Source organism: Protopterus annectens, chromosome 10.part0, assembly GCF_019279795.1.
Source record: "Protopterus annectens isolate FY-2018-M chromosome 10.part0, PAN1.0, whole genome shotgun sequence".
In the NCBI taxonomy this organism is placed as follows: Eukaryota; Metazoa; Chordata; order Ceratodontiformes; family Protopteridae; genus Protopterus; species Protopterus annectens.
Genome location: NC_056744.1, coordinates 1,081,128,066 through 1,081,200,154, shown reverse-complemented (window position 1 = coordinate 1,081,200,154; position 72,089 = coordinate 1,081,128,066). Strand labels below are relative to the sequence as shown.

The window sequence follows — 72,089 nt, the reverse complement described above, 5'->3', positions numbered from 1 at the left end:
TGTGGGGGATGACTGAAAATAAATTAGAGTTTAGAGAATTAGTATGGCAGTTGCGGTTAGATGCATGTACATACCCGGGTCTTAACGACCATATATCCCTGATCTCAGCACTAAAATTAAGAGCAAATATCTTGTGATGCATGTGTAAATATAGTCCAGATTTCATATGAATATCATGACAGTGCTACAAAAGATATTTATTATACAGAGTAGTAGCCTAATTATTTATGAATGTTACACAATTTTTTGTATAAAAATATATGTGGATAGAATGGTTGTATATATAGTTTTAATGGTTACAGTATGGTATTCACAAGCATTTTATATATGTTTTATTCATGAGGCATTTTATTTGATCCAATGTGTGTGTAGGAGCGAATATTAAAACTTATGAGGAAATTATGTAATCAGATTCTGATGAAGTTTCCTGTATTTAGGGATGCGAAAGCACTCAATCCACTGTTTGTTTGCTTTTAATAAATTTTTGGAATATTATTTTGGGCTCCCATGACTCATTGGTTTGATACTGCCTTTATTGGGACTCGCTGCTTACACTGGAATTAATTTGTTTATAGTGTTGTGGCTTAATCTCTAGTTGTTCCTGTTTTGTGGATTACAGCTTCCTCAGTATGTAAGGACAATATTTACAACATGTGCCTATCATTGCACCTTTGTCCCACTTTTATGTATGACCCTGTCCAGATGGCTTGCTGTTAGAGGTTGGAGGTATGGGTGTGGGTACAGATTGCATTCTAGTGTGCTGAAATGTCCATTAAATGTGTAGTATATTCGACATTGCACTGTGACTTCCAGGTATGTCAGTGGCAGAGCAGTACAGAGTAATGTGGTGAACCACTGACAGACAGCTGTGTATAGGTTGGTAGTTTGCTATGCTGTTAGTTGGGTATTGGCCCTGAAGTCCTTATAACCCATACAGATGAGAGTGTAGCCCATGTTAAAACATGTCAGCATGCAGAGCCTTTGTCCAGCAGGGACACAGGTGGGATCACAGGACTGTATTCTGTGTTTCCCGTGCAGTTATACAGGGAGCACATCACTAGGGGTATTGGGGCACTTGGCTTGCTGTTGACAGGGAATGTATTCCACAGATGGGGGAGTGTGTGGTACACATATCTGTCACACCAACAAGCCATACTGATATCACAGCCCAGGTTGATGCTGTGCCTACAGGTTGATGGAGTGGGCCTTGAGTTCCAGATGTGCAACAGTCCCATCAAGGCAGGGTCTGGATTTCTTTGTATGCCAGACAGGGGTCACCTCAGCAGAGTCTGTATGGAACAGGACAGAGGGACAGTGGTGTTAGTCTATCTGTGTAGGGTAGGTGTTTGGGGTTTGGGGTAAGGCCTTCGTGTTTGCAAGACCCTGGTGTGTGGAGTCTACATGGTCTGTGGTGTGTAGGTTTGTGGAGTTCTCATGTGATTTTTGTCTCTGAGGGGTCCATTGTTTGGGTTTTGTTTTGTTGTGGACCTCCACGTACATGAGTGTGTGTTGGGTATTTGCAGATGATGTATACTGACTCCTTACACTGCATGGCACCTATGCTACTGCACAATCTGTTCTGGTGTGCACATTTTCCATTTTTCTGGTCAGTGGTTCACCTTCCCCTTATATGTGTCTCTTTGTCCTTCTGTAGGCCAGTCACAGGCTTTGGCCAAGGTGATCATTTTGTTACAGGACCTAAACTGGGACACTTGAGGGCCACCCTGGGAAGCCAGGTCTGCAATCCCATTCTCCCAGCCACCATGGGAGTGGAGATAGGGCAGCCATGTCATCTCACACCAGGGCAGGCAGGTTGGCCTCCCGTCCTTCACCAGGCACTGTGGGATAACACTCTGTGAATAGCACCACCCAGGAGGCAAGAGGCCACATGCCAAGAGGCTTGAAGTGATGCACATTTGCCAGTGCCTGGCACCGTGGGAGTGAGAGACTGATGTTTGCTGCAAAAAGCACAGAAATGAGGGGACCCAGGGCCATCTCCCCTGTGAGTTTGAAAGCCCTAGGTGCAAGGCAAAGTGGAGAACTGATGTCACAGAAGTCTGGACGAGGGACTGTCTGAGGCTTCATGGCCCAGCAGAGTTCCTTGAGGCTGGGAAGATCCCCTGAAAGGCTCCAAGGGTATGCATGACACTGCATGATTTGGCAGCAGTTAGGAGATATGTAACACTGGAAAAGAGCGCTCTGTCCTGGGTAGAAATGGATCCCCAGAGGGTGGTCAGTCCTGATGGAAGTCTGAAAGGGAGAGACAGAGGTGGAAAGTGACTGGTACAGGACAGCTCTCACCTGGGTGAGGAGGTATGGACCATGCCCCCTCTGGAAGAGGGAGAGAGGCAGATAGTGGCAGGGACAGGCAAGCTCCTTTCTGGGTGAGGGGGGTCAGGCAAAGCTCCCCACAATGGAAGTCCTTAAGGGAGTGCTAGGATGGACACAAGTGGGGACTGCAGAGCTCCTGTCTGGGTGAGTGGGGTCACGCACAGCCCCCCATGATGGACATCCTTAAGGGAGCAATTGGCAGACAGTGGTGGGGCCTGGAGAGCTCCTGCCTGAGTGAGTGGGGTCAGGCAGAGCTCCCCATGATGGAAGTCCTTGAGGAACCATCAGGGAGGACAGCAGAGGGGCCTGGAGAGCTTCTGCTGGGGTGAAGGCATCCAACTTCACCCCATAACCGACAGCATCCTTGAAAAATCTCAAAGTCCCTAGAGCTGCTCTGGATGGGAAAGCAGGGAAATTCTGAAGCCTTCATGAGAGAGGATCTGCCCCTCAGAGGCTGGAAGGGAGTTCCAGAGGAGTGGACAGGATCAGAGTGAAGCTCCCTTGAGAGGGTTCGAGGGCATGAGTGATCTGCCACGATTTGGCAGCCTGCAGGAGACCTCCCTGACATGGGGGGCTGTGGCTGGGGAAGGTCTCTTAGCCAGGTCAAAGGGGAGGACTGTAGGGTTTGGCCCTAACAGACGTCAGCATGGGAGCACCAAGCAGATAAGTGTAGGGCCTAGAGAGCTCCTGCCTGGGTGGGTGGGGTCAAGCAGAACCCCCCACGATGGAAGTCCTTGAGGGAGTGACTGACTGATGGTGGCAGGGCCTGGAAGGCTCCTGCTAGGGTGAAGGGATCCGACATTACCCCATACCCAGTGGCACCCCTGAAAAATCACAAAGTCCCCAGAGTTGCTTAGGATGGGAAAGCAGGGGGACTGGCCACCTTGGGAAGCCAAGTCACCGTTCAAACTGAGCAGTCTAAACTGGGACATTTCTGTGTCCCAAAGACAATGTTTGGGATTCTGGGACAGAGACTTCCAAACTGGGACTGTCCTGGAAAAACTGGGTCCGTTGGTCACCTTGGCTTTGGCCACAGTGGCTGCTATTTATTTGTAATTTTGATATGGGCGGGTTACATGCTTTTACATAACACACAAGGTTGTGGACTTCACACCTCTGAGTGTACCTATTTAGCAGGTTATCCATCATTGCACCACTCCATTTGCTGTGGTCCTTAGACAGTTTGTGTTGCAATATGTTATTATGAGACTACATGTGGACCTAGCTGTCATAGGCCGAAATATGAGTCAGACAAAGGCCTACACATGGGGACAGGTTCCGCCAAACATGGACAGTTGGGAGACTGGTTTGGTAATTGCTTGTTTGCTGTTATAGGTATGATGTCTGCTTCCCCACTGTCTGCCATTATTGTTTTGATATGACCCTTTCTTGTTTTGCGAATAGTTGTCAGGCAAATGCAATGTTAGGACAAGCAGAACAGATATACAAGGCATACTTGTGCTCTTTCTGTGACAGCCTTTTTCATTCCAGGGGTATGGCTGTTGGCTAGTGACATTTTGTCAGCACTGACACAGAAAGGTGGCAGTCTTTAAACAGTGGCAGTACACTGTCCTTCAGGAACCTGCTGTCCTACTAGGCACCATACCTCTCAACTTTTGTGAGCCAGATATTTGGACAAAGCCATAAGTAATTGGGGGACAGAGGCTTAAATATAGGGACAGTTTTTAAGTATTGGCCTTATAAACCTAGAACGTTAATTCAATAACAGGTTTTGCATTAGCATGCGTTTTTCAATAGGGTATGACGTCTGACACTACAATCTGTCATTATTTTCTGACCTTAGTCTTACGTAATTTGCCAGTGAATTGCCAGACAACCACTATTTCATGATATACAGACCACAACTGTGATGCTAACCTCTGGACATTCTATAATAGGTCTGTACAGTTGAGAGGTATGGCAGGCACTGTGTAAGTTACTCCAAGCTGTGTACTGTCCATATGTGTGGCCCCCTGTCAATGACCTGTCCAGCTTTCCAGCAATAACAGATATTGACATTTGGATAGTGTGTACAACTCCTACCAGAGGTGTAGCTGACATGCAGATTAGTTGGCACTGAAGTTCTTGGAGCATGGCCCTGTCAACCGTATGGTACCTAGGTTACTACTACATAACAGCCGGGAGTAAGTAGTGGACACATCCTGACAGTATTAACCAGACATATACATTGCTCATTGACCCCTGCATATTGTGGACATGCAGCAAGTTAACATGTAGATTGGGCCAGGCCTGGCAATCTGCGCTCTGCTGCTATTTCCCTACAAACATACATGTTACTGCAGTTCTATGGGACTGCAGTAACATGTATGTTACTGCAGTCCCATAGAACTGCAGTAACATGTATGTTACTGCAGTTCTATGGGACTATGTGTGTGTGTGTGTGTGTGGGGGGGGGGGGGGGCACACCTGCCAACTGTACACATTTGCACAGACTGTGCTGATATTTGGTTTACATCTTGGTTCCATTTAGCATAGTATTGTGCCCTGTCATAGAGACTAGTGGGATATCACTAAGGACCACAGGTCAGATTGTAATAGCATATTTTGAGTTTCAGACTTCTTACCCTTCAGAGCCTTACTGCAACAGCTGCTGTACTATCACTGTGTAAAGTCTGTAGGGGAGTATTTCATCATTGTCGCCATTTGTGGGCCTTTGCCAGACATTTCTTAATGGTTTTCTACAGCTGGCTTGCTGTGTGAGGCTGAGGGGTGAGTATGGCATTCCCACACTGACATCCATGCCTGTGGCCTATGGACCCCCCCCCCAGTTAGTTAGCCCCCTACAAATACTACAGTGGGATTTGTCACCTTGGGTACTACTGCATAGTGTGGGGAGGCCAATATTGGGCAAACATTGCCTGGTGTCCCACACAGCTGTCAGTTGTCTGCTGCTTTCCCAGTAGGCCACACCATTCCCTTGCATGCATGCAGTGATACCATAGCTATTCTACTAAAACATACTAATCCATTCATTTATTGTTAAGAAGACTGACTTACCTTGTGCCTGCAGCAGTTGTGAGGACTATGCTTGAGAACTGCCTATGTCGGATGCACACAGTACACTGCCTATACATGGTAAGTTACAGGTAGTGTGATGTGTATGTCATCCATTTTACTGTGTGTGCGAGTTGGAGAGAGGTGTCAGTCCCTGGGTCCTTACAGTGTCATTGTGTGTTCTATGCATTGCCTCTTTGCCAAGGCCAGGGCATAATGGGCATGCCTCAGTCTGCCTACAGGGGCTGGCTCAGGGGGTTCCTCCTCTGAGTCCCTCTGTGCCTGTGGGGACCTTGGCAATAGGGGGGGTTGTGTGGCCCTTCCCTGTGCTGTTCCTACTGCAGCTGTTTCTGCAGGATCATATTGTGTAGCATGGCACATACTATGAACATGTGGGCACATTTGACTGGAGAATACTGCAAAGCTCCACCAGATATGTCAAGGCAGCGGAACCGTGACTTGAGCATCCCAAACACATGCTCTATAATGATCCTGGTTTGTGCGTGTGCCTCATTATGGCATTCTTGATTGGGTGTGTGTGCATTTCTGATGGGTGTCATCATCCACGGCTCCAGTGCATAGCCAGCATCCCCCACCAGATGGCCATATGGGATGTCCCCACTGGCAAATGCCTGGTACATCTGTGAAGAATACCAGCTGTGGGAGTAATAATAGCTTCCAGGGCTGCCAGCACGCACATTCATGATAATGCCCTGGGCATTGCACACGACCTGGCAGTTGAAGGAGGGGAGTTTATGTAGACCCTACCCTGTTCACTGGATGGTGCTTTGATGTGAATGTGCATCCAATCTATTGCACCCAGTACCTCTGGATAGTCTGTTACATGGTGGAAGGTATGCATATTGCTGGTCGTCTCCTTATGGGTGTTGGGTACGTACATGTGCTCAATGGCATGTAGTAGCATGGCATCCAGGAACTGGTGGAGTACCCTGGATGCAGATAGCTGTGAGACCCCCATCATGTCCTCAGTAGGTCTATGGAAAGTACCTGTAGCTAATATTCTTAAGGCTACACATACCTTGGTATCCACTGGGATGGGTTTCCCTCTGTTGGCTCTGGCTCTGACTTGAGGCTGGCACAGCTCGATAATTTGCTGAAGTATGTCTCTGTCCACCCTGTAGTGCTCTACTATCTCCAGATCATGTAGCCCTTGGTAGGTTACTCTGGCTCTGAACACTCTTCTTCTCCTCCACATTCTGGGGTGGTTGTCAGCATTATCCTCCTCACCGCACTCAGCCTCTAGCACACAGTGCTAGATCAAAGCAGCAGCAGCCCCTAACATTTTTTCGGTTAAAATTCCCCTGCATGTGTACACCAATGGTGCAGTGTTTGTGGGAAAAAAAACAGACTGAAAGGTGTTTGCACACTTTATACTGTTGTGCTGCAGATGCTGCCTGTATGATTGGCTGGCTATAATGCATTCCACCTGCTTGCAATTTTATTTGTACTCAATTGCTTTTATTCTGCTATTTCCCTTTTTTCCCCTTCTCATTTCTGCCCCTTTTAAGCCCCAAGGTGTGCCGTGCAAACTCTGTGCCCAAATGTAAACAGTCCTGCTATTTCCATTTTTATTTTGTTTGTTTTAGACCTGGTGTGCACTGCGCAAACCCATTTAGCTAAAGTAAACACTTTGTAGTGAAAATGGCCCTCCCCTGAACATGAACACACTCTTCATTTCATGGAATAAGTCAATACAGCCCCAGACACATCCCCTTGCTTAGTTGTGCTTAGCTAAGCTCAAATGGGAGCCGTGGAGCTCCAATGTACTTACACCAAGCATGACACCCCCCTTTTCATGTCAGCTGCAACTCCTGCCTACACTACAGAATTATAGCTCCTACATGGTTAGGTGCAGCCAAAGAATGGTCTCCCATTTAGTGATTCAGTAAAATTTGCCCATTTGCATACCCTACTGCATTAGTTCCTGGTTACACCTCTACACCACAGCCTTCCTCCTTAGCAGCCTGTGTTACCTGTTATTGTTTTGATCCTGCATGCCATAGACTATAATGGCAAAATGCAGATTTCAATTAAAATTGTCTTTTCACATTTTTTTTTTCATTTTCGGCACAATCTGTTTGCATGCTGCTGCCCTATGCTTAAATAGCCGAAATCAGCCAAAAAAAAAAAACTTTTAGTTTTATAATTTTGCAACAGTTTCCCATGCCAATGGCCATATTTTTGGTCATTGGCATGCCTAAGGATTATAATACATGCTTTACTTTGAACTGTCATCCCTCCATTTTGATTTTTGCAGAAATGTATTCGGCTAGTAGCCCAATACATTTCTGCAGCAGACACTATTCCTGCACGGATACCTTCCTGCTTACTGAATTGCTAATTTACCTCATTTTCATGGTTTTCACCAGCAAATGAGGTAATTAGCATTATTCAGTGGCCCCCCCCTAGCCTTGTTTATTGGATCGCTGGGCAGTCATATTACGTGCAGCAGCTGCTGCCCTATTTGGACATGGCATTTCACCATTATTCAATCCCAGGGTTTATCTTCCCTTCCATTCACCTCTAGCTTTATTATCCTGGCTATCAGTCTCCACAATACCACAGTCTGCCCTCTACTTTATCCACAGACGACTTGCCAGCATTAGGAGCACTAAGGCAATGTAGATAGCAGAGGTGTAGCTAGTACTCTGGCACCGGGGCCATCCCCGATCTGCAGCTCCCTTCAACTTTAGGTTGAGTAGCACAAGAAATGTACTAGTGGGCTTCATTTCTTTCTGCAAATACCAGAATTCGAATGGCAGTAATACATTGAAGAAAAGACTGGCATTTCACAATCATGCCCCCTAACACTTGTCACTTTGGTGGCCGACACCTTTGACCCACGCTACATACTTCACTGGTAGCTAGTGCAGTACCTATAGGAGGGCAAAGATGGCAGATGCCCTGTTGCAAGCTATTAAGGGGAGCAGTCTGCAGTTGTTGACAGCGTGTGAGTACAGTAACGTCATATGAAGCTGCAAAGTGAAGATATCATGGCTTCATAAGTTTTATTTGCAGTCACAGCTGAAGCACTCAGTGCATGAGTGTGTGATGGTACCTGTTGTAAGCTACAAGCAGCTTGTTAGAATTGTAGCAAGAAGATTGCTACAGTTAACTTTAACTTGATGGGGTGGTGACTGCCAATTTGGGGAAGCTGCACTGAGCACCAGATCACCTAGCCGTGGTCTGAACATAGCAAATGCCTCTTGTTCACTGACAACCCCTTACTGCTATCTAATACTGAAGTCACTTGTGAGAGGTGTAAATCCTTATACAAATAACAAACAACACACTCCCACCCCACTGCAATTCTGTATCAATACTAAGCCCATGTATTAACTAAAACACAAAGCATGGTGCAATGGGTATAAAGTGTGTAAAAAAATGAAACAAACACCAAAAAATACACCAAATGGCAGAAATAAAGGCAAAACAAAATCAAATAAAATAATTAAATACTGTTCAATTGTATTACATTAGTTTGTTTTGCCTTTAATTGTGCATCTTGATTTTTTTGTCTTTGTTTCATTCGTTAAGCCCACAGATGCTGATGTACTGATAAAAATCCTGCCTAAGACTTCCAGACAGTGAACTAATAGACTCAGACCTCAGCAACATACTCACAACGTGTCCGCTATAAATAGACCTTCATCTCCACTATTTTCTCTCCAAACATGCTATCCAGGCTATAAGAGTATGTTGGCTACTACTACAGTGTCGTAACTTTCAATGACTCCATTGTCAAACATACTGACATTTGTCTCAACAAACTGCACAAGGATGGAGAGACAGCTGCTGTTTCTTATGTTCTAAGGTATATGATGTTGCTAGACTCCCTCGATTCAACCATATAATCTAATCATTGCCCAGGTGAGATTGAATGACCTTAGATATTCCACTGTAGGTGAGATGAAGAGAGACATTATTTAACTCTGAATGTATATAACCAAGGCTGGGAAGATGCTAACTTTGAGCATTGCCTTCCTTTTGTCTAGAGCAATGCCCCAATTTAAAAAAAAAATAATAAACAAACTTTTAACAACTGGTCGAGTAATTGGTGACATTCTGGGAAGAGCCAATGAATATCAGCATGAAGGTGATTGTCAGCAGGCCTTCACCTCTCCCTTCAGAGCTTATACATATTGGCAAGTACATTTTTTACCTTCATTGTGCCTCTTTTAAGCAGTCTTCTAGACCTTGCAACTTAAATTCTAATTTAGTGTGTATCAACCTGGCACTGCTCAGAGCTAGGAGTCTCAGTAAGAAAATACAAGATCTTGAGGTCTTTCTGCTCAATGAACATTTGCATAATTACCAATAACACAGTTTAACTGTAAAGACAACACTTCCTCTTTATCTGGGTTTAACCCATGTCATTGATTAAGCCCCTCTAGGAAAGGCAGGGGAATACCAATTTTCATCTACAATCCTATTAACTCATGCCAAATTATGCATGATAGGAACATTAAACTTGTAGAATCTTATTAATAAACAACACAAGTATCACATCCTTGCCAAAAAAACACAGAACTCCTTCTGTGTATAATGCTGACCACAACATGTATCTCAGAACAATCATATTTGGTGACATTAACTACTCTCCCATTAACTAACAGCTCTATGTAACCAACAAAAATATGCTGAGTAGTTCTTTAACTTTTTTTAATGTCAACTGTTTTGACCAAACTGTGCCTTCTCCAGCTAAAAGCTCTAATCTAACTTTGTTCATACAAATATAGGACATTCCTGCTCTGCACCCAAAGCCTCCCCTTCATAATTAAATCAGACTATCAGGCTGTCACGTTCTTTTTAAGAACCCCTCCCATGACTCCAGCTAACTCTACTGTATTCAGGGATTTCTCTAAGGGCAGCATCCTGCATTGAATTATCTATTCCTGTCTAACTATGATAGAAAATGTAAGAATAAAACCATATTGTGGAAACGTGGCATCAACAAACTGTACAATAAAAGAAAAGAAGTATTGCACTAAGGAATAAGTCCAAATCCTGCTATTACAAAAGTGATCTTAAACTGTTGTGCAAAAATCTAAAGCACAAGATCAGAAGTTGAAAAGGCAAGTATGAGAAGAATATTTACAACCTCTTCCAGAAATATGCACAATGTTTTATTTAAGTATGTCAGAAATCTCAGAAATAATACCCAATATTGTACAGAACTCATCTTAAATGTCATAACCTACCCCAGCCTCAAGGATGGCACTAACACACATGCAGACAAATTATTACCAATTTCTCCCTGATCTCCCCCTCTGTATTTCCCCCCTACTCTGCAGTCCTCACCTACACCCATAATCACTCCTGGACAGGTCCTAGATTCTCTTAGCAAAAGTAGTTGCACAAACACTGTGGATCCTGACATCATATCAGGTTGCTCCCCAGCACTAAACATAGCTTCACCAATTCCAATCTAAACCTAGCCAGTGTTAGCCTCTCCATTTTGGTACATACAATAAGGGCTGTCATTGCTGTGCCTCTCCGCATGAGGAGAGCTTCCATAGACCCTGGAAACTAAAGAACAATTAGTCTTACTAGTATTATTTGTAAAGTTATGGAGTGTATTACAATGTAATTCATAAATAATGTGGTTAGAAGTCTGTAGGCCCTTGACACAGATACATTTGGCCTTATAAAGGATAGGTTCTGCCTAGTGAATCTGGTGAACATCTTTAAGGGGGGTAACTGAAACACTGTATAATGGCCAACCAGTTCACAGCACCTACTTGGCCAACTGGATTTAGGCAAAGCATTTGCACTATCCCATGCTCTGCTATTTTTGAAAAAACCCAGCCTCTTGACAATTAACCAATATTTAACTTATTGTCTAGCAAGATGAATTGCTGAAAGAACACATACATTGATAGTCAATGGCACACTTTCCTCTAAAGTACTTGTCGATAATGACATCTCACAATGCACCATATTGTATCCTCTCCTTGTTGGTATATTATTTTCTGATCTCCAAGATGATGTCAAGGGTCAGTGGCTGGTAAAGGTTGCTGATGGTTGTAAGCCATTTGCTGCTTTGCCAAGACACGTAGTCACACACCATATATATATTACAATGCATGCACAACACTATAAATATCCTTTTTTAATCCCTTCCTGCAACCCTAACCTGAAAACACATACACACACTCATCAGACATGCACTATACTAAACCTATATCCATCCCTTCCTGTAATCCTAACCTGCAAACATTCACATAACAATATTTATATTTATATCCAGATATAGATATAGTGTAGATATTAATAGTGTGAGATATATATATATATATATATATATATATATATATGTGTGTGTGTGTCTACTTTAGTATATCGAAATGCCACATCATTGAATTTTAATTCATTGAGACCAGTTCATCGAAACCTCACTATATCGACAACTCAAATCGAGTCTCATTTCTTTGAACCTACTCTTGCAGATGTTCCCAGAAAGGATTGTGAAAATAAATAGATGCTACTCAAAAGGATGTAACTTTAACTACAGGTTTTAGTACCATTGCTATAGCAGTCAGTGATGGATGATCACGCTGCAGTTATAAGAGAAGTTCCTGCACTGCAAAACAGTATGAAAGAAAAACATTATTGCTGTTTAACATTTTGAATGAAAATCATGGTACAGTGGGGTATCAGGAAGTTTACCCTTACCCTACTGTAGTGCGATCATGGAGTTGGTATATAAAATATACAGGGGGCCCCCACATAGGGGCGTGCATAACTGTTGATATAGCTATAGTTTTTTGTTAAATTATGTTCAGACACACACACACACACACACACACACACACACACACACACACACACACACACACACACGCAAACACACACACACACATACACACACACACAAAAAAAACAACACCATACACAGATGTATAAATTTACATATAAAAAAGTGTTATATAATGGTAGTGGCTTCCTGGTCCCTGGACACTAGAGACAAGCAATACATATCATTGTGCAGTATAATTTTAAATAAACAGCAGTTAAAGGGATTAAAGAAGAATTTGCAGCTCCTTTTTTCCCTGCATTCTGGAAAAGTGCCAGATTAGTCAACTAAGAAGCATTTACAGTAAAGAAACAAAGAGTGATTATACAGAAAAATAAGCATTAATCAAGTCCTGCAAACACCCACAATCGTGTGCTTGATAGCTAGTGATTACTTCCAAGGTGAGAGTTAAATCATTTACAAGGCCTACATCTGGGGGTGGAGCACACATTGTATCTGTTTTGTGATTGCATTAGTGTTACTTTTCCAACTCTGGAGAAAAAATAAGCAGCCCATTGTTGTTGCAGTTATAGTATGACAGAGAACAGATCAACCAAAGAAAGAACGCTGAAGCCTCTAGCAATGGTTTCTTTTCACCTGGCATTGCTTTGTGTTTTATTTAATCTGGATTCAGCTGAAGCCCAGAATGGTAAGTAAAAATACACATCACTTGCTTTACTAAACACTGTGTGAAACTCTGTCTGTATATATAATATATATATGTGTGTGTGTGTGTGTGTGTGTGTGTGTGTGTGTTTGTGTGTGTGTGTGTGTGTGTGTGTGTGTGTTTAAATATATATGTATAACACTTTTTATGTATTTAAAGCTGTTAGGGCACTGGATGACAAAGGGCCCTTGGTCAGTTATAACCTACAAACATCAGTTCACCAAAAAATGTTTTGTGGAGAAGAAGTTCAGTAAATTTCAGACAGAGCCTGCAGAGGTTGTGCCTGTGCTGCACAGAGGAGGAGTGTATTTAACACTGTCCAAGTCCTAGTCTTACTTTAGATTTACTGTTACATATTTTAGTGGAAACTGTGTCCAGTATTTTGTGAAAGGAAACAAAAACAGAAATTGAAACATTTACAGATAGTTTGAATAATGGCAAAAACGTAGCAGCAAAATGAAGCCCGCATTTGTTCAGTTACATTTAAGTAGTTAAAGGCATGCATTGCACAGTTCTTTGGAGGTGCACAAAAAAGCTATGCTTACTGAGACCTTTTCTAGCTTACAGTCCATTTGAGATGTACATTACAGACAAAAGACGTATAAGGATATTTTGCATTTAATTTTCGACCAGTTACTTTTAACTTCTGGGAAAGGGAATGTGATGGAGCCATGTAGCTGTTATGTACAGCTGTGCATATTAAAACTTTTAAATAAATTCTCACTTAATTATAGATGTTCTTTTATAATGATGTTGGGCTATTTCCTTAGATTTCCTCTGCTTATGCATTCACAAACATCCATTCCCTTTCTCCCTCCTGCTCCTTTCTCTTCTACTGAGAAACTGCATTCAGACTCTCATATGGTGTGGGTGTTTGTCTTCTCCATTTCATTTCTGCCTTACTTTCCATCATGGCATCAGCCTTCTCTTATCATCCCCGCTGTCTTCTGTCTTACCAAAGATTTGATGCATGCAGAGCAGTTTCTTGCAGTCATTTAACTCTGAACATATGTATTGTATTTGGAGGTACACTTCCAACCTGATATAATTGTCCTGGGTATGTTCCCCCATGGCGATGTTACCAGCTGATACTAAATACTAATGTTCCAGTACTGATAATATGAGGACTTAGAACTTTCCTGTTTTCAAAATTAATATACTGAATATAATGCCCAAATAATCTTTGTTAATGTACCTGAGCACACATACTATGAACAGGAAATAACATTAAAAACAAAGAAACAAATTCAGTTTTTGAAACCACAAATATGGCAGTTTACTTAATGGGACATGTTTTCTATGGTGTTGCTCAGACAACAGTTAACAATTAAATTAATGAATCATTGTCACTAAAGAACAAAGGTCTTCCAATACAAACCAACTAGATTCTGCTGAAGCAATGGCTCAGTTAGTAATATTTAACCTTTGTCATTCCAGAGTTGCCATGAATAGAAAGTAAAGATTTTTCTAGTGGAAGATATTGAAGATGATGGCACAGGCATATTTTTCCATCCAAATATATGGTTCAGATTTTGAATGGCTACTATATAAGTAGATATACACATAGGTGGTAAAGACTAGTAGTTTTAGGTTCTAAAAAAGTAAGATAACTGTAATGGAGGCAGCCAACTGTTTTAAAGTAGCAAATACAGATGGAAATCTAATAGAACCTTTTGTGATATAATCATGAAAACCAAGTAATTCGGGGCATTAAGTGATATGTTTATTATGCGTTATTCTTGTTTTTAATTTAAATGGGATATATAAGTTCATTAAATGTAATAAAATACTTCTCCTTACTTTTACCAGTATTGAAAGCATCACAGAAACTGCAGGTCGCACAGCATAGCACAAGTTCGGTATTCATTTTGTATCTACTGTGTACATATATGTTATTACTAAAGTGATTGTCTTTGCCTTCAACTCCTTTTTTCCATTTTTAAGTGGGGTTGGGATGTCACATCAACAGTAGACAATTTGACCAAATTACCTAGAGCCAAAGATTACACTGCCGAGTGATGTGTCATTTAACCGTTATTAATATATCAGCACACATAAGTGGCCACTTCTCATCCACTAGTAACATTATTATATGACTTAAAGATGTGAGTGGTTCTATTTTTTTGGTTACAGCTGATATTACATCTTTGTATACTGTTATTCCACAGGACATTGGACTTAAAAGAAGGTGTCTTAGGAAATGATTTAGACATACAGGAGGTTCTTTTCAGGCATGATCTGAGCTGTTTTCAGAGTGGCTAAACTTATTAATTAAAATGAGTACATTATCATCATCGGTGTTCTTCATATTCATCACTGCTGCAGTAGTTATATGGACTATATCCTGCCAAAGGTATAACAGCCAGCTAGCTTCCAAAGCTTCACGGCACCTTTCATGCACTGAAACGGAGCTCAAGGAGCTCAAGCTGGGCTGAGTAAAAGACAAGTTTGGGTGCAAAGCCCGACAGAGCTTTACTGTCGCTGAAGAATACGCTCCTCTGAGGCTTTTGAGGTTTGAAGGTCGTATTGTGCTTTCCTTAGCATTTTCTTATTTTCTTTTTTTTTCTTATTTTACCTGATGTTTTATTACTTTCCTCTTCAGGAAGGATATGTTAAAGCTAGGAGTGTCATGTTTTAATGGATTGTCTCGAGACTGTAATCTACTTTTAAACCGAGCACTCATTGTTTCTGTCACTTTAAAAGTAGTGTTATCTAACAGATAAACTATTTTATGTGGAGAAATTGTGTTTATTTTAAAGTTGTGAGGATGCCATAGTGTTTGAAAATGCTTTTTACTATGTTTTTTTTTTATTATCAAAAACAATACCTTTTTTGGACTGGTAGTTTTACTGGCATTGTTGCTTGTTTTCCACAAGATAGAGACACTATTTTTGGCTTGACCATGGAACAGATTGTCACCCCCATGGTCAGTACTTCTTTCAGCCACAAAAAGAAAAAAAGTTAAGCAAACAAAACCTTGTCACCACAACAGGGTAACAATTTCCCTCAGCTCCAGGTGAATGGCTCAGCTCTGGCCATTTGTTGTACCTCAGACCACTCATCTTTTACCAAGATCCCTCTGGTATATGACCTACAGCCACAATGGACTGGGGGTTAGCCACGTTCTCTGTTGGGGTCCCCTCAGTGGGTTATGGAGAACCACTCTTGTTGGTCATGGGAGAAGGAACAGGGAACATTTCCCTGCTGTGTCCTGTGGCCATATTTGTGGAAGTAGTGGCTGCCATTAGTAACACGGTTGGCCCCATTTTTCCTGTCGAAAAGAAACAGAAAACCAAGCATGTATCTACTCCTATTCAAATTTCTTTGGATACGAGTAGTTTACTGGGACTGGCTCAGGGTATGATTTTGACTATTAATCCTTTTTGTAGAGTAGTTTCCTGTAAAAGAAAGAGAGATGCCTCCTTTCCTGAAGAGGTTCAAGATTCTGTATCTGAGCAGGAAGAGATAGGGATGGATTCAAGTTTTGTCCTCACATTTCTGATTCAAACTCAGAGGAGAGCTTTTTACTGATTCTTCCTGTGGGAGTTTCTCTCTTTCTGAGACTATTGCTAGAATGTGCCAGTATTTTCAATGGGAGAGCACTGAGGTTTCTCAGTCTCTCAAAAAACACTATGAGTTGTTACAGAAGGATTTTTGAGAACCTACACCCATTCCTCCTGTTCTGTCTGCTTTAGAGGACACGTGCCTTACTACCTGCAATTTTCCTGATAGTCAGACAGCTGTCCATAAAAATGCAGCTAGTATGCATAAAGTTCTTCAGTCTTGTAAATTTGTATACACTATTCCCAAACAAGACCCATCAGCTATAACCTTAGCTAACTCTTCTGCTGTTAACCACATAGTTAATCCCAATCCTACTCTTTCTAATAAGGATGGTAAAATTATTGATAAGTATGGGGAAAAAGTACATACTTATGCAACTTTGAATTTCAAATTTTTAAATCATCAGTTAAAGTTTATTCTGACATATTGTGAAGTGTTTTTATCTACAGTTTCTTCTTGTGAAGAAAAATCTGCTTTAAATAACTTAGTATGTGTATGACTCAATACTTCTTGCAGGGTTGTGGGCCACTGTTACAGTTGGAAGGAGGTTTGCTTGGCTTCTTTATCAGTACTTTCCCGATGATGTTAAAAATGTGATTTTAAATTCCCCTTTGGATAGAGATTTAGTGTTTGGCCCATCTGCTGCAGAGATGATCAAAATATTTGATGAAAGCGGCAAGCTGACCCAAAAAATCTCTTAAGTTTTTCAGCTCTCTTTTTTCAAATTTTCCAAGGGATGTTTTTTTTTTCTCCTTCAACAATTTCATGAAAAAATGGAATTATCAATTTCAACATAATTCAGGTAAACAGATTTTGAAGAATAAGTGGCAAGGAGGTTCCAAAACGAAATCTCAAACCTCCCCAAACCAAAGACATTCCAGTAAGTCTGAATGACTATTCAAGAGCAGGGACGTCGGGAGGCATATGCACTGTACCGATTTCAGTACAACTTCTTTAGAAGAGGGGGTAGCTTTTTTAATAAAAAAAAAAATTACATATTTTTCAAAACAGCATTGGCTCCTTTAAGTTACATTTCATGGCTACATACTAGCCAGTCGGAATTGAGCTTCACGTCATGTCCGGCTGGCTGGCATCAAGCGGGAAATGTGCATAGCTTAAACCAGCTGTCTGTGAGCAGGAAATGTTAGTTTGAATGTTTTGGATTATGTGAAAGGCAATCACATGATGAACGGAATGGATTATCGTTGTGGGAAATGTGCATAACTTGAACCAGCTGGCTGTGAGCGAGATATATTAGCTGGATGTATTATGTGAAGGACAAGGCAATCGGAATGGATTAGCATTGGGGGTGTGTGTGTGTGTGTGTGAGAAAATGCCCCCCCCCACATAATACACCTGCTGGCTATAGGTGTTCAGACTCAAACCCTGTACCTTTGCTTCAGGGTAAGAAGAGCCTAAAGTCCCTAACCACCACCATTTCTGAACTTTGTTCAGATTTGTTTTTCTAAGAGTTGTGAACTGTGGTGATTTCTGAACTTTGTTCAGATTTGTTTTTCTAAGAGTTGTGAACTATGGTGAGAAGTGAGAACTGACGTTGTATTTCCCCATTATTGTTTTTGTTGTTTGTCCAGGTTTGTTGCGCTAAGGTGTGAAGTGAGAACTGAATTTGCATACCCTCATTATTGGCTTTGTTTGCCCAGGTTTTTTTGTGCTAAGAGGTTGAGAGCTATCTAAATGATAATCATTAAGTTTCAGTCTTCCTGTTTTTCAAACTGCTGATTTAGCATAGTGGTATGTTGCATTGACTGCAGTGTATATGGTTCTGGGTTCAAGACATGCATGGTGATAACACAGCATTTTATTCTAGCAACTTTCCAAAATTATACAAGCAATGTTTAAAATGTGTCTCTGGTTTTTGGGCTTTTGCCCCCCTCCCCCCTGATAAATGTTGGCTTTTTCCAGATTTCTGGTGCTGCAAAGTTTAGAGACACAGCTGAGTGTCGAGTACATTTTACAAGGAGCTGAGAGCTGCAGGGGAACTAAAGTTTAGTGCTGCTTATGCTGAGTCTGCTTGTGCTGTTAATAGCACAACAGGTAGTGTACTTGCTTTCAATGAAGAAGGCTGTGGTTTCTTCTCCCACAGTAGGTAGATACATTGCTGATACTGTACTGTGTTGTAAAGGGGGGTGGATGCTGTAGTCCTTTTTGGCGAAGATATCTAGTAGTAACTATGAACCTGTTATCAGTTTGCCATCCATTCCCTATTGCAATATTACTAGCGTATCATTTTTTTTTTTTAATGCAACATAGGCAATTTATTCCTCAAGGGCAACAGGCACTTTATTTGTAGATGAAACCATGAAATATAAAGTTGTTTGCTACCAGCAGCCTCTTCATTAGTTACAGATTTCTTTAATGTGGAATTATGCAGATGGCTTTTACTAGTTCAGAGATTGTGCATATTTACTGATACTGGTGGACTGTAGAAGTTTGAGTAGACTTTTATGATGGAAATGTTCTGAACTGGGCTGTTTTGTCATTATTGGTGCATGCATTTTGTTTCATTGTTTACTGGAAAAATGTTCAAAACAATAAATTTAAAATGCTGTCTAACAGCTATACTGTATTGTACAAGGAATATAATTTAATACAGTCAGGAAGGTGTATCTCCCCCTAATAATCCCTCCGCAAAATAGCAATTTTGGAAGAAAACGTGGAGGGTTTACAATTACAAATAACTGTAACGATTGGAGTTATACATTACTTTTATTTCAGAAATGCATGTAGATTCTCTAATTTTGTCAGCTGCTCAAGTTAACAGTGCTCATATTAAAATGGTGTCCCTTCTTTGACAGGTTCCCAGCTGTATTGTCTGACTATTTTATATTTTTACATCACATTTTTGGTCCGTTTTTCATAAAATTGCGGTTTTCTGGCAAATTAGTGGCAAATCATTAAAGACTGAAGTTAGAAAATAATGGCAGACATTTGAGTTTCAGATTTCATACCTTTCAGAAAATTCGTACTAATGCAAGACCAACTACTATTCTATTATCTTTCTAAATTTATAAGAGCAATATTTAAAAAAATGTCCTTATTTTTGGGCCTTTGCCTCAGTTTTATTTATGGGTTTGTTGCTCTAAGAGGTTGAGAGGTCTTTATGTGTGTGTGTGTGTGTGTGTGTGTGTGTGTGTGTGTGTGTGTGTGTGTGTGTGTGTGTGTGTGTGTGTGTGTGTGTGTGAGGTAGGTAGGTAGCATACCTCTCAACTATCCAAATTTTGCAGAATGTCCAGATTTTTGCCCCAGATTTTTTGTCTGTTCCTCATAAATTTTGTGATTTTCTAGAAAATCATTGAAGGCTGAAGTTGCTAAATAATTACAGACATTTGAGTTTCAGACCATGTCCTTTAGGAAAATTCATACTAGCACAAATCCTGTTATTCTAGAAACTTTCTCATACTAGGACAAATCCTGTTATTCTAGCAACTTTCTAAGTTCACAAGAGCATTATTTAATGTCTGTCCCTGTTTATTTTAGGCTCTGTCCATATTTCTTGCACTAAGAGGTAGGTAGGGGTGTGTGTGTGAATGAAACACCCTAGTTAGGGGTAGCAGGTGGTTAGTAATTTACTCAAGCTCAAAAGCTGTACCTTGGTTACAGAAAACCAAAGCATGAATCCCCTACCCAAACTACCATGCTGCATTTTTCAAAGAACTGACTTTCAGGTTCATTTTCAATTCAAGGAACAGAGTTTGAGTGAATCTATATTATATTACTGAAGAGGCATTACAGCGAATGCCTCTTCATCGACACTAAAAGAGCGAACTGCGAATTACGAGAATGGCCGTAGCTTGGCTGGGAAGGGGGGTAGCAGTTTGAGAGCTGTGAGTACAAATTTGAAAATCCTAGCTACACCCCTGTTCAAGAGAACTTGTAACCCCTCCCACTTGGCCCTCTCTCTCCCAAAAAGTCTGAATCTCTATTATTTTTCCCTTTCACAGCAAATTGTTTCAGACAAATGGGTTCTGAAAATCATTCATCAGAGTTACAGATGGCAGTGGGAAGAAATTCATCCTTTCCAGGGGGTCATTCCTTATCCTGCAGATCAGACTGTTTTGTTACCACCTGTTCCTCATCGCACACTGTCCCAAGGAGTGATAGAACCAGTTCCTCCTTCCGAGGTGGGGAAGGGGTTTTATTCATCACATTTTTATTCATCCACACTTCAGGCATTTCTTAAGGTTTTATGTGTCTGGAGCAAGTTACCAGTTCTCTGCCTTACCCTTTGGACTATGCACTGCACCAAGAGTGTTCACAAAGTGTCTAGCTATAGTTATAGCTCATTGCAGGCTACAGGGTGTCCACATTTTCCATATTTAGGTGACTTACTTATCTGCAGGGTCTTTTTCAAAATGTCAGGAATTTCTCTCTTGGGTGAGAGATTTCTTACACAAGCTGGATTCCAGAAGAACATTCAGAAGTTTTTCTTGACTCCTTCACACAGGGTTGTATTCCTTGGATGTCAACTAGACACCTCAGTCCAAACATTTTTTCTTCCACAGGAAAAATCAAACCTTTATTTAGACCTGTTTCTAAGGTTTTCCACTCAGACTTCAGTCAGTGCGAGGGAATACCTCAGGATTTTAGGTCTCATGATATCTATGATTCTCATGATACCCCTGGCAAGACTCCACATAAGAAAGATACAGTGGTATCTGAAATCTCTTTGGTCCCAGCATCAACACCCTTTGTCTTTTCAGATCCCTGTATTGGGGTTTTTCAGAAGAGAAATCCCTTGGTGGAGACAACAGATATCTTTAAATCAAGATCTCTCTTTCTCCCACTCTGTTCCAAAGCAGTCAGTCACCACAGATTCTTCAGACATTGCTTGGGGAGCTATTTCAGGAGAAATAACAGTGCAGGGGGTGTGGGACACCAAGGACAGATGCAAGAACAAAAATACCAAGGAGATGCTTGCCTGATCAAGGCGCTCATTTCTCCGAACCATCTTTGGTCTCTGGGACCTCTTTAAGTGGTTCCAGACAATACCACAGTGATGTGGTATATCAACAAGCAAGAGGGAACCAGGTTGTACCTCCTTTGCAGGCCAGCCATGTTAGCTTGGGATATAGCTTCACAGCACAGTCTCACTGTACAAGCATCTTACCTTCAGTCAGAGCAAAATTGTGTGCCAGACAAACTGAGAAGAACCAGGCTAAAACTTCACAAATGGAAACTAGATCTGGGGTCTTCTAAGATTTGATATGCCTGTGGGGAGTTTCTCAAGTAGACTTCTTTGCCTCCTTTTTGAACAATCAACTGGCAAAATTCCATTACAGGACTTAATACAAGAAGGCCTGGAAGACAGATGGCTTTTCTCTTATTTGGACAGGAATGTTCCTGTATGCCTTTCCACTAATATCCAATGTACTACTGAAGATTCAGAAAGAATTCCTCAAGATCAGTGTGATGACTCTCTTTTGGTTCAGGCAAGCATGATTGTCTCTTTTTTTGGAATTACTACAAGCTTCCTCACAGAATGGATCTACTCACTGAAGAGGAGGGGTGTTTGATACACTCTAACATTAATCATCTTCAATCGACTGCCTGGATGACAGGGTCTTAATTCCTTTTAGGCACCTGTTTTCTGAGGACATGCAGCAGGTACTAACGGAGGCAAGAAAGTCTGCTACAAGAAAATCATATATATTCGCAAATGGAAAAGGTTTTCTAGTTGGTGCCAGCAACATTACCAGCACCCATTTAGGGCTAGTTGTTCTCTGGTTTTACAATTTTTGTGGGAGTTACTATCCTATGGCCTTTCTTATTCCTCCGTCAAGGTTCACTTATCAGCCATTTCGGCATGTCTGTCCATGGATCGTCCTCTTACAATGCAGTCACATATTAAAATGTAACACAGTAAAATCCAACGAACCTTGAATCCTGGTGTGTTAAAAAGTTCTGCTTTATTGTAAATAGAACCAACAGTATCCACGAATATCCACAAACAAACACGAACAACGACTAAGCGCTTTCACCCTAGGTACTAGGGCATCATCAGAGTAATCTGATTACTCTGATGATGCCCTAGTACCTAGGGTGAAAGCGCTTAGTCGTTGTTCGTGTTTGTTTGTGGATATTCGTGGATACTGTTGGTTCTATTTACAATAAAGCAGAACTTTTTAACACACCAGGATTCAAGGTTCATTGGATTTTACTGCGTTACAAGTTTTGGTTGTGGATTTACATATTAAAATGTTCTTGTAAGGGATCTTACATAAGAGACCTCCAAGTAAACTAGTGGCCCCCTCCTTGAGATCTTAATTTTGCGTTAGAGAAACTAACACTTGCTCCATTTGAACCAGCTAATACGTCTGACTTGAGGTTCATAAAATGGAAAACAGTTTTTCTGATTGCTCTGACCTCTGCAAGAAGAGTGTCTGAGTTGCAAGCTCTTGTAGTGAGTTAACCGTATTTCATTTACAATAGGGGCAGTATTTCTTTGAGAACTAATCCTTCTTTCATGCCTAAAGTGGTATCTTAATTTACTTTAAGTAAAACCATCCAGCTCCACATTTTCTTTCATGAATCTAAAAATGAGGGAGAATCTTATCCATACCTTGGATGTCTACAGACAACTCAAGTCCTATCTTGGCAGAACAAAACCTTTCAGATCATCAGATCAATTGTTCATTTCTTGAGAAGGTAAGAAGGGACAATTGGTGTCAAAACAGAGTCTTTCTAAATGGTTGTACAAGGCTATTACCTTTTGTTATAGTCACCATGATAAATCTATTCCAGGCAGGGTCAAGGTCCAATGTACAAGGACCTTGGCTTCTTCTATGGTCTTTTGGAAAGGGTTGGATTCTGGAAGTATTATAGAATCCTATACTTGATCCTTTGTACATACTTTTACAAAATACTATAAGTTGGATTCCTTCTCTAAGTCTAGATCAAGCTTTGCCAGGACCATTCTCCAGGGGCTCCTGGATCGTTCTCCTTTCACATAACCCTCTTATGTTAGTTAGTTAGCTATGGTAGTCTACCCATATAGCTAAGCCTACTGCAGTAATGATCAATATGAAGAACATAATAGAGCTGTGTAAACTGAACTTACCATAACAGTAGATGTTTGAACAATCACTGCTGCAGTAACTGCTCCCTCCCTCTATCCCCCTTGTTTTTGGTGTGTTTTTTTTTATGCCAGAGTGTGGACATTTATTTTTTGTTATTCCTAGCTTTATCCTTTCAGGGCTCCACCTCCCTCTCTCTCTCTGCTGGCAGGAAAGCTGTGAAGGGCTTTGTGTCAAAACTTATCTTTTAGTCAGCTCAGTTGAAGCCGCTCGATATTTTGGGCTTGTGGAAGGTGCACTGAAGCTTTGGAGCTGTCCATCTGTTATGTCCTTGGCAGGATAAAACTGGTATAGCTGAGGGCACTTCTCCAAGGTGTAAAAAAAGACCTGGGGGCTAATTTCTGATCAGTGAGTTGGGAGCCCCTCTTTCCATATGGGGAGCAGACCACACACAACTAAGCAAATGGAATGAGAACAGCTCCCAGCTTTCCTTGATTTTGCAGACTGTCCTTGATTTTCCCTCAGACTTTCGTCCTGACTCTCAAAGAATTTTTGATTTTCTGGTAAGTAACTGAGGATTGCAGTCAGTCACTAATTAGAATTGCACACTTGTTCTTCAGAAAATGCATGCTGATGTAAAACCTGTTCTATAACTTTCTAAGTGAACTAGAGTCATATTAAAAATTGTCCTTGATTTTGGGCTTTTCTTCCCATTGTTTTTTGTCTTTGTCACTTGACGACTGAGCAAAGACATTGAGATAATCCCTTTCAAAAATATTGGGGGGCTGTGCCTTCTATATTCACCTTATTAGATAATATCAAGTACATCCTGTTTTTTCATAAATGTTCACCCTGTATTTCCTACACGCCTTAATATACCTCTAAATAGTTTAACTACAGATGGCTCCCTGATGCAGGGAAGTGCTGTTGCAGTCTGCAGCACTATGTTCATTGTTGCAGTATTGCTAACACTTGGGACTTCTGCCACTGTAGCCCAGTACTTGGCTCAACTTCCACAGCTTTTCTCCCTTCCCCTCTAGGCCAGGAGGACACCTTCCCACCTGGATATCAGCCATCATCATCATCATCATCAGCCCCCTTTTTTCCATTTTTCTACATGGGGTTGGGGTATCGTGTTAACTGATGCCAAATTTCTTGATTTCAGTGCCACTCCTGCCTTCTTCAACACTCATGCCTGACTGTCGCAGATCTTCTTTCACACAATCCATCCACCTCTTTGCTGGATGTCCTCGCTTCCTCTTACCTTCTTCTTGTCTGTCGCAAATCTTCCTCACCAGATTGTCTTCTGCTTTTCTACGCATGTGCCCAGACCACCATAGTATGTTCTCTTTGATCTTTTCTGGAATTGGAGCTACTTTGACTTCTACTCTTATGTCCTCATTTCTTCATCTGTCCCACAGTGTGCATCCTGTCACCTTTCTCAGGCACTTAATTTCCATCACCTCTAGCTTCTTCATCTGCACTGCCTTTACTGCCCAGGTTTCTGTACCAAACAACAGTACTGCTCGCACCACTGTTTTGTACACCTTACTTTTTAGCTTCTTTGGCATTCTTCTGTCATAGACAACCTGACACTCTATTCCAGTTGGCTGCAACCCCTCTGATTCTAGCTTTGACCTCTTCATTCAGACTGCCCTTCTCCTCAACTATTCCTCCCAGATACTTGAAGCTGTTTACCTGTTCACTATCTTCCCTTCTATCTCTATTCTCAACTTCTTCTGATTTCCCCAATTTGCTGCCATTACCACACTCTTATCTGTGCTTAGTTTCAGCCCATGTGCCTTCAGATTTGCACTCCATTCTCCTATCCTTTGCTGAAGTTCTAGCTCAGAGTCTGCCTGTACTGCCACATCATCTGCATACAACAGCTTTGTTGATCCATCCCCTCCAACCTGTTTGCTAATGTAGTCCATCACCAGTATGAATAACAGTGGGCTCAGAGCTGAACCCTGATGTACACCTGTACACCCACACCCACTGGGAAACCCCCCCCCCCCGTGAGGCCAAACACTGTTCGTACTTGAGTCATTGGGTCCTTGTACATAGTCTGCACTAATTCTACCAATGTTTCTGGGACTTAAAACCACTGCAGTACTATTCAGATCAGCTTTCTTGGGACCTTGTCATATGCTTTCTCCAAGCCTAGGAATGCCCGGTTGGACTCTCTCCTCATTTCTAGCTTCTTCTCAAGTATCTGTCTCAGTGCAAACATCAGGTCAGTTGTTCTGCATTCTCATCTGAATCCATACTGCTCATCTCCCATCTTACATTCTACTACTCTGTGTATCTGTTTATGAATCACCCTCTCCAGGACTTTCATGCAATGTGATAGGAGTTTGATGTCTCTGTACTGCCCACAGTTGTGGATGTCCCCTTTTTTCTTGTACACTGGCATGATTATGCTTATTCTCCAGTCATCTGGGATACACCTTTCTCTTCAGACTGCTATTAGTACCCTCAGGAGCCATTTCTCCCCTATCTCACCAAGCATCTTTATCATATCTACTGTGATCTCATCTGAGCCTGCTGCTTTCCCTGACTTCATCTTCCTTAGTGATGTTCTTACTTCTTCTAGGGTGGGCTCCTCTTCTTCTCTCATTGTAGGCTGTTTCTGTGGCAGTACAGCTTCTGTGGGATTTTCTTCATTCAGAAGCTGCTGGATATACTCATTCCATCTGCCTTTGATGTCCTGTGGACTGCTGTTGTTGCTGGCATCCCTTATGAAGGGTATCTGACTATCTTCTTTATCTTTCTGTCTTTGCCTTGCAACCTGATATAGTTTCTTTGTGCCCCTTTCTGAGTCACTTTCCAGACATTGGTACAGTGCCTCTGATGCCCTATTCTTTGCTATTGCAACTTTTTTCTTAGCTTCTTTGTTAGCCAACCAGTAGTCCTTCCTAGCCTGGTCAGTCTTTTCTGTTTCCGACTTCTTCCTGCACTCCTTTTTTCTTTTGATGACTTCCTGGACTTCTGCATTCCACCACCAGCTTTCCTTATGTACCTTATTTACATACCTGGCTCGGCCACTTATCTTTTCTGTAGTCCTAACACATGCTGTTTTTAGGTGCTGCCATTCTTCTTCAACTCCACCTATTTCCTCCATTTCTTGGGGTGCTAGAGCCCTGAGTAATTCCTTGAACTGTTGTACTTTCTCCCCAGTCAACTTCCAGGTCTTCAGCCTGGTTTCTGTTGACCTTAGAGCCTTCTCTGACCACTGCTTGCAGCTGATTGTGGCAACTAGTGGTTTATGTTGTGGGCCGACTGTTTCACTGGGGATGGCTTTGCAATCATGGATTCTGCCCCAGTGCCTTTTCCTTACTAGGAGGAAGTCTACCTGAGTTGCATGTTGACTACTGTATGTTGACTACTGTTGTATGTGATCTTGTGACTGTCTCTCTTTCTGAACCATGTGCTGGCTGCTATCAAGCCATTTGCCAGATAGAAGTCTAGAATGGCTTTTCCTTCTTTATTCCTATTGCCCCACCCATGTGGACCCAGGCAGTCCTCATATCCTGTTTTGTCTGTCCCGATATGTGCATTCAAGTCACCTATTATCAACACCAATTCATGTTGTCCTGCTTTATCTAGTAGGTCCTGCAACTGCTGTCTGAATGCTCTCTTTTCCTCATTATCACAACCCTGCTGTGGGCCATAGGCTGAGATTATTACACTGGAGTCTGACTGCCATGAGTCTGTCATTAATTCTGATTATATCCCTTACTGCCTTCTGAAGCCTCTCTCTCACCACAATTCCTACACCATTTCTAGGCTGCCCTCCACCTGAGTCTGGATCCCAAGCCAAGTGGCTTTGCTACACTGCCCTTCCATCTCATCTCCTGGATACATAGGATGTCCAGTCTCCTCCGTATCATCATGTCATCCACTTCCAAGCTGCGTCCTGTCAGTGAACCTACATTAAGCATAGCAATTCTCAGTTCATGTTTGGCAGGTTGGTTGGTTTTAGTTTTACATCCAGCTTTCACTCAACAGAGCTATCCCAGGTAACCCAGGCTGGGCAACTAGATACCAGCCAGCCAGTACAGGGCTGTTGGGCTTTATGGCAGGCACACACTGGCCAATAGGGGCACATATACCCCTCCCACTGTTAGCACAGGTCACTGGCATAGGTCAGAGTAGGCTGGGTCCTTAACCCACTTATCACTGGTAACTACCCATGTCTATTTTTGGCAACATTAGTCAACATGACCGAATCACCTAGAGCCATATTTTACACCATTGAGTGGCTAGCTCTGTCATTGCGCACAGTCTGTGATCTGTGTTCTCCTATCTTGAGGATACTGCACACCACAGTAGATGCCCAAAGCGATTGTTCTGTACAACTCTGTGCTGCTGCCCACAGCTCCATTCATTGGTGAGTTTGAGATGGAAACACTCAGCATGTTTTTTGGACATGGGAGAAACCCCACAGAGACACAGGGAAAACATGCAAACTCCAAGCAGGCATTGGTCCGAGGTCAGGATTGAACCTTGTACCTTGTGCATGGGAGGCAAAGACCTTAACCACTAAGCCATCTTTTCTCTTATTAAGCCCATCTGTAGTAAAAGAAGGATGGAAATATGGCTTCCTGCTTCATCTTTGGTTCTTTCTTGATCTGTCAACTCCAGGGGAGCTGAGTTGAGACCAGAGCATCAGCCACACAACTGAAATATTTTCCCAAGAATGGAAGCCCAATCAGAAGAATCCCCAAAGCTGCCTCATGAGGGTGAAGGTCAGCCAAGAAGAAACTGGCACAGCTTTGCCAAAGAAGGCATAACAGAACTGAAATAGCTGTTTAGAGACAGGCCTGCCTTCCTCCCCATTGTAAAGGATATGAATAACTAATCGGATTTCCTTTCTCCTTTAGTCTTTTCAAGGTAAAATCTTAGTTACCTTGGATATTTAAGATCCTTTTCTCTTTGTTCTGTGAGAGGTAGAAGAGAACATCAGGAGGTTAATGAGCTGATTAAAGGAGAGTTCTATTACCACTTTGGGCATGGATGTGAGATTAGTGTGGAGTAGAGCCCTGTTGTGTAAAATAAGAAAAGGTTGTTTGTCCATGATGGCCTGCAGATTTCATACAGCAGATATAATGACCAATAAGAAGGCAGATTCTCAGCTCAAATGTTTGAAAGCTACACAGGTAACTAACTGGCTAAAATGGTTAAATTAACTACTGCAACACATAAATGAGGTGCTATGTACTTTCATTGGAGGCTTGAAATGTAGAACCCTTTAAGGAATTGTTTAATGGTATCAAAGAATTATGAGGTGGATCACATGGTAGACTAGATATGACTGCAAACACATGTATGTATACCGAAGAATAAGACAATACTGATTTGTAAAGGTCTGACAGGTATTTGAAGATCATGGATACTGAAGTCTGATTAAGATCAAGATCCCTCCTCTGGCACCAAAGGGAGAATCCTTTCCATTTTGCCAGGTATAACTTCCTTATATTTAGATGTCTGGCATACCTTAAGATAGAAATCACATCCTTGGAAAACATGCACCTGAAGGGGATGAACACCAGATCCACCAAGCTTTCAGTATGAGGGACTTCAGGATAAGATGTATGAGGGACCAATAGTTTTGGGTCAAGAGATTCACATGACAAGGCAGCAATACATGCAATATCCTTACCATGGTCAGTAGTAGTGAGGCACAGTGCTGTCTAAACAAAAGGGAGCTATGACTAGCTTGTTTGGCTTATCCTACTTTGTCTTCTGCAGTACCCTGAGGAGAAGATGGTTTGGAGGAAAGGTATATAAATGTAGGCCTGGTTATCATACTGAGAAGGTATCTGTTGTCTGGCTGGTGGGAATGGTTTCCAGTGTACACAGTTTTCTGAGCTGTTTCATTTCTGGAGAAGAAAAGTCTATTTCAGGCACATTGACTGCATCCAGGAAAAAACATCCAGGTTCAACATCCATTTGTGAGGATCTACCACTGTTCTGCTCAACCATTCTGCCAGAATGTTCTTATGAAAAGGGATACAGGATACCCTAAAAGTTATGCCTAACATCTGAGCCAGGTACCACTCCTCTATGATCAACCCACATAAACAATATGAGCTTGTTGCCCCTTTTTGTTGATATAACATATCACTGTGCTACTGTTTGTAAGGGTGGGTAGGATCTATGGCTGACAAATAGATTTTAAGGCTTTGGTGGCTGTAATTGTTGCCAATATCACTTTGACACTGATGTTTTTTTCTCTGAGTTTTTGTCCCATTTCCCATGGATCCTTATGATAAGGGTGAGTTGGTCCAACTGCCTACATCTGTGGAGTGAAAGCCAGGATTCTTTTCCAAACACTAATGATAGATCCTCATTTGTATTATCTTTATTGTGTGACCAGCCAGCTTTTCCCTGGAAGGACAAATTGCTCATGTACCAGTGACGTTTCTTCATAATGATGCAACCTCAAAGTTGGTGTGTGTTTTTTGTGTGTGTGTGTGTGTGTGTGTGTGTGTGTGTGTGTGTGTGTGTGTGTGTGTGTGTGTGTGTGTGTATGTGTATGTATGTGTGTATATATGTGTGTGTATGTGTGTGTATGTGTATGTATGTGTGTGTATGTGTGTGTATGTGTGTGTATGTGTGTGTATGTATAAAATCACACTTGTGTCAGGTGATCACAGACAATTTGAATACTTGTCAGGGAGCTCTGAGGAATGTATTGTGACTGTCTGGATTCCCAGTCCTCTGTTTAATGGGACTACAAGGTTGAGCACAACTTGTTCTATCCACCATGAGAGAGCTCTCTCTTGATTCAAGGCAGGGGTTTGGTGGGGCACTGCAGGGGTGATGAGGTAGAAATGTTGGAACCATCTGTTTCTTAGGTACCACTGCAGTTTCTTTATGTGGACCCTTATGAGGAAGACCATCAGAACTAAGGAGACAATGTACCCCCCTGTCCTGTGGAACTCCCTGGCAGTAAACTGATTTTGGACTATTATGGAGGTGACATATAAACTCAATAACAATCAATAATCTGCAGTAGAGCTAGCCACTCAGCAGTGTAAACCTTGGCTCTAGATGTTTGTCGCTTTTGAAGTGACACCCAGACCGCATGTGTGCAAAAATGGGAAAAAGTGTTTAAGCATGGATGGATACAAGATCAATAACATAATTTTCTCTGAAGGAAGGAATTCCCTCTGCTTCATAGTATCCAGCAATGGTATCAGCAACAAGATCTGCTTGGTGAGTAGGAGCCAATATTTTGGCAAGTTCAGATATAGTCTTAATCTTTGGGAGCAGGCCATGGTAAACTCAGAGCTGTATGTGCCTTATCTGGGGTCGGTGCCTGAATACGGTAGTCATCTTGCTATAGTAGATGTCAATGTTCTTGGTTCTGCAGTAAGCTATTTCTGGATCCAGGTACTTTGTGACCACCCTGTGTGTGGTAGGTAAACCAAAGGGCAATGAAGTAAATTGGAAGTGTGCACCCCCTGCTTTGAAGGAGGTATTGCTTGTGTGTCTTGGCTATAAGGATATGGAGGTATGCATCTTTCAGGTCTAGGGTGACTATAAAAGCTTAAGGAAGTGGAGAGACAAAAAGGCCTACAAGATTGATCATCATCCTCCTTCTCATCATCGTCATAGGTTTACAGGCAAATACGAGGCTATCAGTCTGCAGACTATTACAAACCTGGCCAATCAGAATCGAATAACTATTATACCAACTTCTCCCCTTTTTCCCATTTTCTATAGGGGTTGTGGTGTTGCATCATCGTCACAGGTTTACAGGCAAATATGAGGCTATCAGTCTGCAGACTATTACAAAGCTGGCCAATCAGAATCAAATAACTATTATGCCGACTCCTCCCCCTTTTTCCCATTTTCTATAGGGGTTGTGGTGTTGCATCAACTGTTGTCACCTCTTTCCATTCAATGCCACTCTCCAAACTTCTTTGAGAGTCACCTCTTTGGTAGGTGTCTTTGTTTACTATTGTCTTCCTCCTGTATCTAAAAGATCTTCACCAAATTATCTTTTGCTTTCCTGCACATGTCCAAACCACCATGACCTGTTTTCTTTGACCTTCTCTGCAACTGGAGTGGCTTTGACTTCTGATCTGATGTTATCATTGTTTCTTCTGTCCCACAGTGTGCATCCTACCACTCATCTCAGTACTTCATCTCTAGCTTCCTCAGCTGCTCTGCCTTTACTGCCCAGGTTTCTGTACCATACAGTAGTACTGGTCACACCACTGTTTTGCACACTTTTTACTTTTTAGGTTCTTTGTCATTCTTTTGCCACACTGTAACTCTGACACACTGTGCCAGTTGGATGCAACTCTTCTGATTCTAGTTTTGTCCTCCTCATTCAGACTTCCCTTCTCCTCAACCACCACTCCCAGATACTTGAATGTTTACACATTCCACTATTTCCCTTCTATCTCAATTTTTAGCTTCTGATTTCTCTCATTCACAGCCATGACAACTGCCTTGTTTGTACTGTTTCATACCACATGCCTTCAGCTTTATATTCCATTCCCATATCACTTGAAGTGCCTGTTTAGAGTCTGCTTGTAATGCCACATCATCTGCATATGGCAGCCTTGTTGATCTGTCCCTTCTGACTTGTTTGCTAATGTAGTCCATCAAAACTAGGCACAGAAGTAGTCTCAGAGATGCACACAGACTCCCACTGGGAACACCTCTGTGAGTCCAAATACTGTTTACACTTGTCCTTTGGTCTAGCTTGCACTAATTCTGCCAATGTTTCCAGGACTTTGGGCCATCACAAGACTGCTCAAATCAGCTTCCTTGTGACTTTGCCATATGCTTTTTCTATGTCTAGGAATATCCATCTGGACTTTTCCTCATTTCTGTTGTTTTCCACTTTCTCTCTCTCTCTCTCTCTGTTTCACTGCAATCGTTGGGTCAGTTGTGCTGTGTCCTGATTTGTAGCCAAACTGCTCATCTCCCATCCTGCTTTCTACTGCTCTAGGTATTCATTTGCCAATCACCCTCTCCAGCATTTTCATGCAGTGTAAGAGGAGTTTAATACCTCTATACTATCTGTAGATGTGAATGCCCCCTTTGTATATGTACACCAGTGCTACTATATTTATTCTCCAGTCATCTAGGATACACTTTTCTCTCCCTACTGGAATGAGTACCCTCAGGAAACATTTCTCCCCAACTCACCTAATATCTTGATCATATCTATTGTGACCTCATCTGATCCTGTTGCTTTACTTGACATTGTATTTGTGCTGCTCCATCTTCTTCTAGGCTACACTCTTTTTCCTCTTTCATTGTAAGCTGTGTGTGGAGCAGTACAATTTCTGTGGGTTTTTTTTCATTCAGAAGCTGCTGGAAGTACTCCTTCCATCTGCATTTGACTGATGAGCACATTGTTGCTGGTATCCCTTACAACTGGTGTCTGATGACTGTCTTCTTTATCATTCTGTCTTTGCCTTGCAATCTGAGAAAGTTTCTTTATGCCATCTACTGAGTCACTTGAAGCTTGTAGAATGCCTGTGATGCCTTGTTCTTTGCCATTGCAACTGCTGTCTTAGTCTGTTTGTTAGCCAACCAGAATTTGTTCTTAGTTTGGTCCATTCTTTTTTATTTCCCACATTTTACTGCATTCCTTATTTCTCTCGATAACCTCCTGGATTTCTGCATTCCACCGCCAGCTTTCCTTATGTACTTTGTTTCCATACCCGGCTTGGCTGCATATCTGCCCTACAGACTTCATACCTGCTGTTGTGAAATGCTAACATTTTTCTTCAACCCAGTCTATTTACTCTTCTTCCTGAGATGCTAGAGTCCTCAGTATTTTCTTGAACTCGTGTGATTTCAGTTCAGTTAACTTTCAGGTCTTTAAACTAGTTTCTGAAGACCTTAGAGCCTTTTCTGACCATTGCTTGCAGCTAACTGCAGCCACTAGTGGTTTATGCTGTGGGCTGACTGTTTTACTGGGGATGCCTTTGCAATCCCCCATTCTACCATAAAGGCCTTTACTTTCTAAGGGGACGTCTACCTGAGTTGCATGTTGGCCATTCTTGTATGTGATCTCATGAGTGTCTTTCTTGTTGAACTATGTGCTGGCCAACATCAAGCCATTTGCCAAGCAAAGGTCTATAATGGCTTTGACTTCTTAATTCCTGTTACCCACCAATGTGGAGCCAGGTAGTCCTCACATCATGTTCTGTCCCATTCTTCACACCAACTCATTGTCCTACCTTATCTAGCAACTGAAGCCTGAATGCATTTTTTTCCTCACCTTCATATCCCTGCTGTGGGACATAGGCTGAGATTATAAATGCTACTCTAGCTTTACACTGGAGTCTGATTACTAATTCTGATGCCATCCCTCACAGTTGTTATACCATTTCTAGACTGCCCCCCCCCCCTCCCCAGGGGTAGTAGATTCTGAATCCAAAGCATTGTGGTTTTGCTGTATTGTCCTTCTACTTGTCTCCTGGATACACAGAATATCCAGTCATCTCCTTATCACGTCATCCACTTCCAAGCTGCATCCCATCAGTGAATCTATATTCAGTGTAGCAATCCTTAGTTCATATTTGGTAGGTTGATTGGTTTTACATCCAGCTCTGGTTCAACAGAGCTATCCCAGGTAACCCAAATGGATACCAGCCAGCCAGTAGCTTATTGACTAACGGCTGATGATCTTTATGGCAGACACACACTAGCCAAGAGAGGCACATAGACCCTTTCTAAGCATGGCTCCATGGTGTAGGTGAAAATAGGCCAGGTAGGTGTAGGTCAAAATAGGTCAGGTCCTCAACTCATGCTCATTTTTGGCAACATTACTCCGCTTGACCAAATCACTAAAGCCAGTTTTTACATCTTAGCCTGCGACATTATAATTTGAATTGTGGCACTTTTAGAAACTTGTTTAGCTTTTATATATCTCAGACTGCTCTCCATGGGTCATCTTTTCTTTGAGTAAAAAGCAATTTTGAGTAGCAGAGTTCTAGTTTGCTTATCTGGTCCTCAGTACTGCTTCCTGATCTGGCTTCCCTCAATACAGAGTTGAGGAGCAAAATGAGTCACTTTTCCAATAATGCCCCCAAACTGATGTGAGCAGAAAAAAATAAAAATTAAAAGTCCATTCTTAGCAGTTACAATTACGCCCCTTGAACTTGAGGCAACTGCCCCCTTTACCTCATCCTACCTACACTTCTTTTGAGTAGGATTTTATACTCTCTAACTATTTTGGTGCTCTCTGTCTAGCTCCCTGTTTCAGAAGACATTATACTACTGGTTTGATCAGGTGTCTTTGCTGCCTTGATGCTTATGGAATATCTGAAAATGTTGGTCCTTTTATGAATTGAAGTCTGTATTGCTGCCTCATGATTCTTACAACTCATGTGTCCTGGATGATTTTTGTTCCATTCTTTTATTAATTCGCCTGGAAAATTGTTTTTTTTTTTTTGTATGCGACCCCCCCCCCCCCCCCCAGCTGCAGGCTATCCATCAGACATTCATTATCAATAAGCCCATTCATTCCCCTAAAAATAAAAATAATAGCAGAGGCTGTCATTTATGATGTCATCTGGGTTTCTCCTATAATTTCCTAACCACACCCCTTGACTGACATGGGTAATCATGTCACTGCGAGAGCCTGCTATGCCATCTCCTGGCAACTGAGTGCTCCTTCCAATATGCTCATGAGGGTTTCCAAACCACCTTTGTAAGCCTTGCCCACATTTTTGGTTATGGCTATTTTACCTGAAAGTCTTTGCTATGTAATGAAACATCTTCTGGGTCATAAGTTCCTCCCAGCAGAATAGGCAAGCTGGCATTTGCCCCTCACTCTTACTCTCTCCTGCTCAGCTCTTCCCTCATTTAAAAAGCTATTTATGCCGCAGAGCTGGTGATATGTTTTTTATGTTTAAAAACCTAGTGAAGGTGGATTTGGGAAGGGTGGGGATTGGGATAAAATTTGAAGAGTCAGGGATTCTGCTGAGTCATAGCTCTTCTCTTGTGTATTGTCACTCCAGATTCTCCCCAGGCTTCCTCTTTTTGGCCAGCTGCCATTTTCATTTTAATTGACCCTTCTCTTTTAGTTGCATGCCTTTGTCTTGCTTTCGTTAGAAAAGCCAGTTCTTGGTAGGGTAGTTTGGACTACATTTATTAGGAGAGTGAAGTAGCTGTTTCACATATTGCATAGGCTTCCCCTTTCCCCCTAGCTTCTTAAATATTTATTTTTCATGGGGTTCAAAAAATAGCTGCTACTCTACTGGGGCACTGAGAATCTATGTTTTCATGTGCCTTTGTATGTGCTAGGTCCTCAGCCAGCCATGTCTCCTAATGATTGATTCCATTGCTGCTGCCCTGTGTGATGCTTCCACACCATCATAGTCACACTTGATTGTTTGCCAGCATGAGGTGGTAAGGTTGTACAAATCTAGCTACATTTTATTTCTCAGGGCCTTTTCCTCTCTCCTCAGCCTTGTCTTTCAATTGGGACAAGAAAGACTCCAGGTAAAATGCTGTTTTCCTGTAAGAGCCCTGAAGGCCTGGGTGGCAGAAGTATAGACTCTCTTCCAAAAAGGTCCGTTATCTTACATTTGCTATCATTGGGAAGAGGGTTCTTGGTTGGACCACCAATATACCCCTTACTGGAATCCATGGATACTACTGCTGGAATCCATGGACACTACTGCTGGATAGATTAGCAATAGGTGTCTTGTACAGGTACTTGCAGGAATCCATAACCCTGTAAAAGTGGTCAGGATTCTTGCAGGCAGGAGATTGGGAGTCTGGCTCAAAAAATGCCTAGTAAATGCATGGTTTCATGTTAGGAATAGCTAAGGGTTTGGGCTTCCACAGACCCATACGTTTTTTGTACATCTTCTGGGCATGAGAGTAATCACTGGACTCCAAATTGAAGTAAACTTTCATTCCATTGAGAGTATCTCCAAATCAGAACTCCTCTGGTGAGGATGCAGAAGCTCAGGTCTTCTCAGTGTCTCAGTGTCTGGCTCAACTAAAAAAGGAGGCCATGTCATCCACACAGGGCAATTCATCCATCTCTTAGTTTTGATTCCTGAAAGGGACATTTCCATATTTATTTTTAGATTGGTGACCCCTGATGCTGATGCCTGCATGAAGTCCTCAGTCAACTTTATTAGATCTTGTTAGGGTATCTGGAAGGGGGAAATAACTGGAAAGACTATTCAGCTTAAGATAAGGACATATTGCAGATATCTGAGATTTGGAAGCTTTAGTTTTTGGGGGTGGTGGCTTCAGAGCTCTTGGGCCATGGACAAGCAGTGATGACCATTGTTTTTATATCAGTGGACATCCTTTTATTGTAGAACTGACAATAATACCACCTTCACCCTTGGTTATTTGAATGCTGGTGTCAGAACCCAAAGCCTGCCAAGGGACATTCAGGCTTTCCAGTTGTTGCAGGGTTTTAGCTTGGGAGGACTTTGCATTATCCAAGTTCAAGTGAGTGCTGGCCTCCTGAGGGACGTCACCAGAATCTTCAGTCCAAGCAAGCATCACAGTCAGTAGCTGCAAAAAATGCTTCACCGGACATGTTGCTATTGAGTATAGTAGGATGGCTTTCAGACTCCATGGGTGTTTCATCAACCTCCTGGGATTCCTTCTCCCTAAAATACTCCTCATTTCATTGTTTGAATTGGATGCCTGTAAATGGCTTTTGTGATGATATGGCAGGCCTGCAGAAGGCTGAAGACTTTTATGGTTAAAGTAGTCATAGAGAGATTTGGCTCTCTACTTAATGGTCTTCTGGTTGAACCTAGCACAGTGAGAATAGGAAGGGACACCATGCTCTATCCCCAAGCAGAACAAATACTGACTATGATAGCTTTTGCACAGGATTTGCTTCCTACAAGTAATGTAGTTATTAACTTTACATTTTGCTAGCAATAGTACTAGATGAACAAGTCTCCAGAAGCTTTAAACATGAACCCAAAACATAAGATTCTTTTTCCCAGTAGGATACTTTTCTGTATTCTGGAATCCAGAATAAACCAATGGACTGAACACATAGAAACTCACATCAAAATCAAACACTGTCATACTGAACTAAGAAAGAACTAAAGGTGGCACAGGTGGGAATCCATTTGTACTACAGACATACCAATGTCCAGGTAGAAGAGTGAAATCTTCTGAAAAATTGGGCCAGATACCATCCTTCTGTAGCTGAAGCCAATTGTTATCACTATTCAAAACAGTGAACAATATGATGAACATGTAGGCGTCTTCCTGTGTCACAAGTGATTGCATATTAAGTAGTGTTCTGCCATAAGAGAACAGGGCAGGGGAGAAAAGTTCAACATGTTAAATGATTAATTGTACTCATTTTTCACAAAATAGTTTGATGTTGAAATATCTATTTCAGTTAACAGAAAAATTCTGTTCTCAGGATGCAAACCCTTCCTAAAGGAAAGAGTCAGGTTAGAACTTTAAATAAAATGGATAAAGCAGATAGGTGAGGTGTGATTCATCTCATACTTTAAAGAAGCTAAGTTACAAAACACTACCATATTTCAGGAAGATTGTGTCATCCCTTGGACTGGAGGAACAACATCTAGCCTAAACCCATAACTGGAAAAATAATGGACTCCCATATGAAGAAATGTAACTGCATATCACAGGAATGATTGACTCTTCTAACACTTTTAAAATTTAATTTGCATACAGAACGCCAAAAGAATTTTGTGAACTATCCGTCCCTGAAGAACCACAATAGATGGGCAAGATCAGCTATGATACGCATAAATGAACTCAATCCTAAACTGAATTCGAGATGATAATTTTAATATTTCCAAATAGCCTGTTCTGATTAATGTTTTATTATAAAACATAAGTATTGATGTAATACAATGTGTGGCAGAGTGGTACAGGGATTTGTGTTGCTGCCTTGCAGTGCTTAGCTTTCCAGTTTGGACCTTGGAGGAGGCACCTTATGAGTAGAGTCTGCATATCCTCTCTATGTTTGTGTGTTTTTTGACAGGCGCTCTGTTTTTACCCATATTCCAATAGCATGCATATATGAATTGGTGATCCTCTAAATTCTATATAGTTATAACTGACAAGAATGTATGTGTATGTAAACACACACACACGCACACACACACACGGGAGTATATGCATATTGTTGTGTACATAGTTTGTGCAAGAACATGCATGCATGTAGCACATGATTGTGTTTGTGTGTATATGAGCCAATGTACATGTAGTTGTGTGTGTGTGTGTGTGTGTGTGTGTGTGTGTGTGTGTGTGTGTTCATAGGTTAGTACTAGATTAGATGCCCTTGTGGATCATTTTAAGCCTAAGTAATTTTCATTGGGAAGAATCAATAAGTGAGGCAGCATGATAGTGGTGTGTGTGTGTGTGTGTGTGTGTGTGTGTGTGTGTGTGTGTGTGTGTGTGTGTGTGTGTGTGTGTGTGTGTGTGTGTGTGTTGCTCTTCATACCTGTACTGTATTATGTTATTGAAAATGAATAGATGAATGATGTGATGAATCTCTGCTGATATGCAGCAACTTGTTATAGCTGAACATTGTACTTTATTAGGGGGTTTACAGATTTTTAGAAATTATTCTGTTCTGCATGTCAGATGACTCTCAACAAGTGCATTAAAAACAGCACTTATGTATGCTTTTGTGATATGAAACTCATTGTTTTGTTTTTTTATAACTACAGGTGGTGAAAGGGCGATACAACCTTGGCTAACAGGAATCATTGCTGTGATAGTGTTCCTCATCCTTGTATTCATTGCTTTTCTGATTAATCGGATGTGGTGTGAAAATAAGGAGTAAGTTCTGGCTATATTAAAAAAAGAATATAAAACTTTCTTACTGTAGTCCACACATAAGATGAGTCACTGACACAATAGGAAAAATGAAAATGCTATGGACCATTTTGATTGTATTGCCTAAAAAATAAACTTTGGTATTAAATGTTCTTAACATTTTCAGCAAATGATTCTTACTGAAATTTTTTGGAAACAAGAACATAAATTCCCATAACTCCATTCATTTATAAAAGTAAAGTAACAGTATTAGTGCAGTGACAAGTCCGTTACTAATAAGGGAAGACTAGCCAAACAAAAAAGTAATTGGAACCATGAGCAGGGATAAACAGCAGTTAATTCAAAAAATTCAAAGTCCATAACTTAGTTGCTTACTTTGAATAGGAAGGGCGCATTTGTAAGCAAAGCAAATAGTTTGCTCGAAGTTGTGTCTGAGAATTTTTTGTGGAATTGGGTATACCTAGTATATGTTTAAGTACATTTAGAAGCTTTTTTTTAGCTAAAAAAATTGTTATTATAATGGCGTTGCGAGTAAATAGGAATGTTCATATTGATGCAGAAATGTTGTACTCCCAGGGAAAAATGTAGTCACAAAGCTTGGCTCTAGACCCAGAACTGCTCTGGGTGACATTGGAAATAAAAGTGGCAGTGCCTAAAGTGACCTTAAAAAAGGGAATAGAACCTGCAGCTGAAGTAAAACACATGCAAAGGAAAACAAGCAAGTGTGATGCAGTACGTGAAAAAATAGAAATGAAGGAAAAAAAATGAAGTTAAGTTGCAGATACCTGCGGCTCCAAGCCCTATGGAAACATCTTGTATGGTTGAGGAGGAACTGTGCCAAGCTTTTCCAGATGTGCTGCCTCAAGTTAAAGATGTTGATGCAGATGATGCTGGAAATACAATGCTATGCAGTGAATAAGTGAAGGAAATTTATGATTACTTGCTATAGCTTGAGGCAGAATAGCCAACTGCAATTTTTTAAGTAGATTTGTGAATTTTAAACTTGTGGAATAAGCACGTCTAACTACATTTTGGATTTTAAACTCTAGGAATAAACAACTACTACTTTTAAGAAAGGGACTCTTCAAGTAAGTTGAGGATTTTTAATTTTTTGAATTAACTACTGTTTATCACTGTGTTCCAGTTACTTTTTTTGTTTTGTAACTCCATGCATTTCAGGACTATCCATTTAGTATTGCTGATATTTTAATTAAAAATGAATTTTTGAACATTTATTATTTTATGTTGAATATGAAAATGGTGCAGTGTTGAGCATTTCTTGGTTCTCTAGTTTGGTTCCTAGCTGGGGTACCTTCTCTGAGTGTCTACATATGTTCCACTTGATCTTTTTATTTCTAAATGTCCCAGTTTCCTTCTACATCTCAAATTCAAGCCCTAGGTGAATTGGTGGACCTCCAAAAGTGCTCATAGATATGAATGTCATGTGTGTGTGTGTGTGTGTGTGTGTGTATGTGTGTGTGTGTGTGTGTGTGCGTGTGTGTGTGTGTGTGTGTGTGTGTGTGTGTGTGTGTGTGTGTGTGTGTGTGTGTGTGTGTGTGTGTGTGTGTGTGTGTGTATATATATATATATATATATATATATATATGCATGTGCATTTGTGTATGCATATGTGTCTGTCAGTCTGTCTGTGCATGTGTCCTGTGACAGACTGATACCCCATCCAGAATTTGTTTTTCTGCTTTGTTCCCACTAGACACCAGGATACACTCTGCCTCCCACTAACCCTTAGCTGAATAAAGCAGGTATCAGAGAAAAAATGCATAAATGATGACGGCACTCACAGTATAACCCTTTGCTTATGATAGCACACTTGATTACTACCACAGTTACTCAGGGAGAAATACAGAAGTGGACTTTAATCAGTTTTATTTGTCAGAATCTGCCTGCAAGCCTACAAAAGTCATCTTCTAGAATTCTACTTACTGAATTGATGGTATATAAGACTATCCGTCAACAAATTTTTACCAGATTTTCATATTATTCCCAAGATATAAAAAGTGTACTAGGCTAGACAGAATTTACATTTCACAGGAACATGTGTATTTAATAGAAGGTCTTGATAGTCACCAAATAACTATTTTCAGATCATGCGCTGATAATAGCAAAAATAAAAGCATGGGGTAATGAAATAAAAATGAGACATTGGTGCTTTCACATCTATCTGTTGAAAAGAGAGGAATTTAAGGATGGGGTAGAAGGGATTATTCAGGAGCTGTTAGGATAGAAATTTCTTCTGAAAATATAGCAAGGGAGTGGAATAAAATTAAGGTGCAATTTAAAAATAGGGTGGAAATAAAAGAAAGGTAACTATGGTTAAGAAGTAATAAGAATTATTTAGAGGGACTGACAAATGTTAAAGTATTGCAGAATAGGGGGAATCTCACAGAACAAGAAGATGATCAGCTGCAGAATGCTAAGCACAAATAAGGGATCACCTTTGTCACGCGACCAGCCCAGCTATCTGGAATTTTGTAAATAATTCTATGTCATTTGTGAATATTGATATGATTTATACAGAACTGTATGTTATGTACTGAGCTTCAAGAATGTAACCACAGCATACCCTGCTAGAACATAGAAGATTAGCTTACAAAACTTCAGGAAAATAAGTTGAAATTAAGTGCTTTACAATTGAGCTATAAAAGTTAGTTACAATGCAGCAAGGAGACAGGATGTCTAAAACTAAGGTGCCTTCTGCATTATTTTGTAAGTGTTTTATTGTTTTATGTCTTCTAGCAACTGCAAAGATCTGAGCGATATCTGTTTCTCACACAGATATATGAAATTCTGTTAGTTTTTGTTTAGCCTGGGAACTGAAGTCAGGTGACAAAGATTGATGTCATCCAAGCTGACCTATACATGAATGTGTCTGCATTTAGAGTTGTTTATGTGAATGTGTATATTCTTACTCCACCTTTTATCATATTCACCGGACGTCCTTTACAGGATTGTTTTCTCTGCTCCAGTCTTTGTAGCTTTTTAAATTCAGACAATATGGGGCTAATATAAGTGTTTTATTATATATTTTTCATCCTACTTTTCAGAACTGTCATTATTAACTACTACTGAAAGTTATTTAAGATTTTAATACTTTTTCACATAGTGGTAAAGTATTTTATTTTATACTGTTTTCGATTTTACACTTCATTCTTGACTTCTCACTTTTTACTGTTATCTTAACTATTGGTTTTAATGTTAGCATGGTTTTTAAATATTATTGAATATACTTTTAAAAGGTGTTTTAAGAGTGTTTTCAAACTAATGGGCTATATTTATATTTACACATATACAAATATATTTACTGCATACATACTTGTTTTACAAGAAGCTGGATTTTTAAAGAAGCATACAATGGGTTAATTGTTCTTTCCTGCTTACCTTAGGGGCAGGTTTGTTTTTTGCTTGGAGGAAGTTGATGTGGTTTGAATTTGTATTTACTGTTTGAAACATTCTTGTTGCAACTGTCTGATGAAGTCTCACTAAGAGGTGAGACGAAAAGAGCTTAATGGTTACTGTTTTTTATTGTTTTTATTGTTTGTTTGAAGCAAAGTCTGAAGAATAAACTTTGGAAACTACTACTGTGTGCATGCCTCAAGCCCTCATGACACAGCAGTAATGTCTGATACTAATTTGGGGACTCTCTCAGAGAGAGAGACCATGCATTTTGTATTTTCTCTTCGACCTAGCTATGCATTTTGTATTTTCTCTTGGACCTAGCTAGAACATCAACTCATCATCAACATCTGCACTTGCTTTGCTGTAACTAAGATTTAGGGCATAGTATCTCTTTTAGATATAGACAGGAATGTAGTAAAATTAGTTTAGATGTTTTCTATATTAATTTGAGACTGTCTTGCAATGTTGTTTTGAAATATTTCCTGTGCTTTTGAACTCTGAAATAACTTTGTTGGATTTACTGAGTATTGTTTTGTTCTTTTATTATTTATTACTAAATATATTTAAACCTGTCTTTGTGACTGATATTTGTGAGACATATTTAAGCTCTTACAGTACTTGCATATGTATTTGGTGACACTTTACAGGCCACTCCTAAATAACCTTGCAAGTCTTGGTCAAAACTACCATTTGGATAATAGCAACATTACATAGTAGGATTGGACACCCTTTGTAAGGGCCTTATAGTAGCTGATAAGTAGGGGTTCTGGTGGCAGTGATAACTACCTTGTAGTTTGGGCAGGAGGGGGCATAGCTAGTAAATCTGTGCCAGCCTTCCCCAGGTGTGTGTGTGTGTGTGTGTGTGTGTGTGTGTGTGTGTGTGTGTGTGTGTGTGTGTGTGTTTGTGTGTGTGTGTGTAAAACAAATCTCAATGTGTGTGTCAGCTACTTGGGCACAGACATGAAGCACTGGTTGGACAGAGAGCCGGAGGACTTGGCTTGGAACCCTGGCTAAGGACTCAACTCTATAGCTGTGCCAGTGGGGAGTCTTATTGGTGGATCTGGAGAAAAAGGCAGAAACCAGCCCTAGATTGACTGTGGTCTCTGTGTGCTCTTAAGGGAAATTGCACTTTACTGTGTGTGTACTTGTCACCCTCCCAGTGTGTACATCCCCTAGCTGTTGCCAGTGGTGAGGATTGAGGCCCCTTGTTTACTGGTGCAGTGCAGGGGTGTCACATATTAATTGGTGGCAGTGGTGTGATATCCACATCATATATTAATTGGTCAATGGTGGTGAGACAGCCACGTCACAAATTAATTGGTTTGCAGTGGTGTGGATACTGAATTCCTCTAGCCTGTGTAAGCTGGTCAGTGAATGTGTTTGTCCTCTCAGCCATGAAGTGAGCATTCAGAGTTCATATCACAATTGTTTTATATTTTTGTTAGCTTAGTTAGTCAGAGAGAGCAAGCAAGCATGTCAATACAGGAGTAAGGCAAGCTGACAAGGAGTTAGTTGGCTGAGATGTGCCAGGCTAAATTACTGGTGCATGCCAACCTGACTAAAGCAGACATAATTGCAGCTTTAGTCATAGCTGCATGGCAGAATAGCAACCAGGAGGACAATCAGACTGGCCTTGGAGATGTACAACTCTCAGAAAATAGACACCTCATCATTTCCACAGAGGACTTAAATATCCATCTGGAGTTAAAGAAACTTGAGCTGGAGGCCAAGCGTTTGGAAATAGAAGCAGCAGAGAGACTGAAACATCTTGAGGCTGAGGAAAATGAGAAATTGCAATGACTGGAAGCTGAGGAGAATGAGAGGCAGAGGCAACATGACAAGGAAATGCTGACTATTTGCCAGAGTCATGGAGGTAATGAGGAAGGGAGTAACCAAACTCCAGAAGCAACAAAGGTCAGTAAATTTCTTCCACAATTTACAGAGGGGGCTAATTTTGATAGTTTCATTCATATGTTTGAAATGGTATGTAAACAGTATAATGTTGACCAAGGGCTCTGGGTATGGTATCTGACCCCCTTACTCCATGGTAAAGCTGTAACTGCTATTTCCAAATTGTCTGATACTGATTGTTTAAATTATAATGCTGTAAAGGACTGTCTTTTAGAAAGCTTTAAGTTAACACCTGAAGCTTATAGAAAAAAGTTTCATGCGCATAGACATAAGGCAGATGAAAGTGTTTGTGAATATATTGCTGAACTAAGAACTTATTTTCATAGGTGAGTGAGTGGATGTCAGATCAGCACTTTTTAGGGGCTGCAAAACCTTTTGGTGAGGGAACAAGCCCTCATTACTTTGTCTGAGGACATGAGAATCTGGTTAGTGAATAGACAATGCACTACTGCAGATGAGCTGGGGAAGAAGGAAGACCTATACCTAGCAAGCAGGGCATCACTGCACAGGAAAGAAACACCCAGTGCTGCTCATGGGTCTAAGGGAACCCATGGTGTGCAGCCCAAACTGCCCTATAGAGTCCACTAGTAGCAGGGGAAGCCACTAGTCCAGATACATGTGCAGGTCCAAGGGTTAAATGTTTCAAATGCAACCAGTGGGGCCATGTACCTATAGATGTCCATGAAGGGAAGGTGGGGAACAAAAGGTGGGAAAGCAAGTAAGTGGGAAAGAATAAATGCCAGCAGTAAATTCTCTTGAGACAACAAGGGTACCAAACTACCATCAGAGTTTATATCCTATCTTAGTAAATGGGAATGAGGCCATTGCTAAGAGAGATACAGCCTCTGACCTAACCATTGTGAGGGCTGCAATGGTTAACGAGGAGCATTAGTTGCTTGGACACTCTTCTCCAGTCAGAGATTTAGGAGGGACCCCATTCAAATACCTTTGGCTAGGGTTCATCTTGACTGGATGGAAAAGGAAGCCAGGAAGTAGGTGTGTTTGAGAATATCCCTGCAGATGTCCTGATAGGGAATGATTTTGTTAATGCAGTGCCCTGTGTGTATGCAGTTACACTCAGTAATGCTTGGAGACAAGCATATGAGTCTGGTAGCCTGGGGAGACCCAGATAAACTGCACACTTGCAGCCAGGACTGGTGATGTGTTTACTTCAGGGAGGGAGTTATCCTGTAGCAGTGAGACTGAAGGTGAGCTACAGCTGTTTGTGGGTACTGATGTTCCCTTGGACAGAGTGACTGCAAGGGCAGAGGTGAGTAGTAGTACCCAGGCTAATAGTGAGGCACTGCTGTCAGAGAATACCAGAATTTCTGTGGAAGGGGAGCTGTGAAGAGTTGCTTAGAGAGAGTTGAGACAGGCTCAGCTCTCAGACCCTACATTACAAGGCCTGAGGGAGGTAGCTAGTGAGGCACCTGATATTCAAGGGGAAAGGGGAATCGGTATACTGAGACAAAGGGTTACTGTATAGGGAGTGGACCCCTAAGGGAAGACTAGAGGGTGAGAGAATACAGCAGTTGGTAGTGCCCAGGCTATCTGGCACTTCTAGCCATAGCCCATGATATTCCCTTTGCAGTCATATGGGCAAAAAACGTACAAAAAGACATATACAGGACTTTTTTTGTCCTGGGATTACAAGAGATGTAACAGGGTACTGCAGGATCTGTGAGTAGTGCCAAAAGGTAGGCAAGGCAGGAGACAGGGTGAAAGCTCCTTTGATGCCTTTGCCTGTGACTGAGGTGCCATTTCAGAGGGTAGCTATGGATATTCTGGGGCCTCTTGAATACACCAAGTTCCACAGAGAAAAAGTATATCCTAGTGGTAGTTGATTATGCTACTAGATACCATGAAGCAGTGGCTCTGTCCTCCATTGAGGCAGAAAAGGTGGCAAATGCTTTGTTAGAAATTTTCAGCAAGACTGTCCTGCAATGTTGTTTTGAAATATTTCCTGTGATTTTGAACTCTGAAGTAACCATGTTGGATTTACTGAGTACTGTTTTGTTTTTTTATTATTTATTATTAAATATATTTAAACCTATCTTTGTGGCTGATATTTGTGAGACATATTTAAGCTCTTAGAGTACTTGCATATGTATTTGCTGACACTGTACAGGCCACTCCTAAATAGCCTTGCAAGTCTTGGTCAAAACTACCGTTTGGATAACAGTAACATTATGCAGTAGGATTGGACACCCTTTGTAAGGGCCTTATAGTAGCTGATAAGTAGGGGTTTTGGTGGCAGTGATAACTACCTTGTAGTCTGGGCAGAGGGGGGCATAGCTAGTAAACCTGTGCCAGCCTTCCCCAGGTGTGTGTGTGTCAGCTACTTGGGCAGGGACACAGAGCACTGGTTGGACAGAGACAGTGCTGGAGGACTTGGCTTGGAACCCTGGCTAAGAAGCCAACTCTATAGCTGTGCCAGTGGGGAGTATTACTGGGGATCTGGAGAAAGAGGCAGAAATCAGCCCCAGACTGACTGTGGTCTCTGTGTGCTCTTAAGGGAAATTGCACTTTACTGTGTGTGTACTTGTCATCCTCCAGTGTGTATGTTCCCTAGCTGTTGCCAGCGGTGAGGATTGAAGCTCTTTGATTAGTGGGCCAGTGCAGGGGTGTCACAGCCTTGATAATGTACACAAGTTTAGAAACATTGCTGTTAAGCAACTGTTTTTTGATAATAATACTAACACTACTAGTGCAAAAACTTTTAGCACAATGACTCAGGCAACAGAAAGTAGAAAGAGCTGTTGTCAAGCTTAGAAAGCCTAAAACAAGAAAAGTAACGAGATCCTGTACAGGTATTAGAAATATTTCAGAAATTCTATGAGAGTCTCTATAAAACAGACAAATATGAAAATCAAGAAAAGATACAATGGAAATGTTTATGGAAGAATTAAATATGCTAAAGTTAGATGTAGATAAGGCTCAATTACTAATGGTTAGGACAAGAGGAGATGAGATAAAAACTGTGATGTATAACCAATCTACAGGAAATTCCCAGGAATAGCTGGTATTCTTGTGGAAGTTTGGAAGCTAGGAAGGGAAAAAAACTGATAAAGAGCTGGAAAGATTTGGAGAAGTACCAATATCCTGGAAGAAAGCAGTGGTAGCTGTAATACCTAAAGAGGGTAAAGATCATTAGATCCAGCTTCATAAAGGCCCATTTCAATACTAAACCATGATTATAAAGTGTTCATGTCTATAATGGCTAAAAGAATGGCATAAGTAATGTCAAAACTGATATATATGGATCAATGTGGTTTTGTGGTGGCGGACAAACATTTGACAACATTAACAGAACACTGATGATCCAGAGGGAAGCAGAATGCAAGAAAATACCATTGTTGTTGATGTGTCTTGATGCGGAGAAAGCATTTGACAGAGTAAGCTGGGAATTTATGAGTATGGCAATGGAAACCTTTGCATTTCCTGAAAAAATATAAGGTTGATTAGGAGGATATATGAGGGATTGGAGGTGAAAATTAAAGTGGGTGGGAACCTCTCTGATAATTTCTGCTTGAGCAGAGGAAGCAGGCAGGGGTGTTCTCTTTCCCCTTTGTTATTTGCATTATATTCAGAACCACTGGCAAAGAAAATAAGGGACTCAGAAATTCAAAGAAATAATTAGTATGGTAGTGAAAAAAATCTGGCTTTATTTGTAAATTATATTATTTTATACCTGACAATACCAGAAAGAGACATTACAGTGTTGTGGCACATTTTGAAACAGTTTCAGATCTTTTTGGGATACAAAATTAATGAGGGTAAAAAAAAATCAATATTGGTAAATGATGTACCCACACATGAATTGGATCAGGAATATCCATATTTATGGGTACATGACAAAATTAAGTATTTAGGAGTATGGATTAAAAAACGATTCTAGTATGGCAGCTAAAGATGTGGGAAGAGACTAAACAAACGATAATACAAAAACTGAGAAAATGGAAGCTTTATTATATGGATATGGATAATAAGATACAAGTGGTTAAAATTTTTTTAGTTACTTTAGTCTTATACAGAGGTCAGACATATTTTTATCAACCAGAGGAGAAGTTGTGGATAACAAATAATAAAGAGCCGAAGGACTTTATATGGGAGGGAAGACAGCAAGATTGAAGTGGAATAAGCTGATTCTTCTAGTAGAACAGGGTGGATTGGGTTTACCCAATTTGAAGGGGTATTTCAGAGCTACATGGTTAAAACTCCTATACATATCACAAGCAAAAAATATATTTTAAAGTGGAAAGGGATGATGATGAAACAGGGTGGAAGCTCAAGAAACAAGAAAAGAATGGGATTTTGGATGCAGGCCTTTAAAGAGAATAACAATCATACAGAATATTATATCCATAAATTAGCAGAAAGTATTCTAAGAAATAAGCCAACGCATGATTGGAGAAAGGAGATTCTGCTGATATGGATGACTGCAATTAGGGATATAGTCAATAGGCAAGAGGGGGCTGGAATTTATTGAAAAAAACTGGTAAAAAAACCGAGGTATTGGGAGCAAATAACTAGGCAGGGAAAGATGACAGAATGGAAAGATGTCAAGAATGTATTTGGATTACAGGTTAGAGATTACCTTCCCTATCAAGGATTGATATCAGAGTAAAGGCAAAGAGAAACAAATAGGAAGGTCCTAAATGAAAGAACAGCAACGGTAGAGTTTTTAGTAGAACCTAGAACAGAAGCTGCCATTAAAAAAGGAATACTGCATGATAACTATAAGAATCAATCAGTGGAGGTTAGGAAGCATTGGGAAGAGAAACTGGGTAAGCAATTTACAAAGAAATAATGGGAGGATATCTCCAAAATATGCAACAAAATCTAGAAGAGTTAGGATTTTTTCTGGAAATGTTTGCATAGATATTTCTATACCCAGGTAGACTACAGATACATTTTCCTCATGCAGACAGCAAATGTTGGAGGTGTGATGAGGAAGAAAGAGGTAATTGGGAACATATTTTCTGAGAGTGTGGTGAAGTGGTAGACATTAAGGATTCTGTGTGAGATGCTCTGTCGGAGATGCTGGGTAAGCAGATTAGTCTGATGGGGGAGATGATTTTTCTGAGCTATGATATAGAATCAGAATTGCCTAGGAATAGTAAGGCCTTGCTGTATCTAATAATGGTGGCTGCCAAAAAAACTATTATTAGAAAATGGAAATCAGAATCTAAGCCAACTATACTAGAAGTAATAAATATAGTAATAGAGGTAAAACAACTGGAAATGAGATCTTTAGAAAAGGGTAGGAGCAAACTACATAGGGAAAAATGGGAAACGTGGGAACAATACATACAAGGGAGGAATGAGGTTTAAAAGGCGGCAGGACTTAAATGAGCTATGCAATATTTGATTGAAAAAGATTGGGTAAATTATAAGCAGTGTATAATATTTGCAACTGGGAGTGTGTCAGTATAATTTGTAATATTAAATGCTGGCAACTAGGATTGTGTCAGTGTGGTTTGTTTTCATTTATATACGTGTATGATTGCCTGTGTAGTAAGTGATGTTTTAATAAAGATGTTTCTTCTTTAAAAGGGGGCAGGAATTGAATAATTTATGTAATATTGCTTAGTTTATGTGATATTTAGCAATATATGTGAAGTATGTTTGTTTTAATTATAGTGTGATTACTTTTATATGAATTGTAAATTACCTATGTCACAAGTGATAATTCAATATAGGTGTTTGAAAAAAAATGTCTACCAGACCCGATTCACCTACAGATCACTTTACTAGACAGTTTTCCTGGTCATCCTTGAAAAGAAACATTTGTTTCTAGTGGGTTTGCCTGTTTAACAAATTAATAAAATAAAATAAAATAAAAAGAATAATGTACAGCCTTATACCATTTAAAAATCATCAATTGATCATATACTGCTTAAAGTCTGAATTTACATTGCTTTCCAACATAGATGCAATAACTTCTACTCATACTGTTCATAATATAGGGTGAATTTATGCTTTTTCTCTGTTTTATTGTGTTATTCATTATAATGCACATATTTATCTAGGCTAATGTCGTGTCAGAAAAAGGAACTTGCAAACAGAGTCTCCATTTATTTATCAAATATAAATCAAATAATAACTCAATTTTAATATTGAAGCTAAAACATGAAAATAAGAAAAAAAATGAAAGTTATCAAACAGTGAAAGGTTGACAGATGAGATCAGACAGGAGTCCCCGTGGACTATGATGTTTGCAGATGACATTCTGATCTGTAGTGAGAGTAGGGAACAGGTGGAGGAGACCCTGGAGAGGTGGAGATGAGCTCTAGAGAGAAGAGGAATGTAAGTACTTGGGATCAACAGTTCAGAGTAATGGTGAGTGTGGAAGAGAGGTGAAGAAGAGAGTACAGACAGGATGGAGTGGGTGGAGAAGAGTGTCAGGAGTGATTTGTGACAGACGTGTACCAGTAAGAGTGAAAGGGAAGGTCTACAAGAGGGTAGTGAGACCAGCTATGTTATATGGGTTGGAGACAGTGGCATTGACAAAAAGGCAGGAGTCAGAGCTTGACGTGGCAGAGTTGAAGATGTTAAGATTTGTACTGGGTGTGACGAGGATGGACAGGATTAGGAATAAGTATATTAGAGGGTCAGCCCAGGTTGGAAGGTTTGGAGACAAAGCCAGAGAGGCAAGATTACGTTGGTTTGGACATGTGCTGAGGAGGGATGCAGAATATATTGGGAAAAAGATGCTAAGGATGAAGCTGCCATGTAACAGGAAAAGAGGAAGGCCTAAGAGAAGGTTTATGGATGTGGTGAGAGAGGTCATGCAGGTGGTTGGTGTGACAGAGCAAGATGCAGAGGACTGGAAGAAATGGAAACAGCTGATCTGCTGTGGCGACCCCTGATGGAGCAGCCAAAAGAAGAAGAAGAAGATCAAACAATGCAATACTTATTATCACATGAACAATATGTTAAAATGAATAATTAAGAATTTATACATTTAAATGTTTGCTGAAATATTAAAGTTTTACTTTTTAAAATATGCTTCCTAATTTCCTACATTTTTCAGCAAGTCAGCAAGTACCTAAGGAGTAGACATGCACTGGAAGCAACACTGGGTCATCAGTCACTCATATAAATAACATGGCCCTTCATGTCCCACCTTAAATGTGAAAGATTCCTGTCAGTTTCCTGGAACCACTTCAGACTCGCTAGTGGGATGCCTGCCCCAGTACATGCTGCCTACTTCACCCTAGGGGGATGCCAGTAGTTGATCTTCTTCTTCTCCTTTTGGCTTTTCCTGGTTAGGGGTTGCTGAAGTGGAACAATGGTCCACAGAACGATTGGCAGTGGAGTTTTACAGCGTCAAGTTGCAGCCCGGCACCCAACCTTCTACAGAAGGCACACACATGCACACATTGACACCTAGGGCCAATTTAGAGTGTCCAGTCCACCTGCAGCATGTCTTTGGGATGTGGGAGGAAACCAGAGCAAATGGTGGAAACCCACGCAACCACAGGGAGGACATGCAGGCACCATACAGAAGGCACTCCAGCTGAGAATCAAACCAGAGAACCTCTTGCTGTGAGGCGGTAACACTAACCACTGTACCACTGTGGCTGCCTGGGATGTCAGCAGACGATAAACCTTATTATTCTTCTCTGATCTACCTTCCATCAATTGCCTGGGCCAGTAGTCAAACTCAGATTGTCTGCATCCAGTGTGCTGCTGGTGACTTGCCTCAATGGTGGCTTGGAATCTAGTCTGTTTCTGTTTTCCTTAGTAATATGTTAAGCCTCTGGCCTGCACTTGCAGGCTGGCATGTATTACGGATATTAGTATAATCTGTAGCTAAGCATTGTCAATTTCTCAGAAATATAACCTAAGAAAGAATTAAAAAGTTTAAATGTGATCCAGGTCCCTCTTTATCACTGGTAGAGATCACTGTATTTTTCTTTTACACTAACTCTTTATGTGACAGAATCAGTCTGTTTTCCTCTTCCTCTAGAACTTGAGGCCACCTAACTCTTCCCCGTTTCCTACAGATCTATATAACTGTATGTATAATAGTAATCACTATATTTTTCTTCTAATTTGTTTACCAATTACCCTTGATGTTCTTTTGTACAATTTATGTTATACATCAGTTATTTCATTCCTGGATCCTACTTTCTGGTGTTAACTTAATTTTCTTTTGTGTTTTGCTAGACACGAGTTACTTTTTGTGGAGGTATATCATGATGAATCAAGTGGAATCAATTATTACATAAAAACTGATTGAACAAACACTTGTGCTTGCAGTATACTGGTAAATCCTGCCCAACTTTCTATTAATCTGTTGCTTTGTCACATTCTGTGCATTAGCAAAGCTGTTTCACACTGTATTGAGTTTAATTTGCTTTAATTCTTACCAGTTCTATATTAATTTATTAACTGTCAAATTGCTGGCAATCATGTTGTTGTTGTCTTTCGGCTTTTCCCAGTTAGGGGTCACCACAGCGGAACTCCGGTCCGCTAATGATTGGCAGTAGATTTTCACGGTGCTGAGTTGCCAGCTCGACGCCCAACCTTCAACGAATCATATAGATTACAAAATAAACTTTCGACAATGCATTCCATAAACTGAATTCATACACAGCTCAGCTCAGATCAGAACTTAAGTATGCAGCCCTACAGCCCTGCTACACCTTGCTAAAAATGTCCTGTACCACTTAAGCTTCCAAAGAAATTAAGTTTTGAGAGCATATATGCCTGTTATGTATTTAGTTACCTAACAGGGAGTAATAGAATAAGATATTACGTAATGAAATATTTGCTTCCTATAAGTCACAGTGATCAGACTGTATTTTAGTTACAAGGTAAATATTCAAAGAGGGACAATAGTTCAGGTGATCTTTCTCCTGTATTATGAAGAAGTTGGGGCATTCACCCAGCAATAGCTAGAATGACGAGACTGCAACTAGCTGATGAGGGTCTTTGCCCCCTATACACTAAGTATACCTAGGTCACATAATGATATGATTCTTAAACCTAACAAAGTCCCACAGTGGAAAATTGCATTGAAGGCAACTGAGTAAAAGTGATGTGGAAACAAATCCACCAGGATACCACGTAACAATAAAATGATTGTTACACTCAACAAAATGTTATGTACAGGCGACACATTCAACAACAAATGAGACATATTTTTGAGGAAATGAACCAACAATTTCACATCTTTGTTATGATACAACAAATCAAAGAACTTCCATTTTACAAAAGCCGAACTGTACCCTTCCCAGTTTGGCTTTGTTAAGGGCAGGGCAGATCATGCCTCCTAAACCTGGTGGGCTTTTTGGAGACAGTTACCAAGGCTATAGATGAGGGAAAGGTGGTCCACACAGCCTACCTAGACCTCACAAAGGCATTTTGACACCATTCCCCATTCAGATATTATAGACAAGCTCACCAGCCTGAACATAAACCCCTACGTCATGAGATGGGTTGCCAACTGGCTCATGGACAGAACCCACATGGTAAGAGTTGCGGGAGCTAGGTCTGACTCTAAACTGGTTACAAGTAGCGTTCCCCAGGGCTCAGTCCTAGGACACCTCCTGTTCAGCATATACTTCTCAGAGGTACAGGCAAGCACAGGAGGACTATGGCTGACCAAGTTCATAGATGACTGCAAACTAGGGGCAATAATTGACTCTCTGGCTGACACAGACTTCCTCCAAAAAGTTTCACTGAGACAGATAACTGGTGTCAAAACCATGGCCTCAAGCTAAATGCAAAAAAGGGCATAGTCATCCCCTTTGAAAAAAAACATAGTACCCACAAACTATCACATAGGTGGTAGCCTCCTAAATACGGAAGATGTAATAAGGGATCTGGGGACCCAAGTAGATAGTAGCCTCTCCTTTGACAATCACATTGCCAAAGTGGTGAGAAAATCCTTCTATGTGGCCCACCTAATCACAAAAGGCTTTGCATCCAGATCAGAGGAGGCCATTGTGCCCCTCTATGCATCACTCATCAGACCCATCATAGAGTACAACGTCCCATTTGGGATGTACCTTACAGGACACCTGCTACAGCTGGAAAGACCACAGAAGTACCTCTCCAAGAGGATCAATGGCCTCAAACAGATGCCCTATGCAGCTCAACTGAAGAAACTCCAGCTATACTCGGTTGCATACCGCCTACTCAAAGGTGATCTCTGCCTGACATACAAGGCCATGTCCAACCCAGAATTGATGGGCATGCTCCACCTAAAGAAAACCATATCCCCTCGAGCCACACACTCTAGGGATCTAAACCTCACCACAACAATAAATAGGATGTGCTGGAGGGATAAATTCCTGTCCCAGAGACTTCCCTTGCTCTGGAACAGGATTCCAGTCTACATTATGCAGAGCTCCTCACTAACCCTCTTCAAGAGAAACCTTGACGAGGGGATGGGAAACAGAAAGTATACCCCGGGGATCACTTCAATGGCTCTGCTTGACAGAGGGACAGGGAACTAATCTAAGGAGGTGGCGAAAGCCAACACTTTCCTGCTAGGCTTATAAATGCCTTCGGGCAGATAGCCTAGTACTGACCTATGAACCTATATTTCTGTGCTTAAAAATCAAGACTACTAAACACTTCTGTAATGTACATAAAAGGTTTTATTAGGCAGTTCATAAGAAAGGTGCCTTTGATTACCTAACATGCAATGGCCTGGCTAAAAAGACTTATTTGCTGACTTGCTTGTCACTGAATAATAAGTCTGTCAATGTCTAATAATTCAAAATCACAACTCTCAAGCTAATCTTTTCATATGCAATTTATTAAGAGACTCAGATTTCCAACACAGCCACTGATTACTTTTCCAGTTTTTCATCTGTTAGACCTCTCAATGGTTCTACATCACAGTGACATCCTAACATATCTTTGGTCTCATCCAGGAATGTTTGTGTACTTGACCCCTGACTAAAAATGTTACCATGTAAGATAGGTCTAGCAATGAAAACACACAACACATTGCAGTTTAGTAAAGTAACTATTAATGTGATTCTTAGAGTGGGTAGAGGTCTTACTTTTTTAATGCATATTATATTAATAATTGAACAAATGTAGTTGTAAAGATAGCAAACCTGCATTGTAATTTTCCTTCATGTTTTAATTGATGTTTCTTCACTTTGATTTCATATTTAGGGAGACCAATGAACTTGAGGTGACAGGAACGTACACTACGACTGAACATGTAAATACCAACAACATGCAATGTAATGAAAATGAATATGCAAATGACAAATCTATGCAACATAATGAGAATCGATATGCAAGCATTAATGGTGTGCAAAGTAATGAGTATTATACCTTGAAGGAAACTATGAGGTTAGTGACTGTTTCATTGTTTTTTAACGTTTTGGAGAAATAAAATAATGTTCCATCTTTCTGATGATCTAAATATTTTTCCTATAAAAATGAATGCCTCCCAGATGTTGCAATCTTAAAGGTCTTCTTGATTTTATGAAATGTTACCCTTTGTGTCTTTTTACATCTGTCATTTCTACTCCTAAGCAATTAATGAATGTCAGTTTACAATATTCAGATACACAGTAGTTTTATTGGGGAGAATCCTTCTGCAGTCTGGATAGACTTGCTAAAAATATTTTCTGTATAATGCATCTTCCGTATAATTACAAGTTCCTAATTTTAAGCCTCGTGTTTGCTCTGCTGTGCAAGATGTTACTAGATATGATTAATGGTGACTTTATGAATTTGAAAATTTATTATCTCAGTGAGCCATCAATGACATATGTAGACTTTATGTTTAATTATATGTATACAGATAATTCATGTGAAAATGATGTGAAAGGAAGCTGTGCAAGAACTGTCTGAAAATATAGTTTTTAAAAGTTTATATAAGCAGTTATACACAAACCTAGCATCACAGTTTTTGGGACCACCAAATAATTTGGCAAAACAATGAGATTATCCCTCTTGGTCTTCCTTCATAACATGTGTGACCATAGCTGAACTATCTGCTGTTTTCATGTTTCTGTAGTGTTCTGTCAGATTAGTCAGTACTTTAGTCATGTGTTATAGATGAAATTATAGCACTGTTTTGAGGGACTGTTGGAGACTATTCAGTGCACATCTGCTTCTTAATAATAATGCCTTAGCTTGGCAATGCATGTTGTTGAACTGTAAATCTTAAAATGCAATTATTTAAATAAAGACATAGCCCACCACAAGCTCTCCAGTATCAAGACTAGATGCAAACATTTCAGAACTGCAACATCATTCATATTTTTGTCTTTGCTTGTTGTGCATGTGCAAACCAATACATTTTGTCTCAGTAATTATAATTAGAAATCATTTTATAATAACAGCCATGCAATGTGAATATCATATGATTACTTCATATCTTTACAAGCTTCTTACCTTGAGGCCAGCCTAGATGCATCAATATTTTAAAAACATATTCACAATCATGTTGGATTAACTAACACAGTGCATTCGCTATCCAAAGTTAAAGAAAAGGGTGAAAGCAGATTATGAAAGCAGGTTATGTCTTAAGGTTCTGAGTTATCTCTTCTCCTTGGTTGTTCCGAATACCTCATCCTCCTCTACAATTTTCTAGTTTAATTTCAGTCCTAACATTATTCAGCCCTGTCATGAATTTATTCTCTCATTCTAGTTCACACTTATTTTTCTTATTCTCCTTCTCCTTCCTCTGTACTTTAGCAGTTTCCATTTGCATCTCGCTTATGTCAAGTTCCACACCAGGTGGAAGGTTAGCATAATGGTTAAGGTGTTTACCTTATAGACACAAGGTGTAGGGTTTGATACTCACAAGGGGTAATTGGCTAGGCTTAAAATGACCCACAAGGGCAGTCAGCCTAGTATGAACCTATGGACCTTTATCAACCCTCAGGGTTGGGGGCTGGTATAATGGTTAAGATGTTTACCTCGCAGACAAGAGGTACAGGTTTTGAGTCTCACTAAAGGAAGGTGGCTAGGCTTAAAATGATCCACAAGGGCAGCTAGCCTAGTGCTTATCTATGAACCTATAAACCATTTTGGGTCATCACTCTTCCACCTCCCCATGACCCATCCAATTCCAACAAGCCAAATTTTTCCAGTATCTCTGCAGAACTCTACCACTTAAAATACTCCTAATTTCTAAAACCTACCATTTTCTTATACCAGAGCAGGTCCACCTCATTGTAGGGTCTGTCTCCTGTTTTTGACACCTCTAACATGTGAATCTTGAACTATAGATGACTCTCTCAAGAGTCTTCATGGTAGTCATCCAGTCATCAAGACTTAGTCTTAAAGTTGGCCAAAGTAGACCTTTGTTTGACATATAGAGCAATTTATTCTATCGACTGTGAACATGTTGAGGTAGGAACCTATCCCTCCAGCAAGTCTTGTTTATTCATTGGTGAAGATTTAGGTCCCTAATGTGGGTGATTGTATCCCACTAGTTTTGCAATGAAATAGGATGCCAAATAGGATTGGGCCTTTCATGACTTGAGAAGTGAGATGAAAATCACCTCAGAACAGTTGATAGACTACAAAGTATAAGAAGAATCATATTAATTTGTTAAGATAGCTGAAGGAGTTAAGGCCTTTAATGTTTTGTTTAGAAATCTTTGGGACCTTTCCAGTCCACTACAGTATGCTTGAAATTTTACATACCAAAGGGGGCACTGCATTCAATAATGGGTATGATGATTTCTCTGGATTTCCTTACTGTGGTGGAAACATGATGAGAGAGAGTTGTGTACATAGTATTTAGGTCTCTTATTAATATCTCTGTCTGAAGAGAAGTATTATTTACGATACAGGAAGTGGGAGCAGCATTTTTGTTGAATATTACTATGTCCGTACTTTTTTGCATTTTGTTTGAGACCATTTTTGGTGCACAATGTATGTGCTTATTCCAGCCCTTGTTGTGGTTGTTTAATATCAGTGGAGGAGTGGATAATAATACTGTGCTTGCAGTAAATCAGCAGACTTGGCCAACCACATTTCTGTGATATTGGCTTGGATATAAGCAAAATAAATGCCCTACAAGAGTAGGCCTGGAACCGAACCCTTTTATCAGCACTAGTTTACAATTTTAAAGTGTCTTGGTCACCTTCAGAAGCATATTTGTTTTATAATTGTGCGGTTTGATTTTTCTAGTTTCACTGTTTACTTAGTTTTTCTCTACAACCAGGACCATAAAATGATATCCTGGTAAAGACTGGGTAATATTTTACATATTACTGGAAAGTATTATGGACAACCAAAATAAATTACTTTTTTAGTTGAGCAAATTATTAATTACATTGTAGTTTGATTATTATGTCATCAGATGTGTTAATTTTCAACGGGAAGTGTTCCACCTGCAAGAACTAATTGACAACTTGTATTTCTAGGAAGTAAGAAATTACTACTAATGCATTTTGCATGGAAATGCAGCAGTCTGTACATTTAATTTATGTAGTGAGGCATTGTGAGTTCAGTCTTCCATGATGTCATGGCAGGGATTTTCAGCTCTGAGAAAAAGAAAAATCATGGGACTGTACTTATCAACAAAATAATATGCAAAAACAGCAGACTTTTTGTATCAGGACCTGTATAAATTGATATTGTATACATTAAGGAGGTTATATGTAATGCTAGTAGTTTGCTACTTATACTTGCTTCAGAAAGTGATCAGTGCACATTAAGTTCAAATAAGGTACCAGCAGCATTCGCAGCTTATGATCTGTAGATATCCAGTTTGCGATCCAATTGATAGAGTAAGGTTTTACATTAAGTATTTTTCTTTTTTCAATAATATGAACATGGGGATAGTGTCTAATGCCCTGGACAGGTCAAAATAAATAGTATGCATGAGTGAACATGGTCCATTTAATCTGTAACATTTTCAAATCAACTCACTAGCTTCAGAAGACAGGAGCTTGCCTTCTGTAAACTAAAATGATTGCTGTCTGCATCAGTTAAGTTGCATCAAAAGCTCATAAACTAGTTCTTCTATGATGCAGTCAATGGCTTGGTGTATAAAACTGATGAGGCTGACAGGCCTAAAATTATCCATGTCTGCAGAGAAGACAGGAGCTTGCCTTTTGTAAACAGAACTGATTGGTGTCTGCATCAGTTAAGTTGCATAAAATGTACGTAAATGAGTTCTGCTATGATACAGTCCATGGCTTGGCATATAAGGCTGGTGAGGCTGGCAGGCCTAAAATTACCCATGTCTGCAGAGTAGCTATCTTATACAGGGGAATCCCTGTCACTGCTCTCCAGGCATTAGGCTCAAGTTCTATGCATAGGCTGAGGTTGAAGAATTTAAGCAGATGCTCATATAGGCCATATTTTACACTGATGAGAATGTAGCCCCATACTTTGTGTGGTTCTATGGAAGTATTATTTGTAGTCTTGACAGGGATTCTAAGACTTGTTACAAAGTAATTTCAGGGGAAACTAATTTTCAAAGATAGTGGGGGCAATATTATGTATAATTTGGGTAAAGCAAACACTAAATGGGTCTCCTAATAATTGCTTATATCCTTGGGATAATAATTCTATCCATTCTCCTAATAAGTCACCACTAGTAGGAAACATTTCTAATCAGCATACTTAATTACTTTCATCCCTAGAGAAAGTGTGCTTCTCCAGGCAACCCATGGCTCAGTTTCCCACAACACTTAGTCAACATTGTTCCATCCTCATCTCGTTTCCTTTTATCAACTGCTCTCACATTCTTTTAGGTAAAGACAAAGGCCAGGTCTGAAAGTACATAAAATACATCCAACCCTTGTGCTGACTCCTAGCCTTGTGTATACATACCAGTGGGTCATCACAATTCAGTCCGTATAAGGAGCCTATCGCCCATAGTTCCCGCAACATAGCTATGCCTGCACCCCACATTTCAGACAACTTGGAGAAGGCAATGATCTAGGGACAGAACAGCAAGCAATGAAGAACAAATAGAGAAAACCTAGAACCTTCTGCCCCCCACTTCATCTTACCATCTGGGCATATGAAGAGAAATGAGAGGACGATACATGTAGAATTCTGGCTAAACCTTGCAAGAGGAAATTTTACAACCTCACACAAAAAGAACTGTCTACTCCTAAAAGGACTCAGTGAAGACAAGAAGGGCTATGAAAGCAGGCAAATGAGGTGGCATCTTCATTACAGACACCGAGAAATACAATTACAACATTGAAGAAATAAGCAGAGCCAGTCCCATGAACTGTTCCAAAATGTTCTCTCAAAGCACCAGCACTACAAGAATCCGATAAAAACGTATTTTATTCCACACATAAGTTCTAGATGCTATCAAATTATATGACTTTATATGACAGTTTATTATATATTGACTATATTTGTAGATTTGTGTACTTTTTCATCTTGTTTGATTTTTGGGATTTTTGTCAGATTCTCCATATTTACATTATTCTGCCCTTCTTAGTGTCAAGTAATTATTAGACCCATTTAAGTAATTGTTAATTTGACATAATTCCTAGCAACACTTACTCTAAATTCAGAATGCAACTTGAAAAACACCTTCATCAAAGCCAAATGCTCCTACAATGCAAGACATATCACCCAATACACTGTCACTATTTCTCTTTTCCACTTCTCCTCTCACAGAATTACTGAAGGATGACCCACTTAGAAACTAATAATGTACATATTCAGTTTTATACAGTTTTTGTATGTAACTAATCTGAAGTATTCTGTTATTACCTACATTCCTGCATTTGTTTGTATTTCACCCAGACTAAGCTTGGAATTGGCCAGTAGTGATCAGTCTATTACACTGGTAAACTTACATATGTGTATGTACAGATTCACTTCAGAAGCCTGAAAGCCCAAAATCCTGAATTTCAAAGAACTGAGACGAAAATTTTGAAAGTTCAAAAGACTGAAAACTCAAAAGTACTGAATCTCAGAATACTGAAAACAGATAGGATACCAAAACTTACTATATTGCAACATAACTACATACAGAAACAAATAAAAGATAAAATATTTACCACTTCTTCAAGTATAAGCAGGGGGGCAAGCCATTCTGCACCCCCCACACCCCCTGCTACTTAAATATATCAACTCCAAGATTGCACTCCACAGAACAAAATGGCAAACATACCATTATGTGTTTCATGACTGCCTGTTGTAACATTAGTCATGTTCCCCTCTAACTTGCTATATTACAACATAACTCATGTTAGTGTAGTGAAGTGCGATCTCGAAGTTGATATATTTAAGTAGCAGGGGGTGCAGCCCCCACATGGGGGGGGTGCTGTGGGCTTGCCCCCATGCTTATACTTGGAGAAAACTAATATGGTTTGTCTTGTATTTGTTTCTGTATCTACTTCTGCTGGAATATAATAAGTGTTGGTATCTGGTGTGTTTTCAGTATTCTGAGATTCAGTATTCTGAGATTCAATATTTTGAGTTTTCAGTCTTTTGAACCTTCAAGATTTTGGTCTCAGTCTTTTGAAATTCAAGATTTTGGCTTTTCTTCTTCTGATGAATGATGTATGCACTTATCCATATCCATCCCCATTTTCCATTTCCACGCTGATTAATGAGTGGCTGAACATTGTTCACTTTTAGTCACAATCAAGTTCATTGTAATGGAAATATTTTTTTCTTGCTTATATTTTCTTTGTTCTGTTGGAGATCTATGTTAAAATTATTCTTACATATTTGTGTGATGAAGTTAGTCACTGTGAAACAAATGACTACCTCTGAAGAACTGCACATAAAGAACATTATTATTCCAGTGTATATTTATTTCAGTACTGCAGACTCTAGAAAATTATTTTCTACAAATAATAAAATAACTCTGCCAAATTCTAAAACTGCAGAACAATTAAAACCATAATACAAATCTGCTTTTATGTAATCTGTTGATTATTTACCAAAATGCTGAATCAATGATTGGAACTGTTGGCCTTCTGTCTTCAACATAATGTTGTAGGACAGGAGGAATGAAAACAATTAAGCAAATAAATATATAACAATAAAATACAGAATAATTAATAACAATAAGTCATGGAATAAAACAATCTATGGAATCTATTGAAATGTTTTTAAGAACTGAGTGCTAACATAATACATATGATGTACGTTTAATATGTTTTAATGTTATTTATACATATTTCCCTAGATTATTCTCCACTAAGTGAATTTCCATTTGCACAGACTGAATCATGTTTATGTAACTGCTTAACAATTTTTTTTTCTAAATTATTAGCAACTAATGAGACCCTTATTTTGTCTTTCAGATCCACAGAACATTCAAATGCTTATGACAACATTATGGCAGAGGAGGAAGTTGGAAATGTTATTGTTACTGCTATGTAATCCCCTGGTATAAACTGTCTACTCTTCAGAGCTGAAATGAATATATATCTGAGCTTTCATGGAAAATACTGAAATAATTATGTCTGAGGCACAAAATGAGTCAAATTCCATAAAAGTGCATCTGTATGATCTTTCTTCTGCTTGATTTTTAAATTTGCTTAATTGCTACAATTATTAAATTAATGACTGTAGCCCCCTTCGATCAAAAGTGACTTTATAACGGCTTCTTTGCTTTCACCAGAAAGCTGGCATCCAAACTAATTTTGTGGTACTTGTAGGTCTATGGAGGATATGTGTCATCTTTTTACACACTCTGACACCAAATGGTAACCCAGTAACTCCTGTTCGCAATGTTTACTGTTTCTAGTACTGTTTGCTGCAGATATGGATTTATAGACTTTGTGAATGTATAATGGTGGCTATATGTCACTGCATTCACTATTGTGTACATGTGCACTGAACTGTTTCTTAGATCACACTAGACCTCCTAGACTTAGCCTTCTGTCACTTTTCAAGTCCTCAGTTGCACGTTTCTTAACAGACACAGAAGTGCCTCAGTCTTGATTTAAAAAGCAACAAAAATTAGAACACAGATTAGAATATACATTTTTTGTTGTTCTTGTTGAAAAAAGTGTGAGTCTCAATTATAGCCTTGCTGTCTTTCACTGAGTATCTGTTCTGAATTTAAAATATGATACAGAATTAGAACATAAACGAGAGTTAGACAATTTATTTTACAAAGTGGAATTCCCAGAGTCATTAGAGCACTGGTACTTTTTACCAGATATCCACTCTGGATTTAAAAAGGGATAATGAAGTGAAGCATAAACTAGAATAAGCCATCTTATTTCATGAAAGCGGGATTTTGTGGGCTGCAAGCTTGCCACATTTTAACATAGAATGCATGACCATCTTCTAATAAAAAGTTATGCATAGTTCGTGTGGAAGGGAAATATCACTGATTAAAGTTCAAAAGCAGTGTATGTGATGGAAACTCAATTTTGTTTACCCAGAATTCCTAGTATAGTGATTCAGCTATGGCATATGTAACCGTAATTATCATGTGCTTGCATGGTACATACCAGCACTACAATGTGTCCAAGTTAGTGACTAATAAAACCTTTTTCATGATTATATCATCCTGTTGGCAAAGAAAACTCCTGAACTCTACCATAATGATATTGGGCATATTTTTTCTTTGCACTGTATGTGGACATATGGTTTAGTTTTATTAATTTTATAGATTTATTGACAGAAAATATGGACTGACTTTGTTACCATAATTGCAGGAATGGTTTTAGATGCTGCTGACTTGCAAACATCACACATTTTCAAAACTTCAGTTACTGGTCATCAGTGTTTTGTGTGTGTGTGTGTGTGTGTGTGTGTGTGTGTGTGTGTGTGTGTGTGTGTGTGTGTGTGTGTGTATTCTACATTGTTTGTAAAGTGTATTTTCATTACTGCTTGCAGATTTTGTGATTTTTCTATATATAACTTATGTTTCCTTACAGATACATGGTGCTTAGTAGGCTTTTTTGATTTTACTGATTACTGTTAAAGATGCATTACTTGATGTTTTTCAGTTTTTTCAATGTTCTAAATACCTGCATGAAGTAATTTTTGTTTCATGTGTTACTACTTATTGTGTTCATATCTCTCAAGGTATATGGGTAAACAAAAAACAGCTCAGTGGGTCCTTATTCTTTAAACTTTCATGTAAGGGAATGTACAATTATTATTATAGGGAATCAATGTAGCAGAGATTATGCAGATCTAAGACCAACTGCATGCCTGGTAGGATACATCAAAATGATTAAAAGTGAAATGACATGAAAAGAGTGAATGCTGTTTATTGTTTGGAAGCAGTGTTATTCTTAACAGAAAGAGCCAAAATGAAGCAATATGCTTAAGTAAGGTGTTATCTTTTGCCAAAATTACTCATAGTACAATCATAATAAAGTCTGTCTGTAGGTATGTGTTATGATGGAATATAAAGAACCTTTGTAGCAGAAACATTCAGCTGTATTTCCTGCTTCAGTTAATTTAAGGAACATTGTTTCATTAATGTATCACATCTCATTTGATGCATTGTTTCTTAATTAGATGTCATTGCTAAAGTTATAGTATAATTTCCAGAATAAAGCAGCAACTGCAGGTAAAGAGGGCATCCTCATGATACATTACATATTCCTTTAATTTGTATTATTTTTTTTATACTTGCTATATTTTGTCACATCAGTACTGTTTCAATTTAAAATAGTGCAGTCAAAAAATTGCACAAAAATTAAAAAAATCATAGACTGAAAAAAATGTTTCTCTGGACTGCTAAACACATTAATAGAATACATACAAACAGATATTATGAATACAATAGACTCCCTCTTATCTGGCCTCTCTTTAACCGGTCTCCTTTTTAACCAGCCATCAAATTTCTGCTGTAGTCCTAGCAAAAGACAACAGAGAAGAACAACACTTCCACATCCTCTGGGCTAAATAATGGCAGACATTTGAGTTTTTAGACTTCATATTCATTAGAAAAATACATACTAACACAAATCCTGTTTATCTAGCTGATGTATAACCTATAAATATTATTTTGTATGTTTTTTTCTGATTAACCAGCCATTCGTTTATCCAGCCTAAGATCTAGTCCCAGTGAGACCGGATAAGAGGGAGTCTACTGTACTCACCACAATGTCAGTTTTGTGTGTGTGTGTGTGTGTGTGTGTGTGTGTGTGTGTGTGTGTGTGTGTGTGTGTGTGTGTGTGTGTTTATGTGCTGTCTGATCAACCTATCAGGACTTGTGTCTCTTCACCAAGTTCTTCTTGGCCAATCAGATTTTTTCAGGCTGCTAAACCCACCCCTTAGCCTGCTCTGAGCCATTCCCAAAATAATTCTGCCAGTTCACTTTACTCTAATTCTTTCTAATTATGGCTTTAAGGAAACCAATTAGCTTTGCACCAACTGATAATGAAAAACAAAAACAAACAAAAAAAAACTATGCACAAGTTGAAAAGCCAAGGAAAACTAGAAGAAGCTAGTTGGCAATATGTTCAGCAACCAGAGTACCTTTTCACAGATCTAGCAATATGGAAAGTGGACTTAAATTCTATATCTAACATAGTCCCACACAGAGCAAGCCTAACTGGTAAAACTACTAATGCAGCAACTCTCTTGTAACTGTGACACACACAGGGAGATTTGGAGCAGGAAGTCTTGTATGATTTGCAGTGTTTTGCAAATGTATGCCTAGTAGATGATAGACCAAGTAGCCTCTGCATAAATATCATCTGTGGAGGTACTGTGAGAGAAAGCCTCTGAAGTGCCAACAGCTCCAGAAGAATGACTTTTTGTAGTCTTTTAACAGGTCTTACCATACTTTTCATAGTAAAAACACTATAGTATTAGACAGCCATTTGGAGAGCCATTGTTTTGCTATATCAACCATTGTCAAAGAAAATAATAACTGCTCAACTTTCTTAATAAGAGCTGTGCTGGCAGTCAGTTCCTCAATTTTCAATGAACATCTATGGTATGGAGCCACCATTCCATTGGACTTGTACCGCTCAACTGTCCAGATCTTTGCAGAATGTCAAGATTTCTGCCTCAAAATTTCAGTTTGTTCTTCAAAAGAATTGTGGTTTTCTGGCAAATCACGGGAATGATCCAAGGGATGAAATCACTAGATAATGACATTCATTTGAGTTTCAGACTTCATATCCTTTAGAAAATGCATTTTAACACACACCATGTTATTCTAGTTACTTTAAAGTTTATAAGAGCAATATTTAAAATTGCTCCCTATTTTTGGCCCTCTCTCCCCCCATTATGGCAGACTTTGCTCAGATTCCTTTGGCTAAGAAGTTGAGGGCTATGATTGGAAGTGGACACTGGGGAAGGAATATGAATAAGAAAGCTGAGAAATTGTTTTAAGTAGTCATCAGTAGCTAATATACTGTATAAAGAAAAGAAGAATTATTATGCTGGACAACTCTGTCCCAGTGAATGAATAAATAAGTAAATAAATAAAATAGAGAGTGAAGGCCGATAAGGCTTGCATTTCTGAGATGTTCATACCTGAAGTAACAATGATTGAGAAGACTAGGAAAAAATATTAAGTATAATATAGTGACACTTGACTTGGAAAGGGAAAGAGTTGTCTTCTTCAGCACATAATAGATGTCCTGCTCAGAAGCAGGGTGCCTTAAGTCTGAGTAGAATGGCTACTTTAACATTGACTTTGTATATTATGAGCAATACCATTATGGTTTCATGTCTGTCTGTATGGAACCTGGATGTGGCACTGTCTACTCCTTAATGGTAGAAGGCTAAAACTGAATTAAATAGCTTGCAATCTTGGAACAGTGCTAGTGACACTGAAAGTATATGTTGCTGCTAGAGATACCCTGCAGAAAACTGCTTACATTTACCTAAAACTGGCATTTTGTGTAGGTGTCTTTGAGTGTCTCTAAGAATAGAAACAACACCCCTCCCCCCAAGACAAGGAAGGTAATCTGATTATGGTAAGAAGGGGAGGAGCTCTGCTATCTTGATTAGTAGGAGCACAGATGACTGTCCCTGACTGGTGAGTCAGAAAACTCCTAGATGGATGGAAGACATCATGGAGGGTGAACTGCCTGGTCCTTCAACATAGGAAATCACACATGCTATGGTTAAAATAAAGAGCCATTAAGGTGAGTATTTCAAGAAGACATGTTGCCTAGATAAAGATTCTCAGACTTAATGAAATTAGAGGGAATGTATAGAGAAGACTTGGTCATGAAAGCAGCAAAGCACCATGTGGATGCACCCAAGACTACATGAGAGGGATGAAACATGCACTTATTGTTGAATGGTGATACAAGCAGACCCCACACTCACTGAATCCAGTCTTGAAGGGGAGTGTGACCTACCCTTTGATGAAGATGCTGTTCATGTTGGGATAATAGGGCCTTACTTAAGTATCAGCTAAGCAGTTAATTTCCTCTAGATCACCTTTGGGATGTGCACTATTACCTATTACTAGACTGAACCCTTCTGGTGCACTATTACTTATTACTAGACTAAACCTTCTGACAATTCTCACTCACAGAGAAGTATGGCTTCTTGAAAAAAGGGATTATGAATGTATCTCTCGCTGCATCCCTCCCTACTTGGGGACTTACCTCACTCCTTTTATGTTACCCATTCAAATGGAATCAAGCCTTTCAGAAGCCAACCCTTCTGTCCCTATAGGCCTAAAAGGACTGCTGACACTTCTAGGATAATGGCATGCAACTAAGGCTCCTGATAACATTACTGCCTCTGAGCTAGATATAATCCCACATAACCCCTTCCTACAGTCTTGGGTATAGATATTGAAGGTCAGCAAGCCAAAAAAAAAACAGTTCCACTAATGCCTTCTCTGTGAGGATTCTGGAAATCTGAATGCACCCCCAAAAGTTCTTATTTCATGCTGTGCAGTTCCTGATAGGAAAGTCTAGAGATGTAAGTCCTGGTAACATAGTAAAGCTAAGGTCCACTGAGTGTTTCTGTTGTGCAGCCTGGCTAGAGGAACTATCAAAACTGAGGATTACATTTGATCAGACAACTTTACGTTGAGGAGACCTTATGATCCTGGACAGTAAGAGAAGATTAAGTAGTCTCAATAGCTTTCAAACAGCTTCTCTTTAGTTTTTAATTTATCCAAATCTTTTGGGTTACTAATACGATGATGGGAATGGACCCCATTTCTAAGACAAAGTATGATTAAAGATCATGAAATTAGTATTGTTTCAATCTTTGATGTTAACAAGAAGTGCTCTTCACAGCATCCACAATATGCCCAGTAATGACTCCTTTTGAAATTCGTATGGGTTTACATATATTGGTAACGGGTCTACTTGATATGATTGACATTTCACAATGTCGAAACCCATATGGCCGAGACCATATGATCAACATTTGAAAAAAAAAAACTAACTTTAAAGATGCTAGTGGGGGGGCTACACCCCCCTGCACCCCCTGTGGGGGACTCCATCCCCCGTAATATACCAACTCTGAGATTGCACTACAGTGTGGAAATGAAAATCTTTCCATTCCGCACTGTATGGAGATGCCGGTTCCCCATCGTCGGCATTTCAAATGTCGGTCATATGGTCTCGGCCATATGGGTTTCAACATTGTGAAATGTTGACCATGTGAAGGGCACCCATTGGTAACATATCTAAATACAATTGTAGATTATTTTTATAAGACTGGTTGCTCCTACTACTATTAGAACTGTCTGGGTATCTTTCTTCCACATTGCTCTCATTTCTGCCTGCAAATCCTGATATTTTATGACTTTGTGTCTCTCTGTAGGCAAGACACTGTAGTCACTGGGTGTGGCAATTTCAGTGATCAATGTTACTTTTGTCTTCTTTTCATGGACCACTATATCGGGTTTTCCAGCATCTATTTTTTGTACTGCTGGTAATGGGTGATCCCATGTGATGTATTCTTTATCATTTTCTGTGATGCTTGGTGACTCATGTTTCCAGTGTTTTTCAGCCACTTCAGTACCATAATGATTGCATAATCCCCAGTGCAACAGTATTGCCACATTATTAAGCCTTTCAGTATACAGTCCTTCCTCCATTAATATGTCACAACCAGCAATGAGGTGTGCTACTATTTCTAATTCTGTTTTACAAAACCTACATTTGTCTGTTTCTCCCACATGTTCAATGGACTTTGTAAACCAATGTGTATATAGCTCACTATCTTGGACAGCCAATGTTAACCTTTCATCTCTTGGTTTGAATTTGCATCTCCTTAATCATTCCTGCATTCATTCCTGATCAACATGAGGTTCTTCCAGAAGTTTTCTATATGTTTAACTATATTTATGCATTTTCCACATTTCTTGCCTTCTCATCTGATCCCTCACCTTATATTCTTTCTTTTGTTTTTTGGCACATTCAGTTGCTGCCTGATTTTTATCTTCTACTGGTTTGATTTCCATTCCTGCTTGATGCCGATATGCTTCTACTAGACTAAGCAGAGAAGTCATCTTAGATTTATTCTCCTCATGTTTCAAAACGTTTGTTAAATTTGGGTCTTGTGAAGTCAGCAGATGTGTGCAGTCCCACGATTACAGATCTATATGTGTAATCAATTTTAAGGAGACCCATCCCTCTTTCAGAACTTCTTCTTCTTCTTCTTTCAGCTCCTCCCATTAGGGGTCGCCACAGCAGATCAACTGTTTCCATTTCTTCCAGTCCTCTGCATCTTGCTCTGTCACACCAACCACCTGCATGTCCTCTCTCACCACATCCATAAACTTTATCTTAGGCCTTCCTCTTTTCCTGTTACCTGGCAGCTTCATCCTTAGTATCTTTTTCCCAATATACTCTGCATCCCTCCTCAGCACATGTCCAAACCAATGTAATCTTGCCTCTCTGGCTTTGTCTCCAAACCTTCCAACCTGGGCTGACCCTCTAATATACTTATTCCTAATCCTGTCCATCCTTGTCACACCCAGTGCAAATCTTAACATCTTCAACTCTGCCACGTCAAGCTCTGACCCCTGCCTTTTTTGTCAATGCCACTGTCTCCAACCCATGTAACATAGCTGGTCTCACTACCCTCTTGTAGACCTTCCCTTTCACTCTTACTGGTACTCGTCTGTCACAAATCACTCCTGACACTCTTCTCCACCCAGTCCATTCTGCCTGTACTCTCTTCTTCACCTCTCTTCCACAATCACGATTACTCTGTACTGTTGATCCCAAGTACTTAAACTCATTCACCTTCACCATCTGTACTCCTTGCATCCTCACCATTTCTCTATCCTCCCACTCATTCACACACATATATTCTGTCTTAGTCCTACTGACCTTCATTCCTCTTCTCTCTAGAGCATATCTCCACCTCTCCAGGGTCTCCTCCACCTGTTCCCTACTCTCACTACAGATCACAATGTCATCTGCAAACATCATAGTCCACAGGGACTCCTGTCTGATCTCGTCTGTCAACCTGTCCATCACCATTGCAAATAAGAAAGGGCTCAGAGCTGATCCTTGATGAAATCCCACCTCCACCTTAAACGCATCCGTCACTCCCACCGCAGACCTCACCGCTGTCACACTACCCTCGTACATATCCTGTACCACTCTTACATACTTCTCTGACACTCCCAACGTCCTCATACAAGAACAGGGAATATATAATCTTGGTATGCACTGATTTTTATAAATCATTTGATGAGCATGAACCATCCTTCTTGTTTTCCTGTTTAATGTATCCAACACGTTTTGGGGCCAGTCAGCCACTCCAAAACTGTAAGTTAGGACAGGAAGACCAAATTGGTTTATAGCTTGAATTTTGTTCCTAGATGTCAGTTAGGACAGGAAGACCAAATTAGTCTATAGCTTGAATTTTGTTCCTAGATGTCAATGCTGTTTTTAGGATTAATTTAAGTCTTCTAAAGTACTCCTTACTAAGTTTTATTGGCATTTGTTTATGTTTTATTGTTAATCCTTCATCAATTCCCAAATATTTATACATTCTCTCTTGCTTAAGTTCTTTTATATCACATTCTTGTCACAAGTTGATGTTTTCTTGGTGTTGCAGTTTTCCTGCTTTAAAGGTTGCTTTTGCACATTTATCAAGACCAAATGCAATCTTGTATCATCTGAAAAAGTTTTGACTACTTGTAGTTGTGCTTTCAGTTCCTCATCTGATGAACTATACAGTTTTAAATCATCAACAAAGAGAAGATGAGAAGTCTTTACACTTTGTTGTTTTCTGGGAGCCAAATTGTAGCCATGACCAAAGCTGTTAAGTAGACAGCTTAATGGAAGACAGAATAGCTGCAGTGACAGAGAGTCACCTTGGAATATCCCCTTTGACTTTTTATCCCTGGGATAATAATCTGTCCTTTAACATGGCTTAATTGCAAAGTGGTTTGCCACTGTTTCATGGTCACTGTAATGTAGTCAATCAGTGTAGGGTGTATCTTTTACATTTTTATGCACTCTTTTATCCATGAATGTGGGACACTATCAAATGCTTTATTGTAGTCAATCCATTCCATACTTAGATTCTTCCCCTTTTTACAGTTCTCCACTATGACTTTATTCAACAAGAAAGCATCCTTTGTCCTATATGACTTTCTTTAATTTCCCTTTTGTTCTATTGCCATAATTGAGTTTTCTTCTAAATTACTATAAAGTCTGTCTGCATCAATTCCAATGCATAGTTT

The 72,089-nt window shown here is 40.0% G+C and overlaps 1 protein-coding gene across 1 annotated transcript; it reads left to right on the top strand.

Annotated features, from left to right (window-relative positions):
• The first annotated feature begins 12,589 nt into the window (after positions 1-12,589).
• On the top strand, positions 12,590-65,046 carry PDZK1IP1 (PDZK1 interacting protein 1). Its single transcript, XM_044085824.1, has 4 exons — positions 12,590-12,812; positions 39,112-39,223; positions 55,694-55,876; positions 62,785-65,046. Exons 1-4 carry the CDS (start codon positions 12,698-12,700, stop codon positions 62,861-62,863), a joined length of 489 nt encoding a protein of 162 aa, XP_043941759.1. The 5' UTR covers positions 12,590-12,697; the 3' UTR covers positions 62,864-65,046.
• The last annotated feature ends 7,043 nt before the right edge of the window (positions 65,047-72,089 follow it).

What these genes read in the sequence shown, in the direction of transcription:
- PDZK1IP1 (XM_044085824.1), top strand. Translation starts at nt 12,698, where the DNA reads ATGACAGAGAACAGATCAACCAAAGAAAGAACGCTGAAGCCTCTAGCA. An exon ending in TTCAGCTGAAGCCCAGAATG is followed by an intron (nt 12,813 to 39,111) that starts GTAAGTAAAAAT and finishes TTATAACTACAG; the next exon opens with GTGGTGAAAGGGCGATACAA. An exon ending in ACCTTGAAGGAAACTATGAG is followed by an intron (nt 55,877 to 62,784) that starts GTTAGTGACTGT and finishes TTTGTCTTTCAG; the next exon opens with ATCCACAGAACATTCAAATG.